General features: G+C 46.9%; 2 protein-coding genes across 10 annotated transcripts in view; both read left to right on the top strand.

Annotated features, from left to right (window-relative positions):
• NCAM1 (neural cell adhesion molecule 1) overlaps positions 1-4,632 on the top strand; it is a 356,688-nt gene extending 352,056 nt beyond the window's left edge. For 4 of the 8 annotated variants that reach the window (XM_060180055.1, XM_060180054.1, XM_060180053.1 and 1 more), the window contains 2 exons: positions 281-1,084; positions 2,481-4,632. In XM_060180055.1, coding sequence (XP_060036038.1) covers positions 281-1,084; positions 2,481-2,601 — 925 coding nt within the window. In that variant the 3' untranslated portion in view covers positions 2,602-4,632. The remainder of the gene's footprint in view (positions 1-280; positions 1,085-2,480) is intronic. The other 4 variants (XM_060180061.1, XM_060180060.1, XM_060180057.1 and 1 more) reach the window with 1 other exon arrangement.
• Positions 4,633-15,759: 11,127 nt separating this feature from the next.
• Positions 15,760-68,409, top strand: TTC12 (tetratricopeptide repeat domain 12). 2 transcript variants are annotated; one of them, XM_060180048.1, is made up of 22 exons: positions 15,760-15,893; positions 17,954-18,026; positions 22,674-22,837; positions 23,244-23,265; positions 23,886-23,963; positions 26,607-26,728; positions 32,412-32,471; positions 37,337-37,408; positions 40,675-40,735; positions 42,499-42,687; positions 44,062-44,131; positions 46,155-46,243; positions 50,037-50,205; positions 56,168-56,260; positions 57,733-57,793; positions 58,550-58,690; positions 59,566-59,661; positions 61,447-61,515; positions 64,880-64,981; positions 66,097-66,196; positions 67,633-67,858; positions 68,247-68,409. In XM_060180048.1, exons 2-22 carry the CDS (start codon positions 17,969-17,971, stop codon positions 68,320-68,322), a joined length of 2,118 nt encoding a protein of 705 aa, XP_060036031.1. In that variant the 5' UTR covers positions 15,760-15,893; positions 17,954-17,968; the 3' UTR covers positions 68,323-68,409. The 2 variants fall into 2 exon arrangements, with proteins under 2 accessions (XP_060036031.1, XP_060036032.1); XM_060180049.1 differs by lacking the exon at positions 17,954-18,026 and having other exon boundaries at positions 15,774-15,893.
• The last annotated feature ends 2,244 nt before the right edge of the window (positions 68,410-70,653 follow it).

The raw sequence follows: 70,653 nt of genomic DNA, 5'->3' as shown, positions 1-70,653 counted from the left end.
GGAAGGCAGGGTCGGCAGGTCCTGTGTGAGACCGCCACGTTCTTTGTCGTCTGCTGTCTCCTCTTCTGCCCACCTGGGCATGTGCTTCCTCCTTTCTCTGTGGGCCTGTGTCTGCATGCCCTGCCCAAGGGCCCCTCCTCAACCAGCTCTGGCCCTTACCCTGTGCACGCGCGCACACACACACACACACACACACACACACACACACACACACACGCTTCTCTGTCTTCGTGTCTCAGCTTCATTGTCTGTTCTCTTCTACTTCCTGTCCTCCCCACAGGCTGCCTGCCGACACTACAGCCACTGTCGAGGACATGCTGCCTTCTGTCACCACCGTCACCGCTAACTCTGACACTATCACCGAAACCTTTGCCACAGCTCAGAACAGCCCCACCAGTGAGACCACCACCCTGACCTCCAGTATTGCCCCCCCGGCCAATGCCATCCCAGACTCAAACTCTGTGCCCGCCACTGGCCAGACCACCCCTTCTAAGGGACATGGCGTGGCCGCCTCCCCACCACCCCCGGCTTCTGCCCCCAAGGTTGCCCCCCTGGTCGACCTGAGTGACACCCCCACCTCAGCCCCCAGCACCACCAATTTGTCCTCTAGTGTCCTGGTGAACCAGGGGGCTGTACTCAGCCCCAATGCCCCTGCCAGTGCAGTGGACGCCCCCAAGGCCCCTCCGGCCAGCAAGCCGGGTGCTACCTCGGCTGGGGCGGCTAGTCCCCTGGCAGCGGCTACCCCTGTCCCTGATGCCCCCCAGGCCAAGCAGGAGGTTCCCAGCACCAAAGGCCCAGAGCCTGAGTCCACCCAGCCCAGCGCAGTGAAGAGCCCGGCCGAGGCAGCCACGGCCCTCACTAGCCCGAAGAGCGAGGCTGCCTCCGTCAGCGCCACAAACCCTGCCCAGGGCGAGGACTTTAAAATGGACGAAGGGAACTTCAAGACCCCCGATATTGACCTTGCCAAGGATGTTTTTGCAGCCCTGGGCTCTCCTGCTCCCGCCGCTGGGGCCAGTGGACAAGCCCCTGAGCTTGCTCCTTCCACTGCAGACATCTCTGTTCCGCCTGCACCAGCCAAGACCGAGTACGGCCTCTCTCTGTCCACTGTTGTCGGGTTGTGTGCGTCTGTGCTGTGCTGTGTCCTCCCTGTTAGATGTGTCTTCAGCCTAGTCCAGGGCTTCTCTGAGGCCGCTGTCGGCCGAGGGGCAGGGAGAAGGCAGGGAACACCCAGGAGCAGCTGCCTATGCTAACTAGGCCAGGCTCACTCACTGTGTTCTGTCCTTACTGCTGTGACTGGCTGTGAGGTCTGCTGTCCCTGTGGGAGTCCCTGCAGTCACAGTCGAGACACTGATAAATGTAGCCTGGGAAGCAAGCTAAGAAGGTCAAGGGGCTTGCTCACATGGGGTACCCAGGTACCCAGAGGCAGTTGGGGGATAACAGTTCAACCCTCAACACATGGGACCACAATGCAGAGAAAGGAATGAGGCCCCCAGAGCCCTACGGGGAGAGGATCTGCCCCCACACAACCACCCCCACACAAACACTGATTCATGTTTGCCCTGCTCTTGAATGGCCAGTTATGTCCAGGGCTTCTAAGCACCAGGTGATTTCTAGGTCTCCAAGTTCAAGGGCAGGCCCTTCAGCTTACAGGTGTCCTCAAGGTGATGTCAAAAGGCAGCCAGAGCTGGGCCTGCACCTACCTCAGTGTGCCCTTGGACCAGCTTCTCAATCCAGAGTCAAACCCAGGTTTTATAGAGGCTTCTGTGACTGTGCTCGGCCCCTTCTCCCTGCCATCAGGAGCTGTAAAGGGGACCTTCAGCAGAATCCCTGAGTCGCAGTCAGGAAGCAACAGGACTCCCCTAGCCTAGCCCACCACCAAATGCCATGAGAACATTAAAGACCATTCTCAGCCTGTCCAAGGAGACCACAAAATAAAGGACAGGTGGGCGGGGCTGGGGACAGGCAAGAACAGGCACCAGCATTGGAGAACCTGGTGCCCTTTATACCAAGCTGAGCTGCTGCCACTGCAGCTGATTGGATAAGGAGAAGGCCTCTTCTGCACACACAGCCTAGGTGTAGCCAGAGCCGCTGGCATAGGGTGAGGGCTGGAGCAGGAACAGCCTCAGTCCTGATTCAGCTGCACCTTAGTGTCGCTTGGATCCTTTTCTTTTATGAAAGATAGGAGGAGAGAGAGGAAGAACCAGACATCACTCTGGTACATGTGCTGCTGGGGATTGAACACAGGACCTCATGCTTGAGAGTCTGATGCTTTATCCACTGAGCCAACTCCCAGACCACGGGTCCTTTTCAAAGTCACCAAGCCCAGGCCAGTGAGATCAGGGTTTTGGGGTACAGGCCAGGCACTGGTGACCTAGAGCTCCCAGGTGATGCCCACAAGCAGCCAGGGCTGGAGACCCACTGCAGCTGGAAGCCTGCCCCAGGGCCCTGGGTCTCAATGCTCTTTTTCTAATTCTCTGCAGGAAAGGCTCTGTAGAAGCGAAGTCGGAATGCCCAGAGACAGAGATGAAGCCAGCGCCAGCCGAAGTCAAGACGGTCCCCAATGACACCACACAGACAAAGGAGGGCGAGAGCAAAGCATGATGGGTGACGAGGAACCAGCAAAGATCAAAATACCAAGTGACACAACAGCTTCACCAGAGCATTTCCAAACACACACGCACACACACACACACACACACACACACACACACACACACTTACTCACTCTCATTCCTCTAGTGTCTTTTGCCTTTAAAAAAAAAAAAAGAAAGAAAGAAAGAGAAAGAAAGAAAGAAAGAGACAGATAAACACAGGATCCCCTTTTTGTAGGTTTATAGAATGGGTTCCTTTGCTGCACACTCACTCGTAAGAAAATGAGACAAAAAAGGCTAAGCCCACAGCCAAACTAGGACACTCTGTTCCCTGAAACTGGTTAAAAAGTAAACAAAAGGACCCCAAATTAAGAATCTAGGAAGCTCAGAGAAAAAAAAAAATCTAGATTCAGGAAGGCCTTAGTTGGTGTTTCCCGACTGGCACTGACCCATTTCAGATACAAACAAACAAAAACTTCCAGGCACTAAGACTAACCGAATGAACAACGTCCATGTTTATTTTTATACTTTCAGTCTATTTTGAACTCTGTAAAACCTCATAAGTAAGTTATCATTTCTGTCCACTTTGTATTTGTTCAGCATGCAAAGTATGTCGCCCTTTCTAGCTGGAATCGGTTCCCATGTAGCCGCCTGTGTTGCAGGAGGAATGCCAGACCGCAAGCATGAGGCTAGGGAGGTAGATTTCGATTTGCAGTATTCAGATTTCTGTTTTCCTTCCTTTTCTTTTTTTGTTCCTTCTTTTCTTTTCTTCTTTTTATTCCTTTCTGCCAACTTTGTTTCCCAGTGTTTACAACTTGACCAATGTATAATTTCAGCTGTGTTTAAATGTCCAAGTGAAAAATAGCTGTCTCTTTTTTAAGTTACAAATACTGCCTTGAGGTGGGTAGGATCAACACAGGTTTTCTCGAGTGCAGGAAGACTTTACAAAATTGATTGTTTACAGTGGCTCTTACCCTCATCCCTCTTCAGTTTGGATTTTGTTTTTTTAAAAAAAACAATTCTTAGGGGGTTAGATCACTTTCTGATTAGCCATTACCTGCCCATTTCTGTGAAGAAGCTTCTGCTCCCCCAGACACCTTCGTCCTTCCCTTTGAAGGACGCCTTTAGCTTTGTTGAATGAAGCAGAAAAGATTGTATAGTCAGGGCTGGTCTGGGTGAACACACTTTTTTTTTTTTAACCAGAACATCCCCAACCCCTCCTTTTTTTTTTTTTTTTTCAGAAATCCAAATAAAATCTATATATACCATTTCCATTTGAGCCCAGAATCTAGACTGGAGCAGAACAGCATGGTCTGCTTCAGGGAATTAGTGTCTTTTTTTGGAAATCTGTTGAAGTGAAGTAACATCGGCCTTCTGTTCACTTAGGCAGCATTTGTAAAAACAACAGAGAGAAAACAAAAAAAAGAAAGAAAGAAAAAAAAAAACCACCTGCCGTCTGAAGTCATAACCCAACTTTCCTGGATTGGAAACCAAGTGGGGGAACAAAAAAAAAAAAAGAAAGAAAGAAAGAGAGAAAAAGAAAGAAAATACAAAAACTTTAAGGGGGATGGGAGGGGGGAGAAGGGAAAAGCCAGCCCTTTGTATAGAGATTTTTGCTTTTGTTTCTCATTCTACTTTAGAACTGCAAGCTTGTGCACTGTGGATGCGTGAATATTTTAGTGTGAAACGTGTTCTTGTCATAGTATTGAAATAAAACTTCAACATAGTTTGGTTGTGGAAGGTATAGCAGATAGTTCAGAAAACAAAGTTATTCAGGAAACAAAAATCACTCTTCAAAGGAACTGAAGCCTTGACACAAAGAAAATCCCATCAGTGATGCTGCTGCTGAGAAAGCAGGCATCCTTGCTCTGGAGTTCCTTTCTGAAGGTGCAAAACAGCAAGAGGTTAGAGTGGCAGGCCTGCCCCCTCCACCCCCAGTCCCTTCTGTAACGTTCTGACACTTCTGCAATCTGATCAGTGGCGATATGCTAGATTATCATTTCAAACTGTGAAAAATAATAATAATAATGATAATAATAATGGTCTTGTCATTTGCTCAATGTGGGGTTACTTTGCATTTTCTCAGCTCCTGGGGATGGAAATGGAGGGTCCCAGCTGACCCAGCTCCCGCCCCCCCCTTTGATGCCAGAGTTTGCACCAATCTGTGGTGCGAATGCACAGACCCTCAGCAACATGGAGGCAGTTCTTAGAGCACACAGCAGGTTGGAAGTCCCTGGGAGTCAGAAAAACCCCTCGTGAGCAGTGGAACCAAGTCCAGATCTTGTGATGTTGGTGGCTTTGACTGCCAGGACCAACTCTTAGCTGTCCTTCATGGGAATTGTGAAGGCTCTCTTGAGTGGTTGTGCTTAGGCAAACTGATTTGGACTTAGACCGTTAGGAAGTGAAAGCAGTATCGTCAACACTCTAAGAATCTGGCCCAGGGCAGCTGACCTGCCCCTGCAGAACCCAGGCTCCGCCATTCTCTGGACCCCAAGACCCACTCCACCTGTGGTCTGTCTGCCTCTCTCTCTCCCATTAAACATAGACTTGTCTCCATATGTGTGAAATTTCTTTTCTGTTAAGAAAAAATAATAGTAAACAACAACAACAAAAGAAAAGTAAACAAAGAAATGCTTTCTCTAAAATCAAAAAGGGAGTCTTCTTTATTTTCCAAATGTTCTATCTTTTATGTTAAGAGATAAGACAGTTCCCTTTACAATTTTTCAATTTCTTTCTTTTTCCTTTTTTTTTTTTTTTGAAGGCGGGATCAACAGTACCAGTTTCTGACGTCTGTGTGTCTAGTGTGTAAGCCGCATCTGTGTACCCACGTCAGTTCTGGAATGGCCACATTCCTTGGGAGGGGCACTTGGGTGCCACACGCGGGGCCTCCCCATTCTGAAGGGCCATTGTGTATATAGTACAGCTTTCGAAGTGGAACTCTATTTTCACACTTTTCTATGGAGCCTTCTGAGCCCTGGGTTTTCACTCTAGGCTGTCTGTCTGGCGGTTCTCTGACCTCCATGAACATCCCTGCTCAGCATTCCCTACTTCAAGGGCCTTCTCTCTTGTTATAAAACTTTTTACCAAGTGGAGCATCAGTACCGCCTTTGTTTCCATTCTCACTGGTGTAAATACTGAGTACTAACTGAGAATTTTGACTTTGCATTCTGTCAGAAGACTTGTGTTCAATAAAAATTCAAAGGAAAAAGAGAAAAAAAAATTGTGGTGGTCCAAGAGGAATTTATTTCATGATGGAGTGAGTCTTTGATGTGACTCAAACGCGGGGAAGCCCATATTCGGTCAGTCACCACCTGGAGTTCAGATTGCTTCAGTGGTGATTTTGGTTATTTTACCCTCAGGTCGAGAGGCTCAGGCATGGGCTGGGAGGTAGTTCATGCCTTGTTATGAATGAGGTCTTGGGTTTGAGCCCCAGCAGTATCTGGGGGCTCCATGTGTGACAGAGCTGTGTTGTGGTATCTTTCCTCTCTCACTCTACCTTCTTTAAAATAAATAAATTAATTAATTAAATAAATAAATAGAGGGGGCTGGGTGGCATCGCAGATGGTTAAGTGCACATGGTGCTAAGCGCAAGGACTGACTCAAGGATCCCTGTTCAAGCCCCCAGTTCTCAACCTGCAGGGGGGGGTCACTTCACAAGTGGTGAAGCAGGTCTGCAGGTGTCTTTCTCTCTCCCCTCTGTCTTCCCCTCCTCTCTCCATTTCCCTCTGTCCTATCCAACAACGACAACAGCAATAACAACAACAATGATAAACAACAAGGGCAACAAAAGGCGAAAAAATAGCCTCCAGGAGTAGTAGATTCATAGTGCAGGCACCGAGTCCCAGCAATAACCCTGGAGGCATAAATAAATGAATAAATAAATAAATAAAAATAGATCATACGACTGGGCCAGGGTGGTCACTCAGCTGTATCATGCATATGCAAGACCCTAGATTCATCCCCCAACATTATCTAAAAATAAGAAGAGTCAGGCATCAGGCTCAGAAAGATTGTATTCCAGTCCTGGTTCTGCCACTGCCTTGTTGACCTTGAAAGAATTGCTTAAGTTCCCTGAGACTCAGTTTTCTCTTGACAAACAGGAAGTAGCAAGCTGACACCCTTGCAATGCTGGCTCACGGCCAAGGCAGTACCCATGGAAACCTACTGTGACGCTTACACTCTTGACACCCAGTAGGTCTCACACAGCGGTGCCCACTGCTCAGTGTTCTGGAGGAAGTCCACACGGGGGCAGGCGGGTGGAATCCCATCACAGCTCACATGTGGATGCAGAGGGCCTGCTCAGCCAGCCCCAGCCAACTGGTTTGTAGTCCCCATGCCCTGTCCTTCTCTGGATTGGTGACAATAGTGTCTGTGAGCAGCACATCATGGCAGGCCATCTCAGAAGAGAGGGGTCTGCGTCGCCACTGTTTATACCACGTGCCCATCACTGCAGGTCACAGTCATCTGATGGGCACGGCTGACCAAGCAAAGCAAGGGAACCTTGACCTTGGGAGTTGGGGGTTGGGAAAGCCTCTGAATTAGGAGGGTGATGCAGGCAGATGGGATGCAGTGAATAGGGTAGTGTAGTGTGATGGGTGGAAGGTTTGCCCAGTGTTGATCCCTGGACCTCAGCGTTGAGGTCTGACTTCCAGGGGAACAGCACTGTGCTGCTTTCTCTTCCCAAACGGATGAGGTCAGGGCCCTGGCTGTCCACCTAGCCCAGAACAAAATCAGTCAAGAGTCTATCTGTCCAGAGTGACTCCCTTCACGGTGGCAGCCACCACGGTGGCAGGCTGAAGATGACGAGGCCCTGAGCTTGGGGAACAATGCCACCATCATCTCCCAGGCTGCCGAGCCTGTGAACCAGCCCCAGATGCGGAGCCTGAAGGCCTGGGCCTTTGGGGTCCCTTGGTAGAGAATCCCAAGACCACACTGGGGAAGCTCTGGCAGGCAGGAGACTGGGGAGCATCTTGATTCAAAATCACCCCCCACCCCACCCCCCAAGGGTGCCTGGCTGGAAGGTCCTGCTAGAGCTGGGGAGGAGCGCCCACAGGAAGTGCTATAGACACAGCGAAGCCTCTGGGTGTTGGTGGGACACTCCTCCCGCCCCATGCTCAGCACACATACTGGGAGGCAGAGCAAGCAGCCCAATGAGCCTGGCCCTCTGAGGCTCAGAGCAGCGAGATGATGTCATGGCAGGCACAGACATGCACTCCCAGACTCTGAGCAGCCAGCCAGCTACCAATGCAGCCACTGCTGAGCTGAGCAGCAGCACAGGGTGAGCCAGCAGCACAGAGTGAGCCAGGAAGGGACTATGGAATCTAATGATCCCTTTAGCAATGAGAAGGCAGGGAACCAGCTGGGGTTCAAACCCAGGAAAGACTCCATGCATTGCAAGTTGACCAGAGCACAACTTCCCCGGCTAGACTGTGGCATTGACGTTGGCTGTACTAGCATAGAGTGATAACTCACCAGGTAGGGCATGTGCTCCAATTCGGAGCCCCGGAACCACATGGAAGTCGCTGTGGCTGGGAGGAGGCTCCAGTGCTATAGTGTCTCTAAATCTGTCTGAGTTGAAAAAGTGGCCCTGAGCAGTGAAGTCATGCATGCACGAAGCCTGGGCTCCGCAAGAGAAGAGAGACTCGGCCTTGGAGAGGTGATGTCCTCTAGGCATGCGAAACCACCTGTGATACTGCCATTGATCAGCTGCTTTATTTTTTCGCTTCACACTTGCATCACACTGCTCTGTCACTGCTCTCAGCACTCTACACATATATGCTCTTGGCATCCTTGTAACAAACCAGGGGGTAGATGCTCTCATTAGGCTCCCTTGACAGAAAGAGACTAAGATTCAAAGAGGCTTGGGAACTTGCCCAAAGTCATGTGGTCAGTATATTAAAAAAAAAAATAGAACCAGGATTTAGAGGGAAGGAGGTGATAGAAAGGGAAAGAGACACCTGCAGCACTGTTTCACTATTCATGAAATGTCCCCCTAGGGAGCTGAGCGGTAGCACAGCAGGTTAAGCGCACATGGCACAAAGCACAAGGACCAGCATAAGGATCCCGGTTCAAGCCCCCGGCTCCCCATCTGCAGGGGAGTCGCTTTACAAGTGATGAAGCAGGTCTGCAGGTGTCTATCTTTCTCTCCCCCTCTCTGTCTTCCCCTCCTCTCTCCATTTCTTTCTGTCCTATCCAACAACAATGACAACAGCAATAACTACAGCAATAAAACAACAAGGACATTTGAGAGCCATGTACCTTGCACTGGACTCCAGGCTCTTGTGCATCCCAGCTGTGTGACTGGGGTGAAGTATTCAGCCTGAGTATGATTGGCTCACTTTAAAAAAGGAGAAACAGAGAGAAGGGGGGAGAGACTCTCTGCCCCTTTGAATTGGCCAGAAGTTTATAGTTTGTGTGTGTGTGTGTGTGTGTGTGTGTGTGTGTGTGTGTGTGTGTGTAACAAAAAAGTCATCTCATGAAACCTTGCAATAATCTTAGATGATATTGCTATTTTTTGTCTTTTAGAGTTTGTTTTTAGACTTATTTATTAGGGGAGAGAGAGAGAGAGATCAGTGTACCTTTCATCTTTCTCTGGCATTTGGTGTGCTGGGGATTGAACCTGGAGCCTCTGGGGCTTCAGGTGTGAGTGATAAATCAGGGTTGGCACTTACACCTGCCATGGTTTTCCACCACCAATAAGAGGCTGGTTCTAGTTGACTGAAAGAAACAAGGTTTTTTTGCTTGTTTGTTTGTTTGTTTGTTTTAGTGAGAGAATATTGGGTAGTTCGTACCATCATGAAGGTCCTGGATAACAAGGGGTTAGGTCAGGTTACCAAAAGGGATGCCCAGAAAGATGCCACAGAACCAACCAGCTGAGGAAGCTATCACTGCCCACTCCCCCTGCTCCCAACAATACCAGCTTTAGTGCAGGCATGTGACCTTCACCTGTGCTCACCTGCCCACTCTCTCAGGAACCGCCCATGGACAGGAGCTCTCTCCTCCAGCTGCTTTCTCCTCCAGCCTGAGGTCTCTCTCTTCTGCATGTGCCTGGCATGAGGAGCCTGGGTCTCTCCCATGCCCGGTAGGTAGACAGCTGCAGAGCAGCCTGGGAAATGGAGGTGGTGACATTCAGAGATCTGGGGCCTCCATCAGTGGAGCTTAGCTGTCCCGCTAGTGCAGGCGGCTGACTGTCTACCAGGGCCTCTCCTTTCCCTCCCACCTTCAGGCTGTTGACTCACCAAAGCCTGCCTGCATCACCCACTCTATGACCCCGCTGAAGTCCTTTAGCTGCATCTGTCCAGCAAAAGTCACGGGCGGGGGGGCTGCTCAGGAGGAAGAGAAAGTTTTCAGGACCAGGAGTTTCCTCAAAAAGTACAGATGTGCCACATTGCCAGGCAAAGGTCCGCCAGGGAAGGATACAGTGTGGTGTAAGGCTTCCCCCAAGTGGTAATGTTGAGAAGTACAGGATGACCTGGTACTGCTGCCAAAACAGGAAGCCAGGACTTTTCCTGGGGAGGAGGGGAGGTGTCTTGAGAAGACAGGGCTCCTTTGCTGAACTGAGTTGTCCACAGACCCTCTGAATTCTACCCATGACTGCTGGGAAGGCTTTGGGGGCTATAGACAGGGAACTTCTGGTTTTTTGCTTGCTTTGAATAAAGCACTGCTCAGCTCTGGCTATCAGTGGTGCTGGTGATCTCTCATATGCTGTATAGCTGAGCTGTCTCCCTGGCCCAAACCTTGGAAGATCTCACACAGCAGAGATAATCTAGAACATTGAAAAAGGAGTTGCAGAACCTAGACACTGACTAGCACTGGTGTGAGTGGTGAGAGGTAAAAGCGGTCCCCAAACAGTCCCCTGGCCTCCGCTGAATTTATTAGGCTTTTCGTCATCTTTCAAAACTAAGAAAATAAAATACGGGGCTGGTGCTGAAGTGGTGGAACTGGCCCCTCTGTGTCACCCCAGGACTGAGGCATATAACCAGATACAAAACACCGGTGAATATGCCAGTGGGTGACACATGGAGAAGCCATCCCGAAATAACCATCAGCAGTTCATGATATTGAGAAATTCACTTTAAAAGCTGCCCTGTGTGGTCCAGGAGGTGGCGCAGTGGTAAAGCTTTGGACTCTCAAGCAGGAGGTCCCGAGTTTGATCCCCGGCAGCCATGTGATGTCTGGTTCTTTCTCTCTCCTCTCTTTCTCATAAATTAATAAAATCTAAAAAAAAAAAAAAAAATTCCCTAAGAAAGGTGCCTTTGGCATGTGAAAAGTCACAGGTAGAGGCTGTTATTATTACTTAATTCATATCAGGAAAAATATTAGCAAGGAAAGATCTATGATGACAGCCAGCAGTCAGGAGAGGTAGAGAGCAGGGCCTGTATGCATTGGTCAAGGACAGTACAGACTCAGGACTGGCGAGAAGCCTGCAGAGTCCCTGGGCCCACAGTTGTCCTATCTATTAAAGGGGCTGACAGACCCTGGAGAGAGCTTAGCATTCAAGCCCAGAATTTGCATGTCTGAAGCCTCCCCAGAGGCCCCAGGTTCAACCCACGACACCACCTTATGCTGAACAGGAGAGGTGCTCTGGTCTCTCTCCCTCTCTTTTCTTTCATAATATATAACTCTAAAAACATAAACTTTACCAGATAAAAGGGGAGAATATCGATGCCATGTCCCAGGAAGTGACTTTTGTTTTGCCATTACTGGGTCATCACCACTCAGAGGAAACTTTTCAAATATAGAGAGAGGCCAGGACAGCAAGAGAAGGGAAAACACCACAGCACCAAACCTTCCCCCAGTGCAACGGAGGTCAGAGCTGAACCTGGGTCGTGTACATGACACATGACAGCTCTTGTGATGAGTGATATGAGATAATACTGAAAATCCCTAGGAAGGCCTTTGCCTCAGGATATTATACTTCACCAATAAGGCAAAACGGTTCTATCATTGCAAAGACAGAAACACATTAAATGTTAATAATTTTCTTTTTTATTATTTTTGTTTTTATTTCACCAGAGCACTGCTCAGCTCTGGCTTATGGTGGTGCAGGGAACTGAACCTGGGACTTCAGTGCCTCAGGCATGAGAGTCTCTTTGCATAACCATTATGCTATCTACCCCCTCACCCAAATGTTAATGATTTTAGGGCAGGAAGGTCATGAATAATTTTTCTTGGTTCTAAGTCTGCATGACATACTTTGAAAATACTATTAAATTACTAAGACATGGAGAAGCCAAGGCATTTGCTAGAAATTTTTATCCTGCCTTTTCATAAGGGTTAAAACAGTACACACATACACACACACACACACACACACACACACACACACACACACACACCAGTACAGTGAGTAACTCTGCTGTCCTGCCAACTTCTTTGGGTCTTTGTGTTCCCAAGATCTCGAGGGCAGAGAAGCATCCACTATATAACGTGATGCCTCTGGAATTGTAAAGGATGTCTTATTGCCTCTTGACAAAAATGCTCCTGAATAATTGAACAAACATTAAACATTCCCTAGAAGCTAAATCATTGACATCATTGAAGGCACTCCCCAGAGTACCCAGCTAGACAGCAGCAGCACTAGAATTTGTTGAGCGGAACATGTGGCAATGGTAGGTGATCAGCAAAAACACTCAACTGTTGAAGGTGGCCTGACTGCTCCCTTGTTTCATCCTCCCTGCCTCTCTGCTGGGCTGCTTGTCCAGTTGTAGCCCAGTCTGGCCACAAGGTGGCAGTACTGCTCCACACAGGCCACTGCTGCTAGCTGAAACTGCTTGATTCTGTTTCTTTTTCTCATGGCAGGTGCACTATTCACCTAGGGAGTGGTGGACCATCCTGAGAATCAGACAGAACACCCTTCCGCTGCAGGGAGGTCCATATAACCATGAGGGTGAGCTAGGGTCTGAGTTCCTTGGGGTAGCCACTGACCAATTTAGTTTAAAATAGCTCTCCATGCAATGGGGGGGGGGGAGTCCCCAGAGGCAGGGGTGAGATGGGGCCAGTGAGGTGACAAGGAGAGTCAGACTGGGGATCCTATCTTTGTTCAGTCTCAGGCAAGTCCAGAACTTCTCTGCTGTGTCGTGTCTCTCTCTCTCTTTTAAGATTTATTTACTTGGGAGCCAGGTGGTGGCACAGTGGGTTAAGCCCATGTGGCCTGAAGCAAAAGGGGCAGTTTAAGGATCCTGGTTTGAACGCTTGACTCCCCACCTGTAGCTTCACCTGTAGGTGGTGAAAGTGAAGCAGGTCTGCAGGTGTCTGTCTTAATCTCCCCCTTCTCTGTCTTCCCCTCCTCTCTCCATTACTCTGTGTCCTATCCAACAACAGCAATAACAACAACAATAACAACAACAACAACGATAAACAAGGGTAACAAAAGGGAAAGAAGTTTTTAAAAAAATATTTATTTACTTTATGAGATGAGAGAACCGTTCTAGCATAGGCAGTGCCAGGGCTCGTACCCAAGGTGTGACACGCGCAAGTCCTGCACTCCACCCACTGAGCCACCTCCTGGACCCCTGTTGCATTTTCACGTCTGTGAAATGGACAGAGGGTTTGTGGGGCTGCTGAGAGATATGACTTAGGTGGCAGATGTGATGGCCTGAGTGCGATGCCAGGCAGAGAGTCCCTTAGTGATTGTCGTCACTGTTGTTTACCCTGGGGTATCCTGGATTGTAGCAGAGATCCCAAGGAGGCCTCTCTACCCTATCTGCGAAAGGACCCTGGCTCGAGACCCTGCTCCCCACCTGCAGCAGGGTACTTCTTAAGTGGTGAAGCGGGTCTGCAGGTATTCCTCTGCCTCTCTCCCTCTCTGGCTCCCCTCTCCTCTCAATTTCTCTCTGTCCTATAGAATAAAAAGGGGATGGGGAAGTCAACCAGGAGTGATGGGCTTGTAGTGCTGGCACTGAGCCCCAGTGATAACCCTGGTGACAGAGAGAGAGGGAGAGAGAGAGAGAGAGAGAGAGAGAGAGATTCCTTCAGCATCTTCACCCTCTAAATGATGAGGCCAAGATTCATCATGGTTGTGAACTGCAGCATCAGCCGTGTCATTATGGGGACTTCTGTGGTCTTGGCTTTAGGCTCAAGGCCGACCTTGTCCACACCCTTCACTCCCACCTTTTGGTCCTCATGTCTTTGGCTGCAAGGAAAAAAAAATTTTTTTTTCCTTATCATCCCTAAAGCTATAAAGTATGATTGATGAGAAAAGGCAAAAAGCTGAGATTGTTTCCACAAAAGGGAGAGCAGAGTCAGAGAGAAGGGGCTTAAACCCCAAGACTGGGATTTGTGCGGCAGTGGAAGATGACAGCATGCCCTCCCATTTTCTTTTCCTGTTTTTTTTTTATTGTTGTAGTTATTATTGTTGCTGTTATTGATGTTGTCATTGTTGGATAGGACAGAGAGAAATGGAGAGAGGAAGGGAGACAGAGAGGGGGAGAGAAAGACAGACACCTGCAGACCTGCTTCACTGCCTGTGATTCGACTCCCCTGCAGGTGGGGAGCTGGGGGCTTGAACCAGGATCCTCACACCGGTCCTTGTGCTTTGCGCCACCTGTGCTTAACCCGCTGCACTACTGCCTGACTCCCCCCCCCCCCCAATTTTCATGGAGGATACAAAGAAAAAGATTTAAGTGCCCACAAGGTATTTAGGTCAGTGGGGGTAAAGTTGTGAAAGTCTGGTTCTGAGTTGTTTTGTTTTGTTTTTGCCTTCAGGGTTATCACTGGGGCTCAGTGCCTATACTATGAATCCACTGCTCCTGGAGGCTATTTTTTTCCCCATTTTTGTTGCCCTTGTTGTTTATCATTGTTGTCATTGTTGTTGGATAGGACAGAGAGAAATTGAGAGAGGAAGGGAAGAGAGAGAGGGAGAGAAAGACAGACACCTGGAGACCTGCTTCACCACTTGTGAAGAGACTCCCCCTGCAGGTTGGGAGTTGAGGGCTCGAACCAGGATCCCTTAGCCGGTCCTTGCACTTGGTGCCATGTGCGCTTAACCCACTGTGCTACCTCCCAGCCCCGGGTCGTTCTGAGCTTCCTAAGGAGGAATATATTGGAAATGTGAATGATACATTTTAAAAGTCTATTTTCCTCTCCATGTTTTCATATGTATGGAAAATACTGGCACTGACATTGGAAATGTAAACCACACCAGTCACTACTGTAGAGACAGGCGCCAGGCCCTCACAGTTTGTCACTGGAAAAAGTCAAAGACATTGGCCTGAGTATGAGACGTGACAGGTAACGTCCTCCTGTGTAACAAACAGACACAGAGTATTTATGAGTCGTAGCAAAGTGAGCCGGTGCACTGCTCTCACACTCCATGTCCCTCAGAGATGAACTGCTATCTATAGTCCATGTCCCCTTTCTCAGGGACTCAGATGGACAAAGCTCCTGGCATTTGGTGGCTGGGACAACAAATCCCCTGATCAGGCAGCTGAGTTCCTACTGTGTGTCTGGAGAGAGGAAAGGTGAAATCACTACCCGTAGTTCGGTGAGGACTCAAGGCTTACTAGCACTTTCTGGCACTTTACAGGGATTGATCTGTCAACTCAGAAAGATCAGACAATGCAATTTGTGACTGTGGCAGTATATGTCCTCTGGAGTAGAGGTAGAGAAACTACCATGTCACAGGACAGAGTCAACGGACTAGGAGGAAAATCAATGCTAGATCAATTGGTTATGTCTGGATCAGATGGCTACGCTTGCCCCACTCCTGGAAAGTTCTAACCCCCAGACACTCCTCAATCTCTGCCAAACAGGGCGTGTGTCTGCAAAGCACCTACAAATTATCCAACTAAGCCCCAGGTATTTCTGAACATCAGTTTATGCTCAAGAAGGGACTTTACTCCAAACCTGCTTTCCTCTCTTTTTAATCTGGAACATAAGACACTTGACTTTCTTAATAGGCTGGACTCTCTTCAAGGATGTGCGCATACATTCAGTGTTAATGTCCCCGTTGTCTTATTCTGCTATAAGGCCTACTATGAGTCCGAGTCCCTAGTTTGACCAGAGATCAGTGCTCCCTGCATCTCAAGATCTGGGGTGGAGTATTTGGTAACGGGGCCACGCCCACACCTGCGGTCCGGCCACGCCCACAGCGTGCTCGGCCACACCCACACCTGACCACGCCCCGGCACTTTATCCCCGCCCCCTTGTCTAGACCAATCACTACCCTCCCGCGACCGCCATTTTCACGGGCTCTCTGGGCTGACTCCCGTCAGTGTGGCTGGGTGACTCGGCGTCTCCCTTGGGCCCCCGAAACCAGGTCGAGGACACTGGTTAGGATTCCAGCAGACCGGACGGAACCAGGTGCCGGCTGGGACCTCCATCCGAGCGGAAGTGGGGAGACACTAGGAAGCGGTTGCCAGGCAACTGAGCGTCGGCGGGGCGGGGCCTCGGGCTCGGGGCGGCACCTGCGGGGTCTCCCTTCCGCCTGCACCTGGGCAGGTTCTCTGGGCCCCCGGGTTCCCTGGGCCGGAAGCTCGGCTGCACAGCCCATGCTGTTTCTTTCAGTTACTCTTCAGGGTGACCCTCTCTCTGCAGCCTGAGTGAGCACCGAGGGAGGATCAGAGCCCTGCTAACTGGAGGCCCCTAGGAGAGGTCGGGTCCCACACCGTGCTCTCCGTTCCCAGTTCCAGGTGCTTTGCAGGACTTCACGCAGCCCGCTGAATCCAGGGGCCAGCCAGACTCACCTGGGGAGTGTCTCCACTCTGCACCCCTGCGTCCTGTCCGGGATGCTGAGATTCAGGAATATAGTATTTAGCTTTCAGGCCTTTTTTTTTTTTTTTTTTTGCCGCCAGGGTTATTGCTGGGCCTCAGTGCCTGCACCATGAATCCACTGCTCCTGGAGGCCATTTTTTCCCCCTTCTGTTGCCCTTGCTGTTGTAGCCTGGTTGTGGTTATTATTGTTATTGTTGATGTCGTTCGTTGTTGGATAGGACAGAAATGGGGAGAGGAGGAGAAGACAGAGGGGGAGAGAAAGATAGACACCTGCAGACCTGCTTCACCGCCTGTGAAGCGACTCTCCTGTGGGGAGCCGGGGGCTCGAACCAGGATCCTTACACAGGTCTTTGCGCTTTGCGCCACGTGTGCTTAACTCGCTGCGCTACTGCCCGACGCCCTACTTTCAGGTCATTTTAATAGTCCACGCGTGACCCCTTTGGGGACATCACTGAGTACACCAGCATGCCCTTTTCATTCCTAATACATCAACTGAGAAGGAATCAATCCTAAGAACCTGGAGTGGAAATGGTGCATGGTGCCATGAGTAATAATCCCTTTATCCAATTTGCAGCTTGTCTTTGCTCAGGAGTAAGCCAAGGGCTTTTTTTTTTTTCCCTCCAGGGTTTTCATTGGGGCTTGGTGCCTGCACTATGAATCCACTGCTCCTGGAGGTGATTTTCCCCATTTTTGTTGCCCTTGTTATTATTACTGTTGTACGGACAGGACAGAGAAATATCAAGAGAGGAGGGGAAGACAAAGGGGGAGAGAAAGATAGACACCTGCAGACCTGCAAGTGGGGAGTCCGCAGCTCGACCCGGGATCCCTTTGCTGGTCCTTGAGCTTCACGCCAAGTGCGCTTAACTCCACTCACTATGCTACCCCCTGGTCCCCCAGGAGCTTCTATTTTAAACAGAGATGCACGTTGTCCCTGCCCAGTGGCTGACTGGTTGGTTACCTGTCACACAGCCAGATCCAAGCTCCTGGCTGGACTGGCTTGTCATGATCAAAGTCAAGTGTTAACCAATACAAAAAAAAAATATGAGACTCCTCAGAAAATTAAAATAAAATTATCCTATGATCTGGCCATTCCACTTCTGGGCATCTATCTGAATTCAAAGAATGATCTGGAAGCAATATTTTCATATTCATACCTGTAGGGATATTCACAGAAGCCCATAATTATAGAATCAGCCCAAATTATTAATGGATAAGTGAATAAATAAGATGATAAATAAAAGAAAAGAAATAAAGAAAAAGAGAAAGATAGACACCTGCAAAAAACAAAGTCAAGTGTTAGCATTGTCCTTCATCCCTGGCGGCATATCAGCTGCTGTCCTCCTGACTTCACTCCAGTGTCCCCAATCACAGAGGTGGGGGCTGGCTTTGGAGGAACATTTTGCAGAGTGGTTTTTCCCAGTGGAGGGAGGGCTGGCAGCTTTCTGGAAGTAGGTCCACAAATAATGAGTGCCCTTTGACCTTCACAGCATTCGGAGTGAAACAGATCACTTTGCTAGTGTGTCCACAATAAACAAGTCTATCTTTTAACTAATCACCTGCCTCTTCATTTTAGAAGTCTAATCAGGCCGACAAATTGTGCTAAGTATTTTATTATTATTAATTTGAGTCATTTGTGCTGCCTTGCTTAGGGATTCTGGCTCACAATGGCTGACGACGAGGAGAAAGACTTGCAGAAATTTCTTAAAAATGTGGATGAAATCAGTAAGTACCACTAAATCCGAAATAAATTCAATTCTCCTTTAGAGAAGTGGAATGACTAGAGAGAAACGACAGGTTTATTACTCTTTAAAAATGTAAAGCTAAACAGAACGGGGGACTGGGAAGCAAATAATATTTGAGCTTGGTGATAGTGTTTTTCTGGCTGTTAATTGGTATCTAGAATCTGTCGGCATTCTGCGTGGAATTCAGGTTGATAGCATTCCTCTAGATTTTGTTCCTTTCCATGTAGGATCTGATCGGAGCCTGATTATTTTCTCCTTCATCAGTGAACCTGAAGACCCTCTTGTTTGAGAGTTGAGCCATTTCTGGTTTTGAGCTGCAGAATCAAATAGTTTTCCCCTTAGGACTCAACAAATCACATGGATGGCTCATAGTTGTCATAACCTTTTTTCTAGCTCAGACAGGTGGAATTTCAGAGAAATACTCTGAACTCTGAGTGTCACATCCAAGAGGCTCCAAAGCTGTTCACACTTCAGAAGGCTTGTGTGAGGCTAGAAACCAGATACATTTACATACACATATACATATTCACTCAGTCAAATGGAAATGTGTTGAAATTGCTCCTTCCAGCAGAGTGTTTCAGTCCAAAGGATGAGATAACCTAAAAAAATAATTTAGAAGCGGACAGGTGGGGATGCTCCCAGCTGAGTGCACACAAGGACCCATGTTCAAATGCCTGGTGCTCTGGGAGTCAGGCGGTAGTACAGCGGGTTAAGTGCACGTGGTACAAAATGCAAGAACTGGTCTAAGGATCCTGGTTTGAGCCCCCAGCTCCCCACCTGCAGGGGAGTCGCTTCACAGGCGGTGAAACAGGTCTGCAGGTGTCTCTCTTTCTCTCCCCCTCTCTGTCTTCCCCTCCTCTCTCCATTTCTCTCTGTCCTATCCAACAACGATGACGACATCAATAACAACAACAATAATAACTACAACAATAAAACAATAAGGGCAACAGAAGAGAATAAATAAATAAAATATTTTTAAAATAGCCTCTAGGAGCAGTGGATTCCTTGAGCCCCAGCAACAACCCTGGAGGCAAAAACAAAACAACAACAACAACAACAAAAACCCTGGTGCTCCCTACCTTCAGGGGATAAGCTTTTTAAACCAAAGTAGCACTGCAGGTGTCTTTTTCTTCTCTCCCATTCCCTAGCTTCCACTCCCTCTCCATTTCTTTCTGTCCTATCAAATAAAAATAATAAAAATTTTAAAAAGGAGGAAAAACTGCCCATCTAGAAGAATAGATTTGTCATACAGGCACTGAGTCCCAGCTGTAACCCTGGTGACAATAAACGTCGTTTACATAAACTACACATCCATGATGTGTTCTTCAAGGCCCTCTCTGCTGTCCACCCCTCAATACAGTTCTGGCCCTGGTCTGCTTACTACTCACCAACCCTTCATGTACTAGAGCGCAAGTACATGGTTTTTTTTTACTGTCAATTGTCTGCTTTTGGATATCCCCTCCTCCTGATCTAAATTGCTACCCAGTCTTCTTTCTGAGCCTCAGCCTCTGTGGCAGTGGTCATATGCCCAAGTCCCACAAACACCTCAAACTTAGTGTACCAAAATTGAGTTAGTCATCTCTTTCCCTTCTGTACTCCTCCCAGATAAGACTTGCTTTTCCTCTCCCCCCCCTTAATTCAGTCTCAGCTGGTGGCACCATCATCCAGAAGTTTTCAAGTCCCATTGAACTCCTCCCCTCTCTCAACCCCACATCCTATCAGTTCGTTTCTCCCCAGCCCTCCCTTTGTTCTGCCTTTTACCCAAGCTATTTCAACAGCCCCCTGATTGTTTCTCCTGCCTCTAGGCTTATACTCCCCACAGAGTAATGTATCTAAAATGCAAATCTGACCCAGACACTGCTCTGCTTGGATTCTCTCAGCAGTCACAATAAACTTCAAGCTCTCCTCAGGACTTGACATCCTGCCCTGACCTTGTCTTACCTCCTCTTGCCCTGCTCACACTGGAGCAGCAAAAACTGTTTCTGGTTCCCCTCACATATAGATCCTGATGACTCAAACCTCTGTGTGAGGCCTTCCTCATTCCCTCTGTCTCTCCATCTCTCTCTTTGCCTGACGAATTTGCATTCAGAGTTCACTTACACTCGCCCAGTCCCGTAGAAAATCTGTGATCATAAACACCGTCCAAGTAACTAATGAGCATTTGAAGCACAGGTCATGCTGCCAAGGAAGTGGAGTTCTAATTTTATTCATTCAAACCTAAGTTTTTATAGCCCTCTGGACATTCTGTGTGTTCATTTCGCAGAATTTCTATATTGAGAATTTCTAGGCACAGGAGAATACACTAATAATAAACAAGAATTGCCTTTCTTCATGAAATTTACAACCCAGTGGGAAAAACAAAACAATAAACTAGTAAACCAGTAATTTCTTTATTTCTTTTATTTATTTATTTTCCCTTTTGTTGCCCTTGTTTTTTATTGTTGTTGTAGTTGTTGTTGTTATTGATGTTGTTGCTTTTAGATAGGACAGGGAGAAATGGAGAGAGATGGGGAAGACATGGGGAGAGAAAGACAGACACCTGCAGACCTCCTTCACCGCCTGTGAAGCGACTCCCCTGCAGGTGGGGAGCTGGGGGCTCGAACTGAGATCACGTGCGCTTAACCCGCTGTGCTACCGCCCAACTCCCATAAACCAGTAATTTCAAGTGTGATGTTTGATACAAAGGGATTTGCAAAATCCAAGAGGACCTAATTCAGTTTAGATGCTCAGTGCCCTTATACTGGAGTGGTACACTGGCTTCTCTTTCTCATGAAACTCTATCTCTTCTGAACTAAATAAAAATAGAAGGATTTTTTTCTTTTTTAAATAAATTTTATTTATTATTGGATAAAGACAGAGAAGGAGGGGGAGATAGAGAGGGAAAGAGACAGAGAGATACCTGCAGCCCTGCTTCAGCACTTGTAAAGCTTCTCCCTGCAGGTGGGGACCAGGGGCTTGAACCCAGGCCCTTGCACACTGAAGTGTGTGCGCTTAGCCAAGTGTGCCACTGCCTGGCCCATAGAATATATTTGTCAGTACTAAGAGTATCAGTACTTAGAAAAGTATCATTGCTGGTCCAGTTGACTTTCTTTTTCTTTTTTCTTTTTTTTGCCTCCAGGGTTATCGCTGGGGCTCGGTGCCTGCACTACAAATCCACTGCTCTTAGAGTCCATTTTTTCCCAGTTGCTCTCGTTATTATTGTTATTGTTGCCATTGCTGTCGTTGTTGGGTAGGACAGAGAGAAATCAAGAGAGGAGAGGAAGACTGAGAGGGGGAGAGAAAGATAGACACCTGCAGACCTGCTTCACTACTTATGAGGCCACCCCCTTACAGGGCCTCCCCCCCCCCAGCGCTGGAACTGGGATTCTTGCGCTTAGGTGCTATGTAAAGTTAACCCATTGCGCTACCGCCCAGCCCACTCAATCCTTTTGCTTTTCTACTTCAGTATTCAGTATCCTGAATAAAGTGTCTGGAGTTAGTGAGTTAGGTTCACCTACCCCTGTAGTTTTATCTTGCATAGGGGTGGGAGGGTCCAGGAAGCCAGGATGGTGATCAAGTGGTAGCCTGGAGAGGTTCATTAGATTCTTCACTAGAGCTGAAAGACAATAAAGTGAAGACAAAGATAAGGTGAAGGTCTCTTGTAATCTCAGATATGCTTGTATTTACTTTACCTACTTGTCTCCTTTAAAAAGGAGAGTTTTTATTATCAGAGTTTTTATTATCTAGCATTCTATGTATTAGCAAACTTACAACAACCTCCCCATAAATTGTTGTTGAATTAAGAAATGGCTGAAATCTCTGTTCCTTGAAGCCCACACTTAGATTTTGCAACTTCCTTCTCTTGGATAAAACGAATCCTGTGCTTAATTTTTTCCCACACTGATTTTAATTACTCTTAATTTTTGCCTTCTATTCAAAAGTGTCTTCTTTTAAACTGAAGAATGTTAATGAAAGAACTTGTCTGAGAAGTTGGTCAGACTTCTAATGCTGAGTACATTCTAGGGATCTCCTGTGCTGTGTGATGACTGCAGTTAGCAGTACTTAGTACTATGTACTTGAAAGCTTCTAAGAGAGTAGTTCTTAAATGCTTTTACCACAAAAAGAAAAAAAAAGTGATTATATGAGGAAGTTGATGTGTTAATTAGGTTGCCATGGGGATCATTTCATAATGTATTCATCGACCAGAACATCCCTTTGTATACCTTAAATTTACACAAGGTTGGGGGCCAGGCGGTAGTACAGCAGGTTAAGTGCACATGGTGCAAAGTTTGTCGACCAGCATAAGGATCCCTGTTCGAGCCCCTGGCTCTCCACTTGCAGGGAGGTCGCTTCATAAATGGTGAAGCAGGTCTGCAGGTGTCTGTCTCTCTCCCTCTCTTCCTCCCCCCCCATTTCTCCTATCCAACAACAATGACAGCAATAACAGCAATAATAATAATAACAACAATAAAACAGTAAGGGCAACAAAAGGGAAAAATTTTATACAAGGTTATAAGTCAATTAGATCTTGATAAAGCTGGAAAAAATAAGAGTTCTTCCCCTCTGAATGTTCTGTACCACCGTTCCTGATAGAGTCTTTCCTTTTGGAGATCTTGCCTGAATGATTCACACCCTGTTTTTTCCCTAGCCAATTTAATCCAGGAAATGAACTCTGCTGACCCAGCTGTGCAACAGAAAGCAGTCCTCGAGACAGAAAAGAGACTAGCGTTGGCAGAAGTAGTCCACAATGAGGATGAGTGCAGAACCGCCTTGAACAAGACCATGATCAGTCCCGCACAGGCTCCTACAAAGGTTTCCTTTGGTCTTTCTGGGTCATCTTAAAACAACCCTTTGTGTTTGTTTTAATGAGAAATTGGCCTCTCCTGCCCCTGAACTGGTGCCCATATTTAAACTCTATTATTTAAGGGGATATATTCTCCTAGGTCCTATTTCCAGCTGCTACGACCGCAGCAGGGGTCCTCCTGACCTGTTCACCCTGGATTCTGCAAACTTAGCCCCATACCCCTGTGCCCATAAGCAGGTGCCCTGAGCTAAAGCAAGCCTCCTGAATTTGGGCCACTTCAATACTGAAGATCAAGGGAAATGACCCTACTCCCCACTTGCAATTGATCTGCCTTGCTGGTTTACACACCTGTCTGTCCAGGAGTGGTTTTTTGAAATTTGTTTCTTTGTTTTTTTTACAACCTGTGCCCTGCAGAGTGCAGATGAGAGAAACTCAGGTAAGCACCATGTCTCTTTTCCCAGTGTGTACTATTTACTTAAGATCAGTATTGATTGGTTGTGCTTTCCAGACCCTTAACGTATAGCTGCTGGCCTAACAAACAGTCCACGAACAAAACCCTGCAGATCACCCACCTTTGTTACTAGTATTCGGAGGGGACAGCGTTCGGAAGGGTTTCTTTCTTTTCTCCTGGCCAGTCCTCTGCAGTCTGAACTCAGCTGTCCCATAGCATGCCACTTCCTCTTAGCCGCTCAAGAACTCCAGATTGGTCTTCCTCAGAAACTCATTATGCTAAATGGAACAAAAAAAGTCTTGTCTTCAAAGAAAAAAACTCCTTTAAAAAGGCATAATTCAACTGGGAAGCACAGACATAACCATCATGTATAATAATACATCACACAGATTATCATTTGATGTTGAATTAAGAAAATGTCATTTTAGCTTAGCCTCAGAATGTATGTGTGTAGAGTGTGTGTGTGTGTGTGTGTGTCTACATGTGCTTTCATGAGAACTGTGTCTTTAAAGCTTTAAAGTAGCTTTTCTTCTGAATTTGAGCCAAAGAACTGATTATAGTATTTGGATTTTTCTTTTTCATATTTGAAATTACTCTGCTGTCAGAGGCCTTCTTGGCGTCTGTAGAGAAGGATGCAAAGGAACGTGCCAAGAGAAGAAAGGAAAACAAAGCCTTAGCAACTGGTAATCTCCAGCTCCGACCTTCCCCCCCAACTTTAAAGAAATACATTTATTTAAATACAACATCGAGACAATTAGTATCTTTAACACAGAAAAATGCAAATAGCTTTAGGAACATAAAACAAGATATTATACAAAGTCTTGCCTCAAAGTCTGTAGCTCCTAACCTAAGTGGAGAGTTAAGAATATACTTTTAGGAGCGTAGGGGCTTAGATATTGCTAGTCCCAAAAGCTCACTATATTCTCAACTGGATCAAAAATAGTTATTTTACGAATATTCGTGAGCCCCAGCATATGCAGCATAAGGCCTTTTGATATCTAACAAGCACCACTTTTCACGAGTGCATTTTGCAGGAGGATCAAATTAACAGGTGCACTTTTGTATGTGCTTCAGCACAAGACATTTGTAGTAGTGGTCATATAGAGTAAGACAAAGCTCCCACCCAGGTAATCAACACAGAGCAGTTATTTGACTGCCTAATTAACAGCTCCCACTTTTAAATCACTGGGATGGTTTGTGCTGGGAAGAGCACAAGAGTGCGTGTGTGCTGATGTCTCGGGACCCCAAGATTCCCAGTGGGTGGGTTAGGGCAGGCAGGCCTGTGTCACTTGGTCAAAACCACCTGCTTCTGTTCTCTGTTCCTGTACAGCCAGCAGGGATGGGGCTTAGCTCTCAGCCAGCCTGCAACAATGGCCACAACAACAAAAATGAAAGAGAGAAAGAAAGAAAGGGAGAAGGAAAGAAGGAAATAAAGACCTCTTTCTGAAGCATTTGGATGATGGTTTTAAGAGACCCAGTTGAGCAGTTCTAAAGCAAGTTTAGAAAGTAGAAAGGGATGGCAGTGAGATACTGCTGGCCAGCTTGAGACGCTGCTGAATAAGTGAAATCAGACATGAAACAAGAAAACAAAGTGGTGAGAAAGGACAGGAGAAATGAAGGAAAAGAGAGAGCTGGGGTTGTGTATATGCTGGGCAGATAGATACATGTGACCCCAGAAGAGTTGCAGCTTTGATTCCCCACCTCTCAGCGTGTGATCTGGATGGCCCCGTGCTTGCTGGAAAATTGACTGCTTGCTGCCTATAAGTTAATAAATGTACAGAATTGGTCTTTGTGGCAAACTTAGGGTGTTACCAAACCTTGAGGCCAAAATGATCACTTCATCTGAAAAACTATGTAAAGGATATAGAGAAAATGCCCTCAAAGAAGCCAATCCCAAGGGTTAGAGAAACAGCATAGTAGTTATGCCGGGGGTCGGGCAGTAGCGCAGTGGGTTAAGCGCACGTGGCACCAAGTGCAAGGACCAGTGCAGTGTAAAGATCCCGGTTCGAGCCCCCGGCTCCCCACCTGCAAGGAAGTCGCTTCACAGGCGGTGAAGCAGGTCTGCAGGTGTCTGTCTTTCTCTCTGTCTTCCCCTCTTGTCTCCATTTCTGTCTGTCTGATCCAACAATAATGACAGCAGTAATAACTATAACAACAATAAAACAACAAAGGCAACAAAAGGAAACAACAAAAAGTGATGCCAAGAGACTTTTATGCTCTGAGGACTTAGGTTCAATCCCCAGCACCACCATCAACTAGAACTGTGTTCTGGTCTCTGTCTCTCCCCCTTTCTGTGCCTTTCTCCCTACATCTCTCTCATTAAGATAAATAAATAAAATATACGTTTTGAAAGAAGCCAATCCCAAAATAGCTACAGAGGGGAAACAAGTGACAGGCCTTCTTGGGACCAATGGAAGCTTTATAGTCAAGTTGGAAAATCAGGGGAATGAAAAAAAATGGAAGAAGAAAAAAGAAATCAGGGGAGTCAAGTCTGAAAATGTTTTAAAATATTTTATTTCATTTATTATTAAATAGAGACAGAAGGGAGGGGGATAGAGAGGGAGAGAGACTGGGAGACACCTGCAACTTGGTTTCACCTCTTGTGAAGGTTTCCTCTGCAGATGGGGACCAGGGGCTTGTACCTGGGTCCCTGAGCACTGTAGTGTCTGCACTTAATGAGTTGCATCACCACCTGACTCCCTGAAAGAAACTTCCATTGTGGGTCTGGGTGGTGGCGCACCTGTTGAGTGCACATCTTACAATGAGCAAAGACCCGGGTTCAAGCCCCCTGCCCCCACCTGCAGGGAGAAAGCTTTGCAAATGGTAAAGCAGTGCTGCAGGTGTTTTTCTATCTTTTTCCCTCTTTTGCCTCCAGGATTATCTCTGGGGCTCGGTGCCTATACTACGAATCCATGGCTCATGTGGCCATTTTATTTATTTATTTATTTATTTATTTATTTATTTATTTATTATTTATTTTGGGGGGACAGGACAGAGAGAAATTGAGAGGGGAGGGGAAGACAGAAAGGAAGAGAAAAAGAGACACCTGCATACCTGCTTCACCGCCTGTGAAGTGACTCCCCTGCAGGTGGGGAGCCGGGGGCTCGAACTGGGATCCTTACGCCGGTCCCTGCGCTTTGCACTATTTGCACTTAACCTGGTGCACCACCACCCAGCCCCCTGTTTCTTTCCCTCTTTATCACCTCCTTCCCTCTCGATTTCTAGCTGTCTCTATCCAGTAATTAAATAATAAATTTTTTTTAAAAACTTAAAAATTATTTTCATTGTGCGGGGAGAACTCATCTGTCTGACGCTCATTCTCATAGCCCTGAAGGAAAGGGGGAATGACGCATTTGTCAGAGGAGATTATGAAGCAGCTATCCTGTGTTACAGCGAGGGACTGAAGAAGCTGAAGGACATGAAAGTGCTGTACACCAACCGAGCTCAGGTAAGTGAGCCCAGAAGAAGTCCACTGGGCTTCCTCTAAACTTCAGAAACCAGAGAGGTGAGACTTGATGGTTCCAGCAGAGTGACAGTGTATGTTCAACAACTCGCTCTGATGGGGCTGTGAAGAGAAGTTGATTGATACGAAGTTGATTGTCAGTTTCCATGGTGCAAATGTAACCCCTGTGGTCCAATTTCATGCTACCAACTTGAAATCACGGAAGAAGGGCTTGGGAAGCGTTCCGCATCCTATCACTTATTTCCATAGTAGCAGTCAGCTCGGCTTCTCATCACAACAAGGCGCATTTCCGTGGGTGTGAAGTGAGATGAAATGACATCTGAGACCAGAGTCCTGCCACCACTGGATTTGTCCAGCCTTTTTTTTTTTTGCCTTCAGGGTTATCCCTGAAGCCAGCACTACTCATCCACTACTCCAGGTATCCACTTTTTCCTTCCTTTCTTCCTTTCTTTTTTCTTTCCTCCTTCCTTCCTTCCTTTAATTGGATAGTACAAAGAGAAATTGAGAGGAATGGGGAAGAGAGAGGAAGATAGACACCTGCAGACCTGCTTCACTGCTTGTGAAGCAACCTTCTCTGCAGGTGGGGAGCGGGGGGTTAGAACCAGGATCCTTGTGTGGGTCTTTGCACTTTATACTATGTGCATTTAACGCTTGGTCTCTCTAGCCTTTTTTTTTTTATGTTAATCTAAATTCCTAAGAGTTAGCCCTGTTGCGAATTTCCTACTCATTTTATTAATCCCTCTTTAATTCAGACTGTGTGACTGGGGGGACTAACTGATGGGCCTAGTGCCAATTTCTCAGAAATTCTGAATTCTCAGAGTTCCTAATACTGCTGTGCTGTATCACAGACCAGCGTGGTTTGCTGGGACACCAGGTACAAACCTTCCCCCACCACCCAGATGTTTATTATCTACTCACTAACGAAGGCACAAGAACCATGGTTCCCAGTGGAGGCAGGAAGGCCCCCAGTGACCTTGACTTTGAAAAGTGCCTCCATCTGCAGCCTGAACAATTGGCAGGGCCATGTCCATGATTAGTTGAAGGTGACGATATGTCAGGCGGACCCTTGTGCAATGGATTTGATGCCATGTCATCTGCTAGATGGAGAGGATGCAGCAGAGCCCTCATCAGCTCCAATTTCTGTAACTCAAGAGCAAATGTGCCCTGCTGAGGCCTGTTGAGGAAGAGCGCTGAAAGCAAGGAACAGGGCGTTAGGGGGCTAGGACGTCTGGGGAGTGATGGTGATTTAAGGTTAAATGAACCCAAGCACAGCCGGACCTCATTAGCTCAGTAGTTTGGAAAAGTCAGACTAAAGCTGAGTGTCATTTACCTAGTCCTATTTGTGGAAAGAATTATTATACAGACATGAATTGATAAATAAAATGGCCAGAGGTTGATTTGAAAGTGTTCAAAAGTATTTCATCACCCTAACAAGATCATAAACTTTTTGAGGGCAAAGGCTGCCGTCTTTCTCCCCTAATGCATTATTTACGGCAGAAGTTCAGTCAGTCCTTGTTAAGTTATGTAACACCAGAGGCATAGTACACCCATTTCACTGTGAGCTGAGGTTTTGTGGGTACTTCAAAAGAAGCATTTAAATGCTAGCCGTACAATAATTATAGTTCCTTTGTGCTTATCGACAAATTTGGTCTCCAGCAATATCTACCTGAGTCCATAGTGTTCAGTCTTGTTACTCTGAAATTATCTGAAAGCCATAAAATTAAATTGCCTTTATTTTATTTACTATTATATATATTTATTTTTATTTTTCCCTTTTGTTGCTCTTGTTTTTTATTATTGTTGTTGATGCCATCGTTGTTTAATAGGACAGAGAAATAGAGAGAGATGGGGAAGACAGAGAGAGGGGGAGAGAAAAACACCTGCTGACCTGCTTCACCACCTGTGAAGCGACTCCCCTGCAGGTGGGGAGGGGGGGAGCCGGGGGCTTGAACCGGGATCCTTGCGCTTTGTGCCACCTGTGCTTAACCTGCTGCATTACTGCCTGACTCCCTATTATATATATTTTTATCACTGCTGGGGTTTCACTACTCTGGGCAACTTTTCAGGTAGAAAGATACAGGAGAGAAACTAGAGATAGAGAGAGAGAGAGAGTAGAAATCCGAAGTGTCCCCCAGTGCAGTGGCAAACAGACTTGTACCTAAGCCATGCATAAGACAAAGCAGGCCCCCTCCCCTTGCCAACTCTTAAGATGTTATATAATTCAAATATATCTAAGGTAGATGGTCTGTACCCTGACTCATCTAAATTAGTTACCTTCTTACCACACCAAAGTTGAAGAGAATTGTACTTGTTTAATTTTAGAGAATCACATTGGCAATGACTATGAGTAAAAATAAATAAATGCGAGGAAAGGCTTCAGGGAGGCAATTCTCCCAGAGTTCTCAAAGAGAAAGCTTATTCAGAGACAAATAAATGCAAAATGTGTTGCCTGGTGTTACAAGCCATTTGAACCATTGACTATTTTTAAAATGCCTTCCCTGTTTGCATGCAGTGTTAGAAAACACTTAATAAGGACCCTGTGAATTTAGTGTTGCTGCTTGCTAGAGAGGAACCTACCCTTTCATCGCTTTGTTTTTCTCCTGGAGCTAATGTTATGATCAATAGATTGCTGGTGTAATTTGGATAAATCAACAGCTTAATTGCCCTTGGGGGAAAAAAAAAGTAGTTCTTTTTAAAATGTGAAAGAACAAAAGAGAACAGGAAAGTTATGGGGAATTTAATCCTTAAAGAAAAAAGCAAAAGGCTGTGTAGTGAAATTATTAGAAGCCCAAATAGACTTAAGAGTCTGTGTGCTTCTGAATAACAATGCCATGAAATCATGGCTAAGGTTATCTGATGGGATGTTAGTTTCTTCCTCACATCCTCTGACTTGAATATGAAAGTCCAGGTCATGGAGGGAAAGAAAGGTAGTGCTTTATAGAACAGAGAGTTCAAAGTCTCCTAGTCTTCATTAGTACAGGACCAGAGTGAATGACCTCATACCTTGTAGATTCCTTTGTGTCAGTACAAAGAACTGCACTGTAGAAATTCAGTAGCTGGCCTGCTTCCTCCTCACTTTGGTTGAGTGATTAGGTTCCCGTGAGTTAGAACACCACCCCCATAATTGACAGACCCATGTAATTAGCTTGTTACATTTATTGTTGAGACTGTCACAGTACTCTGCAGTACTCTGGTACAGCCCTGGTGGACTAGCCTGCACACAATGTGGGCTCTAGTCTTGTTGTCTGATGGGGCCCTAGGAAGGCCACTCACTTGCTGGTGCCTGCTTTTCTTTCATGACAACTGGATGAGTATTGCTGTTGCTTTCAGACTTTTCTAGAAGAAGTGTGCTTAAAAGCCTACCCAGTGCAACTTAGTAAGGACTTGCTGTCTCTCTTATTTCCAGTAATCAATATAGAGGGTGGAGCAGTCATCGTGGTTGCTATCGCACAGCCCTTTCATCTGTCTATAGGCCGTTAGCTCTTTAAAACTATAAATGAACTAAGCTCGTAAGTCAGTTTGGTTTGAGTGAATCAGGGAATTTTGAGTCAATTTTTTGATCTTCGAAATTTGCCCCCAATTCTAGGAGATCCCCTCAAAATATGTCCCCCACCCATGTTGGGAAATTGTGCAGATGCAGTCACGTCCACCATGTTGTCCCCTCAGGATATTGTCACTTCCCGCGAAGAGTTCAAACTCTATTCCCGGAGTGCCTTTCCCGACCAATCCTGTCCCGACTTCCACTTCCGGTTTCTATCTATAAAGCCTGCTGCTGCTGCAGTCCGGTCTCTCTTTGCCCCTTTTCACCTCAGCGACCAGACAGACGCAGAGAAGGGTTGCTGTGCATAGCAGGAGGTGGCCTTTTTGCTAGCTCCACGTGGCCCGAACCACTGCGCTCTCACCCAACTCTGAGGTGCCTGTGAGAATAAAGACTTGTGTTCCCTCTCCGCTCCAGTCTGCTCCAATCTCCTCTCTCTCCTGTGCGGTGCAGCCCGACACACCCACCCAAGGCATTTGATTCCAAGGGTTCAAATGGTCTGATTCTTAGATATTCATTTTCTGTATCTCTCTCTTCTTGTTGTGCTTATAGGGAATGGAACAGACATTTTTCCTCACCTTGCTATAAGCTTTAGTGATAGAATTGACATGATATGCAATTCACCTGCTTTCAGCCTGTCCGCAGATTGTGCTACTATCACTACAGCCCCAACAGATACCCCACTTTACGTGCTCAGCCCCCACCCTTTGTTCATCTCTCCTCCAGCCCTGACAGCCTAATCTACTCCTGTCTCTGTACTTCTGTCTGTTCCAAATATTTCATGCAGCTGAAATCACTGCATCTCCATCCTTTTGTGTCTGGCTTCTCTCTTGAACATAATGTTTTCAAGGCCCACTCATGTTACATTGTTTTGTTCCATCATTCCTTTTGTTTGTTTGCTTGCTTGCTTTGTTTTTATTGTCATAAACTGTACCATTGTATAAATATCCACCAGTGTGTGTATTCATTGTTCAGTTGACGGGCATTTGAGTTGTTTCTATTCTCTGACTATGAAGAATTGATACTGCTGTTCAGGATACCACATGTTTATTGTGGACATGTTGACTATCTTTTGGATTTATACCCAGGAGTGGACTTGTTGGACCATGTGGTGAATACTTACCTCTAAGATGTCTCCATTCCACTGCTATTGTTTACTTTTTTTTTGTACATTCTTACCAAAACCTGTCATAATTTCTCTCTCTGATTCTATCAGCTGCTTTTCTTCCAGAACATTTTTAGTGGGGTAGATCCAAAGAGTTCACTTTTTCTTTGAAGATATAGTTAGGAGCCAGAAGCCCTAGTTCGCCTGGTAGGGCACAAGCCTTGCCAGGCACATGGTCTGGGTTTTAGCCCTGACACCTAACACATAGGAAGTGCCATGACCCCAAGGTAATTCTCCATCTTGCTCCATCTCTCTTTCTATCTGAAGTGAATAGAATGAAAAAACTGGCCCAAGGACTGATAAAATTGCCCATGCACAAGTCCTGGAGATAGACAAACAGACAGATATGTTGGGGCGGGAGGGGGACCCTTCCAGGATCCTTCTTTGCTTTGCTGTTCACCCTGGGAGACTGACTCCTGTAAAATCCAGATATTCTTCTGGGTTCAGCTTCACTAAAGTCCTTGTACAGAAATTTCTACAAATCTGCTCTCTCCCTTGTGGTTTACTGCTTCTCCCTTCTGCCCCTTCACTTCTACCAGGACAGAAAGTGGCTGTCCACTGTTAGTGGTGCCTATCCCCTGGGATTCTGTGACATCTCCTATAGGGTTTCCATAGCCTGCCCCTCACCTGGTCAGTACCTCCTTGTTAAACTCCAGTGCTTTGATCCCCAGGGCCATATGTACTTACAGGACAGGTACTCTGGCTTCTCTCCCTCTCCTGAGAAACTCTACCTCATATGAAATAAATCGAATGAACTTGTACAAAATGAAGAAGGCTGTCATTAAACTCTGAGCAGTTACTCAGTGTAAGTGGGGTCATCTGTTTCTTGCTGGGACTGTGGCTAATACAAGGAGGGACCAGGGACCCCTCCCTGTTCCTCTGTCCAGCTGTTCTTTCTGTGTTGACAGAAGACTGTGTTTGCTGCAGAGTTGTGTGTGAATATCACTTTTCCTGTGTCGTTCTAGGCTTATATCAAACTTGGGGACTACCAGAAAGCAGTGGTGGACTGTGACTGGGCTCTTAAGGTAAGAGGCTATTTCCTCTCCCACTAGATGGAGCTGCGTTTGTTGGGCTGCATCTCTGAGTCCAAAGTGAATGCAAGGGCACCCTGGTGTGTCCTGCTGGGGACAACCTTTGGCACTGCAGCCAGGACCTCAGGTGACAGTGCTCCTCAAGTGCCAAGCTTGTAGTAAGCTCTCAAAAGGAGCCGCTGCCTACTGTAACGCTTACCCTTGACACTTCACTTTGACAAGTGTGTTTCCACAATGCTGTCATTCTCTCTCACCCGTTTCTGCTTCTTCCCCTCCATCTAACAATGTGGAAATATTTGACTGTTGGGGAAGTTGTGACATGTTTTTGTAGGCTTTCCTATGCAAAAAATGAGTCATGACTTTTCCTACAACCCAATATATTCCAGAAGTCTCTCTTTATGGAGAGATAATCAAAAAAAGAAAAAAGAAAGAAAGAAAGAAAGAAAGAAAGAAAGAAAGAAAGAAAGAAAGAAAGAAAAAGAATTGCTGTTCTTCAGCCTGGACACTCATCAGACTTCAGTCACATACATCGTGCCACAGCAAATATCAAAGGCAGAAAGAGGAGGTAGAAATATTGAGTTTCTCAAAGAAAAATCTCATTATTGCTTTTTTGTCCTTTCTATTTTTATTTGACAAGACAGAAATTGAGAGAGGAGGGGAGATAGAGAGAAGGAGAGAAAGATAGACAGACACCTGTAGACCTGCCTCACTACTCGTGAAGCGGACCCCCTGCATGCAGGGCACCGAGGCTCAAACCTGGGTCCTTGCACATGGTGATCTGTGTGCTACCACCCGGCCCCCTCATGGGCACTTCTTAGGGTCATTATTTCAGATGATGAAATCATTTACCCATATTCCACCTCCTCTTCCTGCCTTTTGTTATGGCAGCTTTAACTAAATCATCCAATCCAATGTTTCTGTGACTTCCTCACTGAAGGGCTGCCAATAGCAGAGGAAATTAATGTAAGTCCCTGGAGGGTATAAGTGGAGGAAAAAACCCACAGGATTAATTTTTAGCTGTGCGTTTTAACTGAAAATCCTTGCAAAGTTTGCATGGCATACCATACAACTTAGTTCTTATAATCAGTATCATCATATTAGTTTAACTGATAATCAAGGAGAAATTCTGGTGCTGCAATCCCCCCCCTGAATGAAACTCAGCTGGTGACTATGAAATCATGCATGTATGAGGCCTCAACTCCACTGAAAGAAAGAAAAGGAAAAAAAAAAAATGAAAGCATTGTCCAAAGATGTCAGTGTCAGGTTCCCCACACTGATTTTTAGTTTTATTCACTGTTACTTTTTCAACCATGGTCTCTTTTTTCTACCAGTCTGTCAGAGAAGAGAAGTAAGGACATTTCCTGTGGTTGTCCCAACAATAAAAGCAAAGGCACCATTTGCCACCTGCTGTCCTGCAGCCATCTCTTGAGCCTGCTTGCTTTCTGTTTCTGTTGCTTTCAATACACTCTTACTTCCACTTTTCTGACAGCAAAACCAAAACTCAGAGATTAATCAGGTAACCACTCTGTGCAGGATCACACAGCTAATGATGATCTACCTGTAGACCAATACTCTTTTTAAAAATTATTTATATAAGAGAGAGAAAGAAACAGCGAGCAAAGCACTGATAAACTCTGGTTTATGGTAGTACTAGGGATTGAGCCTGGGACCTCAGAGCCTCAGGCATGAATGTATCTTTGCAGAATCATTATGCTATCTCCCCAGCCCTATAAACCAAGACTCTTTTTTTAAAAAAATATTAATTTATTTTCCCTTTTGTTGCCCTTGTTTTTTTATTGTTGTAGTTATTGTTATTGTCGTCGTTGTTAGATAGGACAGAGAGAAATGGAGAGAGGAGGAGAAGACAGAGAGGGGGAGAGAAAGATAGACACCTGCAGACCTGCTTCACCGCCTGTGAAGTGACTCCCCTGCAGGTGGGGAGCCGGGGACTCGAACCGGGATCCTTATACTGGTCCTTGTGCTTTGCACCACCTGCGCTTAACCCACTGCACTACCACCGGACTCCCAATAAACCAAGACTCTTAACCTCTCTGCTGAAGCCTAAACCTTATAATCTACTCCCCCAGGGTATGGATCTCACTTCCTACTTACAAGAAATAAGATCTCTCTCTTTCTGGGTTTTTCCGAGTCTTTTTTCTGGTCAGAAAAGAACCAAAGTAGTCACTATGCTGTCTCAGAGTAACACGCTGACCTGTTCCCTAATGTTCATTGAAGCACAGTGCAATTAACAGTGAAACTGAGGCAAAGCCACTCCAGCAGAACGGACATTTAAAAAAAAAAGTACTGACACTCAGCAACCAATGTTGTGAAATGCCTAGGGAATCTCCCAGTTGAGAAGATGTAGGTAAATACTTAGAGGGACGAAAACATAGACATGTATGAAGTGTTCTAAAAACTTACTTGGATGCTTTATATAAAGACTGTGGATTGAAAGAAAAAAGTTCCACTCTTTGAAAGTAATAATATATCAATCGTGAATGTCGGTGACACTCCATTATTAATAGTATTAGCACCTTCGTGTCATTTTAATCTTTTCTGACACTTTTGAATTGGCAGACAAGCCCATGCAATGATATTTCAAGACTGATGTTCTCTGCCAAAGAAGATGGGGTAGCAAAGCTGGTTCAGCTCAGAGCAGCATCATTTCTTGCCAGAGAGAACCCTTCCTGTACAATCAGGGCACCTGCCTCTGAAGACAAAGATTCCTTTTAAGGGACCCTGGGGTCCACCTGAGAAAATCTTGGTGGGGGTTGACACATGATGGTCAAAGGAAAAAGAGCCTATTAGTGAGGAAACCCACTAGCAACCCTCTGTGTCAGTGTCTAAGGATGGTGATGTCGCCCGGCACCCTTTATCATGATGCACAGTGGCCTTGGATAAGCCCTGAGGCTGGCCTTTCCCCTGTTGTCACTCCCAGGTTGCGCCAGGGAAGGCTTATGAGTGGTGAGACAGTGTTGCAGGTGTCTCTCTGTCTTCTCTTTACCTTCCTCTCTTCCCTCTTGATTTCTGGCTATCTCTATCCAATAAATAAAGATAATAAAAAATATATTTTGTGGTCTGGGAGGTAGTGCAGTGGATAAAGCATTAGACTCTCAAGCATGAGGTCCTGAGTTCAATGCCTGGCAGCACATATACCAGAGTTATGTCTGGTTCTCTCTCTACTCCTATGTTTCTCATTAACAAATAAATTTAAAACCTTAAAAATGTATATATAAATAAATAATATATATATATCTTTTTTTTTTAACTAGAGCACTGCTCAGCTCTGGTTTATGGTGGTGCAGGGGATTGAACTTGGGACTTTGGAGCCTCAGGCATGAGAGTCTCTTTGCATAACTGTTAAGCTATCTACCCCTGCCCTAAAAATATATGTTTAAAAAGAGAGAGAGAGGGGAGGAGGGAGGTAGAAAGGGAGAGAAAAAGAGACACCTGTAGCACTGCTCTAACACTCATGAAGCTTCCCCCATGTAGGTGGGAACTGGGGGCTGGAACCTAGATCCCTGTGCATGGTAATGTGTGTGCTTAGCCAGGTGTGCCACTGCCCAACCCCCTGCCACAAGGCTTCTAGGAGACAATTCCCGTGGACATTCAGACTTGCTGCCGGTGCACCGCATGGCAGAGGAGAACAGCACCATAGTCTTCTTGTAGCCGCTGTGACTGTTACTGCTGTTCTCTGAGCAGCCAAGCAGGAAATGACAGTCCCAAACATGCATCTAGAAAAGCCTCTCCCAAGATAACAATGATTATTATTACCTTTCTTTAAATTATCTCTGTTGTGCAAAATGGACTGCCATTGTGCTAACTGCAGCGGCGGCGGCCAATACTGTATTACCAGTGCTGCACTGTTTCCCTGCATTTCCTGCTCAGCAAAGCCTGTGGCACTACTATCACCTTCGCTTTCCACATGAGGAGAATGAACACCAGAACAATTAGGTGGCATGGTCAGGGTCCCACTCTCTGAGCTGCAGGCCAGGGGTTCACCAGCACTCTTAGACTCCTGAGTTTGTACCTTTAGTTTCTTTTCATCAGAAACCCTTCAGCATCCAACTTAGCTCAGTGACTTGTACATAAAAGGGGTTCGGTTCGTTAACTGGATATAATTTTAAATTATAGCTTATGTGTCTGTGTTAAATCATTCCCTCTGGAGCTATAGTAATTAGAGCAGGCAGGACCAGGGCTCTCTGTGCAAATGGCATAGACTCCGTCATAAATCTCAGTCCTGCCTTTTGAAGGGGCATCCCTCCTGGTCTTGTGTGATAAAAACTCACATTCCCAGTGTACTCGTTTTTTTTATTTCAGAGGGGAACTCTTGGACCTACTAAAAGGTAATAGCAACCTCAGCCATTTCCGCAGAGGAAATTTTCCCTGTGTCTAGTAAGCCCGACGTTTTCAAACCTGGCTGTGCATTGCATCATCTGGAGAGCCTTAGAAATGACCGATGCTCGAGCCCTGCCCCGGAGCATAACTCAGTGTGTACGGGATTCAGTGTGGTCATCACAACCTTCACAGGCACCCCCAACAACTCCAATGTTGAGCCAAGGTCAAGAGCTCTTCTAAAGGAAGACTTTCTGGTTTGTTTCCTGATTGAGTCTCACTACACAGAAAGGAGGACTGGCCAGTGTCATTAATTTAGGTGACAGATCACCTACTTAGGCACCCCAGCTCCTTGCCAGCATCAATTAGCTTGGTCACAGTTGCACAGAAAGTTTGAATAATGGACTCTCAGTAGCTGTCCTGACAACTGCATCTCTGCCCTAATGATCAGCGAGGCAGTTAGGGGAGGAGCCAGTGGCTTCAGACCTTCCAAAACATCTGATCAGTCATTCTCTTTCATGCAGTGTGATGAGAAATGTACCAAGGCATATTTTCACATGGGGAAAGCCCACCTGGCTCTGAAGAACTACAGCGAGGTAAGTTCTTGGAGGAGATAAGTGTTAAGTTTGCTCTTGGAGCTGCGTTTCAGGTTGTCGTGGAGGAGAGCCCCGGTCCTCCAAGTTGCTTGGCTAGGAATCCAGCTCTTAGTATTTCTCAAGGCACATTTTTAAATCTTAGAGTTGAGAAGGATGCTGGGTACTATCCTGTGATCCTTTCTGCAATAGCTGCCGGTGTTTACTCAGCCTCAAGAGGAGTGTCTCTAGACACTCTAGAGACTAGAGAAAAGACATATAAGCAAACAGAGGAGGACAAAAAATCATCTTTGTAATCTCACCCAAAAGAACCCACACAGATACGTAGACACACTGAGATGTTACAGACTGGCAAGCTGCTCCATTGCGATGCCCTTTACATCCCTAACAAGCCACCTAAGCAAAGTGTCCAGTTCGGTCGATTTTAGTTTACTCAGAACCATGCACCCATCAACACAGTCAAGTTTACAACATTTTTGTCACGTTCCCCCAATAATCCTTTACCCTTAAGTGTTGATTGTGTGGCGTGTTGGGTGGCAATAAGTGTTACTAAGAAAACAGAGTCTGGAAGCAGCGTAGGTGAGGTTGGCTTTCTGTAGCTTGTTCTGGGCTGGCCGATCTGAAGGAAGGGCAGGGGTGGACTGAGCAGCTGTGTGGACCTGTAATGGAGGCATAGCTCACGCGAGGGATCGCCAGGACGGAGCAAGCATTGAGCAGAGTGAAAGGAGGGGAGGCTAGCAGCTGGAAGGGGGTGGGTGAGCACGGAGCTTTGGGGCCTTTTAAAAGCTTTGGAAAGGAATCTGCTTGTTACCTTGAGCTGGCAGCACTGGAGTGTTTTAAGTAAAGGAGTAAAATGACTTATTTTTTAAGAGGGTCACTCTGACTGCTGTGTCATGAAGATGTATTGGCACAGTAAGAAAAGAACAGAGAACCAGTTAGAAGTGGACTGCAATAAATTACCCAGGTGAGAGGTGACAGTGGCTTAGACCAGCTTGTTAATGATGGAAGTGATGCATGATGGGATTTGGGGTATACAGTGACCTTGAAGTCAGCAGGAATTTCTGAGAGATGAGTCTAGAATTGAAAAGAAATTCAACCCCTTTGTCAGTTTGGGTTGCTACAGTAAAATATCATACAACAGTGGCTGAAACAACATTTTTATTTTTCCAGTTCTAGAGGCTTGGGAAGGCCAAGATTCAGTGTCATGTCTAGTCTGACTTCTGCTTCACAGCAGAAGCAATCAATCTCTTTAGGGTTTTTTGCATAAAAGGCTAATTCCATGGGTAATGACTTCACCCTCATGACAAAAGACCTCCCCCAAAACCCCAGCTCCAAATCCCACCCCATTGAGGGTTAGGTTTCAACTGTAAGTGGGAGGACATTTTGTCTATAGAATTCACCATGTTTAATATATATATATATATATATATATATATATACTTCTTCCCAGTGACATTCTTTTGTTTTAAGATTTATTTATTTATTTATCTATTTATTTATTTATGAGAGAGAATGAACCAGAGTATCACTCTGATATATACGGCATTAAGGGATCAGACTCAGGACCGCATACATGAAAGTCTGGCACTTTACCTGCTATGCCAGCTCCCAAGTTACTAATATTCTATTTATTTATTTATTTACTTGTCTCCAGGGTTATTGCTGGGGCTCAGTGCCTGCACTACGAATCCACTGCTCCTGGAGGCCATTTCTTCCCTTTTGTTGCTCTTGTTGTTTATCGTTTTGTTGTTGTTATTGCTGTCATTGTTGTTGGATAAGACAGAAAGAGAAATGGAGAGAGGAGGGGAAGACAGAGAGGGGGAGAGAAAGATAGATACCTGCAGACCTGCTTCACTGCTTGTGAAGTGACCCCCCCTGCAGGTGAGGAGCCGGGGGCTCCAACCGGGATCCTTACACCGGTTTGTGCTTCGCACCATGTGCGCTACTGCCCAGCCCCCTACTATTCTGTTTTAATACAAAGCTTTTCCCTTCAACTGTCTTTCTTTATTTCCCTCTTTCTTTCTTTCCTTCTGTCTCTCTCTCTCTTTTTTTTCTTGAGGATCCAAACCATTACTATTCCTAGACTGACTTTGACTTCCTTATTCAGAGAGAGAGGGAGAAGGGAAAGGGAACTAGGGGAGGGGAAGGGAGATGGAGAAGGGGAGGGAGAAAGGTGAGGAAAAAATGAGAGAGGGGGAGAGGGAGAGAGACTATATCACCAGAGATCTTCCCTGGTACTGTGACATCCCCATGTGATAACTGGGACCTGAACCTGGGCTACATGCATAGCATCCCTACCTGGTGAGCCACCTCTCCAGCCCTTATAGTTCATTTCTTTACCATAGTTTCCAGCTGAGGCTTGAGCCATCAGGATATCTTCAAAACATTCTGAACTAGTTGTTTTTATCCTCTGGGCAATACCTGATATGCCTGAGGAGAGTACTGCACACACACACACACACACACACACACACACACACACACACACACACACACACAGAGCTAGAATCTGTTTCTAGAAACTAACTAGCAGTTTCCTTAGCGAGAAACCCTTCCGCCTCCGCTCAAGTTTTCTAGCCAGCTTGTGCATTTTAATATTTTACTTGTTTTTTTTTTTTTTTTTTTTTTAACCAGAGCACTACTCAGCTCTGGATTATGGTGGTGCAGGGGATTGAACCTGGGACTTTGGGGCCTCAGGCATGAGAGTCTGTTTGTATAACCATTATGCTATCTAGCCCCCAACCCCCAACCCCCCCACCCCCCACCAGCTCTTGTGGCCAGTGATGCTGGCCTGTGACCTGGTGCTGACACTCTGCAGCACTGTGCATTAAAGGAGGCATTTCTCTCTGCCCACCCCCTAGTCTCTGTCAACAGCGGTTCCCTTTTCATTTGTTCCTTACTCCCCCTGGGCATGTCTAGCAGGTAACCTCCTGTTCTCTCCCAGTGCAAATATCACATCTAAGTTTTGCATTTGCTTTATGATTATTCCTATCACAGCCCAGACACTATCCCCAAGCTTTTAGGACTGTGTATTTTCCATCAGGCTGCATTGACTGCAGGACTTTTAAAAATAAATCTTGAGACAGTGCCCGCCGCCTCACTGAACCAGAGAAGCCTAAAGAACGTCTCAAACGCCCACTATGTTGCCCAGACCCACAGCCCACTCTGGGAGCAGGAGGGACTAATGAAAGAGCCAGCCCTGTGGTACCCAGCATCCCCGTTGTCATCAGCACCCCAACCACTCTTTAAGGCCTTGTTCTGTTTTCCAGTCCAGAGAGTGTTTTCAGAAGATCTTAGAAATAAGCCCCAAGCTGCAGACACAGGTGAAAGGTGAGAATGTTCCTGCTGCCGCCCTGCCTTTGAATTCCACTTCCCCCTTTGTGCTTAGCCCTGTGGTGCTTTCTAGGCCGGCTCTGCACTTGGCCTCAAAGCCATAGCCCTGTCTGCATGCTCAAACCCCCCACCTGGACTGGCTGCCCTGCTCCTCTGCCTTCTGTCCTCCCCCTTAGATCTTTGCCTCCTCCTGCACCATCACTCAGAGCCTTCTTGATGGGAGAACTCTGTACTTGGATCCCAGTATTCAAGAAGAGCTCTGGGTGGCTTCTGAAATTACCCTTGCTAAAGAAGAGTTTGAACTTGTTGTTGTTTATATTATGCACCAAGCCTTTTAAAAGATAAATATATTGGGAGTCAGGCGGTAGCGCAGCGGGTTATGTGCACATAGTGCAAAGTGCAAGGACCTGTATAAGGATCCTGGTTCAAGCCCCAGGCTCCCCACCTGCAGGAGAGTCACTTCACAAGCGGTGAAGCAGGTCTGCAGGTGTCTTATCTTTCTCTCCCCCTCTCTGTCTTCCCCTCCTCTCTCCATTTCTCTGTCCTAGCCAACAACGATGATGACATCAATAAAACAACAAGGGCAACAAAAAGGGAATAAATAAATAAATATTTAAAAAATAAATAGATACATTTGTGGGAGTCGGGCAGTAGCGCAGCAGGTTAAGCGCATGTGGTAGGAAGCACAAGGACCGGCGTATGGATCCTAGTTCGAGCCCCCAGCTCCCCACCTGTAGGGGAGTCATGTCACAGGCGGTGAAGCAGGTCTACAGATGTCTATCTTTCCCCCTCTCTGTCTCCCCTCCTCTCTCCATTTCTCTCTGTCCTATCCAACAACGAGGACATCAGTAACAACAATAATAACTATAACAATGAAAAACAAGGGCAACAAAAGGGAATAAATACATAAATAAATAAATTTAAAAATGTTTAACTTTCTTTTAAATATATATATTTAAATTTTAAATTATTTTTATTTATTTTCCCTTTTGTTGCCCTTGTTTTTTATTGTTGTTGTAGTTATTATTGTTATCACTGATGTCATCATTGTTAGATAGGACAGAGAGAAATGGAGAGAGGAGGGGAAGACAGAGGGGGAGATAAAGACAGACACCTGCAGACCTGCTTCACCGCCTGTGAAGGGTCTCCCCTGCAGATGGGGAGCCGGGGCGGGGGGATCGAGTCGGGATCCTTACACCGGTCCTTGCACTTCATACCACATGCGCTTAACCCACTGGGCTACTGCCTGACTCCCATATTTAAAATTTAAATGTATTTTATAGTATAGAGAGAGGTTGAATGGGACGGGGGAGATAAAAAGAAAAAGAGAGACACCTGCACTACTGCTTCACCACTCATGAAGCTTCCCCACTGCAGGTGGGGCTTGGGACCGGGTTCTTGCAGTGCACTGTAATGTGCGCACTCAACCAAGTGGGCCACCACACGGACCCTCGCTGAGGCCTTTCACCTGCATGATTTTACCACCCCATGAGCCAACTTTTTCACTCTTTTTACTTCAGATAGAGAAAGAGAGAGAGAGGGAGGGACTGCAGCACCAGAACTCCCCCGGTGTTGTGGTACTCCCATGGGCTCAAGCCTGACAAGACTCATGCCCTACTGGGTGAGCTGTCTCCTAGCCCGAACTTGAATTATCTTCATGCTGTATCCATCTCTGCCACCCAGTCTAATATAAATGGTGTTTAGTTACAGTTTTGTTGTTGTTGTTGTTGTTGTTTTTAATTTCTTTCTCATTTTACTAGATTACCTGAACCAAGTCAATCTCAAGGAGAAAGCAGACCTTCAAGAGAAGGAAGCCCATAAATATCTGGATTCAGGAAAGAACACGGCCGTGACAACCAAAACTCTCCTGGAGAGTCTTTCCAAGTCTGATCAGAATCCCTTGTTCTACGCAGGGGGGATTGAGATCCTGACTGGAATGATGAAGGACTGTAAGCCGGAGATGGATGTGAACCACACCTCTGCCCCCAGTGTAGTCGTGTAAAAGGACAGGGCTTAGAAGTCTGCCCTTAGGAGGCAAAACATCCCTTCCTCCCCTTGTCCCTTCCTTCTTTCTTTCCTTCCGTCCTCCCACAAACTCTGAATGAAGATCTGGTAGCATGTGGATGCTAAAGGAGGACCATAAAAAATAAGAGCCCACCCCAACTCTGTCCTCAGAGCACGCCTCGACTCAACACATGCATTCAACCACACAAAACACACTCCCCAGACACATCATTCCACACTTGCTTATATCACACACTCTCAGCGTCTATGCTAATATCACATACTACACACACCTACCCCTCACACCTGGCCCCCACATCCTGCACATACCCTGTGTGTATCCCCCACACACCCCATGTACAGCCCAGACATTCAGTATTACCCCCACAAGCCTCCCTCCCACTGGAGGAATGGAAGACTGGTCTTTGTAGGATAAACTGTAAAGCTCACTGCAATGATACTGAATGGCTCTTTAGGGCACGACAATCATTTTGGAGCAAACCTCAACTTTCCTCTTAACCAGACCCTGCAGGGTCTCAGGAGTTCTTGTGCATGGAGAGCAGGGCTTAAACCATATCTGGTGCTGAGTGACAGAAAGTTTATTCCACAAATAGATGGATCCTCTGCCTTCCCGTTAGTGTACAACAGAGGGTGATCATTTGCATCCACAGTTGTTTCTTAGAGATTATAGGTTACTCTCTAGTGCTGGAAACAGATTCAAAACGAGTGTGTTTTAAAATAGACGGATCGGGAGTCGGGCGGTAGTGCAGCGGGTTAAGCACACATGGTGCAAAGCACAAGGACTGGCATAAGGATCCTGGTTCAAGTCCCCAGCTCCCCACCTGCAGAGGAGTCGCTTCACAGGAAGTGAAGTAGCTCTGCAGGTGTCTATCTTTCTTTCCCCCCTCTCTGTCTTCCCCTCCTCTCTCCATTTCTCTCTGTCCTATCCAACAACGATGATATCAATAACAACAACAATAATAACTACAATAAAAAAAAAAACAAGGGCAACAATAAAACAGACACATCTACCAGTTCTTTCTGAAGGTTGAGCAACTCCTGGAGACCTTTGGTTACAGAATGAAGAGTGTTAGAAAGCCCGTAAGGCTGTCCTGCTCAGCTCTCCTCTGAGCAGACGATCCCTCACTGTGCCACCTCCAGGTTCCAGAACGCACAGCCGTTTCTTTCTCCCACAGACAATGCATCTGGTGACCTTGACCTTCTTCAGTGGGTTTCTCATGATCAGTTGGCTGTGTTGCAGCTGCACCTCAGCCAGACAGTTCAGGGGTGTCATGTTGTTTCCCATAAATTTGTTTCAGGCACAGAACGAACTTTATTCAGGACACACGGTGGATTCAGCATCATCATTGAGAATGAGGTCATAAGAAGGTAGGCACGCTTGTGAGACAGCCCAGCATCACAGAAGGAAGGAAAAAAGGGGCAAGAGTCTCACAGGCAGTCTTCACTGCCAACCAGTGCTAGTGGTCCTGACAGGTCAGGCAACCACACACACAGCCCTTCAACTCTGAGCCTCGGGCAAGTTGAATTAGACCACAGTGAACAATTAGAAACTGCAGAGATCAGCACAACTCTCCCAAGATTCCGGCAAACATTTCAGAGCCAGAGAAATCACCCTCTTTGCTGATTTCTCACTTTTTTTTTTTTTCCAAGACCTTATTCTTTCCCTCTTCAAGAATTTGCTAGGGGTGCTGGCAGTGGCACACCTGTTTAAGTGCATGTAGTACTGACAGTGAGGGCCCGTGCAAGGATCTGGGTTCAAGCCCCTGGGTCCCCCACCTGCATGGGGGGAAGCTTCACAAACAGCAAAGCAGGTCTGCAGGTGTCTTTTTTTTTTTTTAGCTTTATTACTTTATTTATTGGATAGAGACAGCCAGAAATTGAGAGGGAAAGAGGTGATAGAAAGGGTGACAGAAAGATACCCACAGCCCTGCTTTACCACTTGTGAAGCTTTCTCCCTGCTGGTGAGGACCAGGGGCTCGAACTTGGTTCCTTGCGCACTGTAACATGTGCACTCAACCAGGAGCACCACCACCTGGCCCCCAAGTGTCTATTTTTCTTTCCACATTTCTTTTTTTAATTTTTTTTAGGTTTTCTTAAAATTTATTCCCTTTTGTTGCCCTTGTTGTTTTATTGTTGTTGTTATTGATGTCATTGTTGTTGGATAGGACAGAGAGAAATGGAGAGAGGAGGGGAAGACAGAGAGGGGAGAGAAAGACAGACACCTGCAGACCTGCTTCACCGCCTGTGAAGTGACTCCCCTGCAAGTCAGGTGGGGAGCCAGGGGCTCGAACTGGGGTCTTTATTCTGGTCCTTGTGCTTTGCACCATGGGCGCTTAATCTTTCAACCCTCTTTCAACCTTTCTATATCCCCCTCTCTCAATTTCTCTTTGTCCTACCCAATAAAATGGAAAAAAAATAGCCACCAGGAGCAGTGAATTCATAGTCTTGGAACCGAGCAATAACCCTGGAAAGAGATTAAAAAAAAAGGAAGAAAGATTTGCTGCTTAGGGCAGGGAAGATAGCATAATGGATATGCAAATAGACTCTTATGCCTGAGGCTCCGAAGTCCCAGATTCAATCCCCTGCACCACCGTAAACCAGAGCTGAGCTGTGCTCTGGTGTTAAAAAAAAAAAAAAAAAAGATTTGCTGATCATATCAGGATATAGATTAGCCAGGTCTGGCTGATCCCATTTATAATTTCATCTGCTGAGAGACCCAGATGGGAAGAAAAATAATTTTTTTTACAGTTTTTGCTTTATTATTATTTGCTGTTGTTTTTGCTCTGCTGTGATTGCTAAGACTGTGAACCCCATGGAGAGCAGGGCATGAGCACACACTTGCATGTGGGAGTGGTCTTTGAACCCTAAGTGGCCTGCTGCCCAGCGTGGTTCACTAGCCCCATGGTTGTTGCCACCCACCACCTTTGTTCAGTGCTCCCTCCTTGTGACCTGGTTTCCTCCGCCACCATCTTTGTTCCTGAAACCACCATCCAGAGCTTAGCAGTCCATATATCCTGGTCACCTGCTGCTCTGCATAGTCAAATAACATTTTTCTTTTTAGTAAACTCAGAGCCTCACACATGCACAATACATCAGTGAACAGCCTTCCTGGGCCAAGTGTTCTATTAGGGAGAGAGAAAGAGGAGAGAGACATCACAGCACTGCTCCACCATCCATAGAGCTCCCTGGTACAGAGCACAGTGCTGGGGCTTGAACCCAGGGCCTCACACACAGCAAGGTATATGTTTTACCACTGGGCGAGCCATCCCTCGACCCCTGAAGTAGCTGTCTCAAACCTGTAGTCAAGGAGTATAAAGGTGAGATAAAACCAATGGAGAAGTAGGTCCAGGGGGACCCCAGTTTGAACACTACCCTTCTTGGTCCATCCTAGGTGCTTTTCCACAGCAAGGAAAGATGCGGTGGAAGAGATGGTGTGCGTGGCTGTCCTCCAGCTCTGGAAGGCTGTGTGCATTGATAATGGTAAGTCTGCCACATCACCCTCAGCCTTGTGACTGCCCTGTAAACGCAGGAGCCCTGCACAGGCATGACTGTTTCCCTGGCCTCCCAGGCCAGACCCTGGAGAGCTGATATCTAGATGCCGCCACCCGCACGCTAGCAGGGCGTGTACTGCTGTTACATCCCTGGCATCTCCAGCCGCCTTCCTGCACAGTGAGCATCAAGTGTGGCTTCAACGCCTAGTCACTTTCCCTGCCCTTTGCAGACTCATAACTTCTGCCCATGTGTTGCAGTAGATTGCACAGTTTTCCTTTTCCTGTCCAGCTGAAAATATCTAGCATTCCTTTCTTGCTGAGCACAGTACCCATGTCAGCAGTGTAAGACTGACTCCTGTCTCTGTTGGCTTCTCTTGACACCGATTAGTGGGTAGTAGCAGGACAGTGAAATGCTGCTGCGATTAGGCACAGCTTGTTAACTCTCCTTGGCTCTGTACATCTTAGCCTCTTCTGGGGCTTCCAGAGTTTTGAGTGCAGTTTTGCTTAGCACTTGTGTGACCTCGGTGTAAAGGAAAAAATGTAAATAGCTCTATTTTTTTTTTTTAAATAATAAAGGTGTTTTCTTAGGAAAAGACCCAACCTTGGACACAAAACACTGACAGTGGGAGTGGTGACAGCTGTGTTGTCTTTTCACAGAGATCCTTGGGGAGCCAGCAACAAAGCTACAAAACGCTGAGTATATTTAAAAAAAAAAAATACATTTCCCCCTCTACTTAGTAGACTAGAGGAATCATCTTAAACTTGAGAAAACTAGAGACGCGGAGGGCATTTTTCCTGGAGGGAACAACACTCAGGCCAACACCACCACTGGGATGCCCTGTTCCTCTGCAGGCCGCTGAGCCAGCCCCGTGGTCTTTCTCTTGCCGTGGGTAGGAAGACAGGACTTGGAACAAAACTCCTTCTCTGTAGCCCTGGCTTGCGAGTCTCTATCTAGCTTTGCTTGCTCCGAAGGTCAGGCTCATATTTTTCTTTAATCTATAAACATTACTGTCAGACACAGTCTGATGTAAATCCCCTTTTTTCCAGTGAAAAAAAATCTTTGTATCTCCAAGTCATCGAATACAAAGCAGTTTATTTAAAAGGACAAGGGAGGGGCGAGGCTGTGGTACACCTGTTTAAGAGCACACATGATAGTGCGCAAGGACCCAGGTTCAAGCCCCTGGTCCCCACCTGCGGGTGGGGGGGAAGGGAGCTTCACAAGTGGTGAAGTAGGGTGACAGGTGTCTCTTTGTCTCTTTCCCTCTCTGCCTCCTCCTCCCCTCTCAATTTCTCTGTTTATACCCAATTTTTTAAAAAAAAGGACAAAGGAAAACTGAAAAGCAAGGACATGAAAACATGTCTGTGAGATACTATTATTGAATGGGAGAGAGGAGCCAATTACAGGGGGGATGTATAAAAGTTTTACATTTTTTAATAGTTTTATTAGGGCAGGAGTGAGTTACAAGGCAATTGTTATATGAGTACAGTTCCTCATCTTTCCATGACACATGTCTGCACACCACGGCCACCTCCTGAGGTCCTCCCTTACCATGTGCACTAGGGACCCCACACCCACTCAGCCCCTTCCCCATGTCCCTCCCCAGCCATGACCTTTCTGCAACAGACCACAGCTAGTTCAAGTTGAGCTCTGGGGTTTCTTAAGTTCCACCTCTCAGTGAAATCATCTGGCATTCACCCTTCTCCCCCTGGCAGGTCTCATTTAACTTGATTCCTTCAAGTTCCATCCCAAATGATTTCATCATTTTAAATAACTAAGTAGTATTTCCATATATATATATATATATATATGTATATGTATATATATGTATATAGACACATTTCATAATCATTTACCTGTTATTGGACACCTGGGTTGCTTCTACATTTGCACTGTTACAAATTATGCAGCTGTAAACTTATGTATACAGAGATCTCTTTGGATAACTTCCTTGGAGAAGGATGACCTGGATGTAGGGTAGGTCCATTTCTAGTCTTCTAAGGTATTTCCAGACTGTCTTCCAGGGGAGTTGGACTAATTTATATTCCCACCAGCAGTGTGGAAATACACACACACACACACACACACACACACACATCCTCACCAATACTTGTGTCTGTCCTTTCTGATGTATTCCTTCTCACATATGTGAAGTAGTATTTCCTTGTTGTCTTTATTTGCATTTCTCAGGTAACCAGTGACTTTGAACATTTTTTCGTATGTGTGATGATCATCTGAATCCTCTTTGATGAACTTTCTGTCATGTCCTCTACCCATTGTTAATGCTTTTGTTGTTGTTGAGTTCTGTGGGTTCTTTATATACATTAGTTTTGAGCCCTTTGTCTGAGGTATGGCATGTAAAGATCTTCCATTGAGTAGGTTATCTATATGTTTTGGGGATGGTTTCTTTGTTGTGCAGAAGCTCTTTAATTTGATGCAGTCCCATTGATTTTTGTTTTAGTTTTCCTTGCTGTTAGACATGATTCCTCAAAGACATTTCTGAAGCAAAAAATAATGAAGTATTCTGCTGATGTTTTCTTCGTTGTATTGGATGGTTTCTGGTCTAACATCCAAGTCTTTGACTTTTGTTCATGATGATAAGTGGTGGTGTTTCATTCTTCTGCACATTTCAATCCAATTTTCCCAGCACCATTTGTTGAAAAGACTCTTCTTTCAATATTTAATGTTCTGGGCCCTCTTGTCAAAAATTAGTTGTCCATAGGTGTGGGGGAGGATGTGTAATATTTTAATATTATTCAAATTAGGGTTAAATAATGACTCCTTGGAGGGAGTGTGAGAAATGGAAGCTTTCATTTTCAGTCTTATACTACTTCTATGTTATTTGACTTGTTTAAATGAGTTCCTTTTCCTGTCTAGAAAATATATATATTAAGCAGGATCTGTTATGCTTTCATAGCTTAGTCTCTTCCTCTAGCCTGTGTCTCTGGCTGGCCTCCAACATACTCATGTACCTGATTAGAAAATGAGCCAGGTGAAAGAGGGGGCCCACACCCTGCAAAGCATGTATAGTCTCAAAAGGGCACGTGCTTTTTACCTTATGATTTCACATGAGAGGCAGGCTTCTAGAAAGAACTCAAATAGTTGCTTGAGACATAATATGAAAACTGATTTTCTGGAGAGTCCACAATGAAGTGGATCCCTTTCTCTTCCCTTGATTTCCCAGGAATGGCATAGCAAGGGGGTCTGACAGTAATGATGACAGTAGTGTGTGTGTGTGTGTGTGTGTGTGTGTGTGTGTGTGTGTGTGTGTGTGTGTGTGCGCGCGCGCGCGCGCTGCGCGCGCCATTCTATCTTTTTAAATTTTATTTATTCATTATTGAGTAGAGACAGAGAAAGTGAGAGGGAAAGAGGAGATAGAGAGGGAGAGAGACAGAGAGACACCTGTAGCCCTGCTTCACCACTCATGAAGCTTTTCCCCTGCGGGTGGGGACCAGGGACTTGAACTCGGGTCCTTGTGCACTGCTGTGTGTGCACTTTACCAGGTGTGCCACCGGCTGGCCCCACCATTCTCTATTCCTAAATATGACTAGACATTAACTCACTTAATCCTCATTACCACTCAGCAAGGTGAGACATCTTCCTCTCCTCGCTGAGGAACACAAGGTGGGTCATCTGGGTATTCTGACCTAGAATCCATGCCCTCACACATGATTACTCTGCCTGTCAGATGACGGGAGAATTGGGCTTCCCCTTGGCTTTGGGAGAGGCAGAGTGGTGTAGTGGCTGTTTCAACATGCACAGCAACCATTCCATTCTTCTGCAGAAGAGAACCAGCGCCTGCTCCTGATGAGCCCTGACACCAGCAGACTGCTACCTGCCCTCGTGGCCTCTGAGGTCCCAGGCATCCAGCAGCAGAGCCTGGCCCTGCTGCTCCAGCTCGCGCAGACAGAGAACGGACGTAACCTGATCATCGGCCACCTTGACCTCACCCGGTAAGATTTGGCAGCATCGGATCAATTGCCAATCAGATTGCCTGTCTGCCTCATCATTACTCTGAGGTGAGACAAGTCCTCAGACTATGGAGGATCAACAGCAGACGGGGTTTTTGAAAGAAATACTCGTTTCCTCATGAGGAGCTCTGAGACATGCTCCTCTCTGAACTTAGCACCCTGGACAGCTCCAGTTCTCCTGAGCAGCTCTTCTCTCACAGGTATTACAGACCAAAATGGAAGCACTTCCTGAGCCAGATTGGGGCCCCAGCCTTAGCACAGCTCGTTTCTTCTGCCTCTTTCACCTCTGTCTTGGCTCTACCCTACTCTCTCCTTCCTTTTCTCCTTTCATTCCTGTTTTACTCCGTATTTTTGCATGTCCTCAATCATTGCTGCAGCAAGGCGGGGTATCAATAAGCAAAACATCTCAAATGTTGTGTGCAGATCTGTCCAAAGCTTAAAGCACTAGGAAGAGAATGTGTCTCTCTCCTAAATAGACTTCATTAAAAATTACCACGCCACAGTAATTTTGCCCAGTGTTGTTCAGCCTAAGGATTATTAGTTTGAACATGATAAATTGTCATGTTATATCAAGAAGCCTGCATATTGGTAATTTTATAAGATTCAACCTACTGGAAATAGTAGCTGTGATTACAGCTTGCTTTATAAATGTTCCATACAGAAACCCAAAAGCAGAATTTGTCTTCTGATCCTTTTTCCTGTTAGCCCTACTTGATCTCTTCTTGGCTGGAAGCTAGGCAGGATAATTGCTAGTGCCCCATTTCACAGCCTGGGCAGAAGAGTCTGCAGCAGGTGGGCCAGAGGACCCTCACCCAGCTGTCTTCCAGGCCTTGGAGACCACTCCCTACTCACTCTTGTCAGTAAGAAAGGGAGCCAAGAAAGGTGTAGTGCTTGCAGCAAGCAGCATTCAATCCTCAGTTGACTCAGTTTGGCCCTAGAAAGACCTGTCATGAAAGGCCACTGACAACTGTTGCCATGAGGGAGGTCCAGGATGTATCGAGGACAAGATGGGTATTAAGGCATTGCTGTCACCCCCTCCACCCCAGCCCAGGCATAGCACAGGGCCGGCAGCCCACACAGGCAGATGGAGTGCTCACAGCATTCAGTCCTCAGAGGCACATTTCATGTTTCAAATGACTGTGCAGTCATTTCCTCAATATTGTCATCATACGTTTTTTCATTTGTTTTGGTCTCTTTGAGTAAATGTAGCAAAGATTACCATAAGCTTTTTCCCCCAAGCTGTCTTTGAATGGCTCACGTTTCAATTAGAGTTTTGCCGGTGTCTGGGAATTGATGCTGGTCTTATGCCTTACACCCCTCGCTCGTTAGCCAGGTAGAAACACCTCCACTTAGCTACCTTTGTGCCTGCTCTTCTCTTTAATGCCCATGTCTAAGTAATCTGGGAAGAAATGGAATGTGTTCTCTGCACAGTGAAATGTGATGGTTTGAAGCAGGTCCTCTGACCTCACAGAGAGGTACAAGTACCATCTTCCCCACCCAGTGCTTTCTCCCTTTTGAGGGCTTGATGAGACTAGTGTGTGCTGACAGACAAGAGTCAGTGTCCCTTTGTGGGAAGAGCTGGGCTTTTGATTCAAGCAATCAGGAGCCCAGATCTTCTGCTTATCGTTCCACTTCTGGGACCTAAGAGAGTTACTTGCTTTGATGACCCGCAGTGTCTCCTCTGTTCCCCAGACTAATGATAAAACTTAAAGGAGATGGTATATGTAGGCCAGTAATTCATATTTTTTCTGCTTCATTTGATAGATGACTTAAGAGAAGTTGCTTTTGTTTTTCCCCTACATAATAATTTAATTAAAGAGGCCATGGCAGCATTCTGGTTCAGTGGTTTAAAGCTATCACGGTTAGAGCTGGTGAAATAGCTCAGTTGGAGAGTATGGTACTTCACAGTGTGCCAGGTTTGAGCCCACCCCCCGCCTCACTGAAGGAACCTTTGGTGCTATGGTCTCATTCTCTCTCTCTGCCTGTCTTTGTCTCTGTCTCTCTTTCTCCCACACACACCGTCTCTACCGTTAAAAAAAAAAGTTTGGGGGGTGGTGGTGCACCCAGTAGATCCCACACATTACCATGTACAAGGACTTGAGTTCAGGTCCCCAGTCCCCACCTGCAGGGAGGAAGCTTCACAAATGGTAGAGAACAATTCTGCAGGTCTCTCTCTCCCTCTCTGTCTTTCCTTCCCTCACAGTTTCTCTCTGTTCTATCAAATAAAAAGGAAAAAAAAAAAGCCACTGGGAGTGGTGGATTCATTCTTCTGTTTGTTTGTTTTTTGTTTTGTTTTATTTTGTTTATTAAAAGGAAACATTGACTAAACCATAGCTCAGTTCTTTTACTGGTTACACTAGGCCATTTCCTGACCTGTGGCCCACCTGCAGGATCAGCTGGCTAGTTAGCAGGGCAGAAAATCTGCCACCAAGCCCAGAAAGGAGAGTGAGTAGAAAGGGATACGCTGGCCTCTTTAGGTGTTGAGTCCAGCTCAGATAGGCCATTAGCCACATGGAGAGGGAGGGAGCCTGGCTGGTCACGGCTCCCAGGACAGCCAAGACAATGATCTCAGCCTGCTGGCTGTTCTGTGCCATCTGTACTCATTAGCATTCATCTTCAGGACTGGAGAAAACAGATATAATGGGCGAGGGAGCACTCTGAGCTCACTGTAAAGGAAATGATTCCTGACAGCAGGAGCATGCCTGAGGAAGCTGGGGCATTTGCAGAAGTGTAGAATTACCTGAAACCTCAGATATGGTCCAGACCTACCCCACCTAGCACCCACATCCTGTCTGGAGTGTCCCGGTACCACCTATACATGATGTCCCCTCAGGGAAGTTTCCAGCATTTTCTGGCATTGTCCTCCATGTGAGTGAGGTGGCTCCATAGCAGCTCACAGGCCAATCTTTCCCAGTCTAGTGAGAGAGGACAGAGCTCTCCTCCACAGTCTGCCCAGCCCTTGCCAGGACAGTTCTGATGGCTATAAAATGGCCACCTTCGGGGCTGGGCAGTAGTATACCAGATTAAGCACACGTAGTACAAAGCACAAGGACTGGCTCAAGGATCCTGGTAAGGATCTAGCCCCCAGCTCCCCACCTGCATGGAGGTCGCTTCACAAGCAGTGACGACTCATCTTTTCCAGGATAGGTGTCCTCTGGTCCTTTGATTTCAGATTCCTTCTAGTACAAGCCTCTACACAAACCCGGTACCATAGTTCTGGGTGACTGGAGCCCATACTCCTAAATACCAACCCCAGTGGGCTTTTTGCTGGATTTTTCTCTCATTAACGTCTGAGACATTGGTCATTTTGGTCATCACCCCCTTCATCAGACTCCATGACTGTGACTATTAGGACATCTTTCTTCTCTGGTTGCCTCTGTGAGTTTCCCTTGTACTGTTACCCTTCTAAATCAGAGACTCCAGGCAGGACGCCTGTCTTCATTTTCACATGCAACTATCTTGCATGCTAGAAGAAAACATCCTTCTGCCATTGGGCACCTCCAGCTCAGCATCCCAAATGTCATTACCTTAAATCAGGAGGGGGGTTCTTTAAACAAGTCTCTCTGCCTGATTCCATGGCTTCACATATGGCATTTCTACCCACCTTGTTGCCTAAACCAGATCCCAAGAGATTCCCCTGGATGACCCCTCCCAGTGTCTAAAAAAAAGATGGTTTATGGGGAGTTGGGCAGTGGTGCAGCGGGTTAAGCACAGGTGGTGTGAAGCACAAGGACCAGCATAAGGATCCCGGTTCAAGCCTCCGGCTCCCCACCTGTAGGGGAGTCACTTCACAGGCGGTGAAGCAGGTCTGCAGGTGTCTGTCTCTCCCCCTCTCTGTCTTTCCCTCTTCTCTCCATTTCTCTCTATCCTATCTTACAACAACATCATCAATGACAACAATAATAACTACAACAACAAAAAAACAACAAGGGCAACAAAAGGGAAAATAAATAAATATTTTTTTAAAAGATGGCTTATGTTCTGGCTCCTCCACTTCTGCACTCATTTCTTTCTGGCTCCTCTAACATCTCCAATTTTCTTCTCCGAGGTCATCATGTGCACCTCTTTCTTAATCACCTTTCTTCTTATCCCTCCTAGGTTTAGTCTCTTCACTCTTATTATCAAGACAATCTAACCACCCCCCCCGCCTACTTTGCGTTTCCTACCTCCTAGTAGACTACCTGCTCCACTCCAGCCTTCACCACGGCACCAAAAGTGTTTGTGTCACATGCTCACCTGTCCTGTTTTCTTCCCACTTAAAAATGAAATGACTCTCTGCTGCCTAAAAGAGTAGTTCCCCCAGGGGGCTGGGCAGTAGCGCAGCAGGTTAAGTGCATATGGCACAAAGTGCAAGGACCAGCACAAGGATCCCGGTTCGAGCCCCCAGCTCCCCACCTGCAGGGGGTCACTTCCCAAGTGATGAAGCAAGTCTGCAGGTGTCTATCTTTCTCATTTCCTCTCTGTCTTCCCCTCCTCTCTCCATTTCTCTGTCCTATCCAACAACAACAATAACAATAACAACAGCAATAACAACAAAAAGGGCAACAAAAAATGGGGAAATGGCCTCCAAGAGCAGTGGATTTATAGTGCAGGCACTGAGCCCCAGTAATAACCCTGGAGGCAAAAAAAAGAGTAGGTCCCCAAGTTCTGAGACATATAGTGCCTAGAAATCACCTGGAGATGGTGTTAAAATGCAGCACCATCCTAGGGTCTCCAGAAACTAAGGGGAGGGGGCAAGAATCTGATACACACACACACACATACACACACACACTTACTTTAGCTTCTCATCTACAGGGTGAAATACAAACTCAGAGGCCCACTGCAACTTAGACTGTGCCTCCCCTGCTATCTCACACCTTTGGGAATCTCCTCCTTTGCTATCTCACACCTTAGTGCCCTTACTGAAACGTCCTGCTCTTGTTCCCATGTGCCTGGCACTGGCCTGCTAGGTCCTTGCAGCCTGGACACTGTCTTGTCTCACTGAATGGCCCCAGAACCTACCGCACTCTCTGGCACTTCATGCCAACTGACTAAATGAACAAATAGCCAACACACTTTAGGGTGACAACCTAAATGTCACCTTCTCTCTCCCCCATCCATTTTTATTAGTGATTAATAGTAGGTTTAGTATTTTAAGATTACAGTGTACACACACCCACCTCCAAAGCTCTGTGCCCTACCATCCCATCTCTGAAGCCTTCCTCTCCACCCCCCACGCCTCCTGCAAGGTAGACTGTGCCCGCTCTTACTTGCCATGCCTGCCTCTAACAGCTCACCTCACACATTAGTCTCACCATAGGAATCAGGTGTCCAGAAGGGCTCCCTAGTACTGAGCATAGCTCTCAGCATACTGCAGATGCTTAGTATGGCTTTGCTAGGTAGGCAGGTGACCCTACTTCATTGTCCTGGTGCCAGTCAGCCTGTTGGGGGTGGGGCTTTAATGGCATTAAATGTACTTTGGAAGCCACACCAGATGGTTTATTCATACTGGGTTAGCCACTGGCTAAAAACCCTTGAAATCACTTTCATGCAAACCAGGTCTCCCAATTCTGTGACTTAAAACAGAATTTCCAGGTCTAAGTTTAGGATTTGGGGGTGTAGCCCTATTAAATCTCATCTGATAAATTCAGCAGCCCATTAAACATTTTTATTAAATCTTTATCCCAACCCCAATCTTTGTAGGGGGCCCTCCCGTGCATCAGTTGGTGTCATTTCTGTGATTGACCTTGACTGAGCCAGAGACATCAAAGGGGCCTTTGGCAATGACATCCAAAATGAATAAGCTCTGGTTAAAATTATCCATCACATGAACTAGGAGAGCTTTCCTGGTAGAGAGGAGAGAGAGTCTCACTTGTGGGCCAGGTGCTGGGCTCCTCAGAGGGTATGGCAAGCTGTCAGTGGGAGGACAGCCCTCTCTGAGGTGGCTGTGAACTTCTTGCAGATTGCTGGAAGCCCTGGTGTCATTCCTCAATTTCTCAGATAAGAAGGCCAACTCAGCCATGGGACTGTTCACGGACTTGGCTCTGGAAGAAAGGTAACTTTCATTTCTGGAAACTGACATTCCCTCTTTACTCTTCTGCCTGTGTTCAATGATCTGATCTTAACAATGTACAATATCAGGGCCAGGCAGTGGTGCACCTGGTTAAGTGCACATGTTACAGTGCACAGGGTCCCAGGTTCAAGGTCCTGGTCCCCATTTGTAAGCGGGAAGCTTCAGGAGTGGTGAAGCAGGGCTGCAGGTGTCTCTCTGTCTCTCTTGCTCTCTGTCTCCCCATCCCTCTCGATTTCTGGATGTCTCTATCCAATAAATAAATAAATATAATTAAAAATTCTATTTAAAGACAGGGTGCTTTTCTTAGAAATGGTCACCTGGGGCCAGGTGGTAGCTCAGTGGGTTAAGCGCGCATGGCACGAAGCACAAGGACCATTGTTAAGGAATCCGTTCGAGCCCATGGCTCCCACCTGCAGGGGAAGTCACTTCACAAACAGTGAAGCAGGTCTACAGGTGTCTATCTTCCTCTCGCCCTCTCTGTCTTCCCCTCCTCTCTCGATTCTCAATTTCTCTCTGTCCTATCCAACAACAATGACAGCAATAATAACAATAATAATAACTACAACAATGATAAACAACAAGGACAATAGAAGGGAAAAAATAGCCTCCAGGAGCAGTGGATTTGTAGTGCAGGCACCAAGCTCCAGCAATAACTCTGGAGGCAAAAAAAAAAAGTAAATAAATATTAAAAAAGAAAGAGGGAGTCGGGCAGTAGTGCAGCAGTTTAAGCGCACGTGGCATGAAGCACAAGGACCGGCATAAGGATCCCAGTTCAAGCCCCCGGCTCTCCACCTGCAGGGGAGTCCCTTCAGAGGCAGTGAAGCAGGTCTGCAGGTGTCTATCTTTCTCTCCCCCTCTTTGTCTTCCCCTCCTCTCTCCATTTCTTTCTGTCCTATCTAACAATGATGACATCAATAACAACAACAGTAATAACTACAACAACAATAAAAAAACAATGGCAACAAAGGGGAAAACAAATTTAAAAAAAAGAAAGAGAGAAATGGTCACATAATGAGACAGAGCTGTGTGTGCCACAGACAGGCCAGCGCAGGGCTACGCTGGCTGCATGAGGAGGGGGTCTGCACTCAGCACCCCTCAAGGCATGCCCCGTATTCCCTGTTTGCACAGTACCCAGCCTCAGAGTAAGGGAGGCTGAGGCTGCTGCTAAGTCAGTTTGGCAGTTGCCAGTGACCCCAGCCAGTTATGCATCTGGGCTGCCATCTGAGTTCTGTTGTCTTAACTTCAAAGGCTAGTTTCCAGACTTAGAGAAATGAAAGACAGATGAAAACCCCAGGACATTTTGTGTGCGGTGCAGAATGAGTCAGGCACAGCCACATGCCTCGAATCACACAGGCCCAGACTTTATGATTGTCTGCTTGTTCCATAAGGGTTGGTGTTTATGTTCTGATTTCGTGTAATGTGGTAACAAGTCCTGGCTGATGTTTCTTCCGCAGATTCCAAGCCTGGTTCCAGACCAACCTTTTTGGTGTTCTCCCTGCACTCAAAAGCGTGCTGGTGAGCAAACCCTTGTGTTTGTTTACCATCTGTGACAGGCTTTCTGAGAAAGAGAGCAGCTCTAGAGACCCGGTTTACTCTCTAGAACTCTTGATTGTCTCTCGGTTCATTAATCGTCTAGTCACAGCTGGAATTGACGCCCTCCCCCATTATTAACCAACCCCTCTCAGGGGTTTGTCACTCAGAGAAAGAGCTGGATGGGGACAGTGTCTAAGGTGCAGGTGGAGGGAGTTTTTCTGTCTTCATCAAAGCCCCTGCTGACTCAGAGTCCTGTCCAAATGCCACAGGTAGCCCGGTCCCCTGAATGGAAGCCACCCTTTCAAGGGGGCCAGTGTGGGGTTTAAGCTGCGGAGACTGAGGGCTGTAGGTGGGGCCAGGGGGTTTCCCGGGATAGCATGTTTGTCCCCAGAGAGCCATAGACATATCATGACAGGAGCTTGGAGAGCATGTCCACACCTGGCGTCTCATGGATGATGGGAATGGAAAGCCAGAGAAGGGAAAGCGTTGGCCCAGGTTCTCCCAGCTGTTGAGACGGAGCCTAGGCCTCCCACTTCCTAGCTACAGTGTTTTGGGGGCTGGTCCTCTGCATGTTGCCTCTTCATCCTGCTTCCAGTATGACCTCTGTCATGCCCCTGTGTGACCTGAAGCTCCCTGGTTCCCAGATGAACATTTTGCTGAGTGAGGGAAGCCCCAGAGGTTAGTCTCCAGCCATCCACCTGCTCTCTGCAGATTCACTTTCTCTTGATTCACCCTTAGAAGAGAGACCCCAAGGTGGGCAGCCCCACAGCTCTCTGCCAGTGCATCGCCATCATGGGGAACCTCAGCGCAGAGGCTGCCATCGGCAAACAGCTGTGTGCCTCAGAGGAATTTGGAGAAGCCTGCTTGGGCCTCATGGTACTTTTTCTTTTAATTTCTTGGGAGATTAATGGCCTATACTACAACTGTTATCATATAGATGCAGCCTGTCACTTCTCCCCCAGTGTAGGTCCTCTTCTACCATCATGCCCTGGGCCCCAGCATCCCTCGGTCCCACCCCTTCTCCTTTGCTTTGGTGCAATACACCACACCCAGTCCAAGCGTCCCCTTATGTTTTCCCTTTCTGTCCTTGATTCCTGATTTCCACCTACAAGTTCATCCAGCATTCAGCCTTCTCTTTCTGGTTTCCCTAACTCAATACCTCATGGTACTTTCAGTTCTTCTAGTCAAGCTTTTCTTCTCTTTTTCTTTTACTTTGTCATCCTTCATCTTCATATTTTAAAAATGACTGTTACTCTTGCTCATACTGTGTCTCCTTCTTTTTACCTTTTTAGTTTTTCTATTCATAGTTGCTCTTGTATCTGCTTAAACATTAGCTTCTCAATTGTCCGTCTTTTCCAAAAATGTTGCTTCTGAGGGTGCTGGCGTATCTCTCCCATAAGCGTAGGTTCTATGGGTGCTGACTGTAAAAAGCCCTCCAGCTCAGTGTCAGTCACCCTGGAGAGGCTTGCTGGGTTCTCTGGTGAGCTTGGCATTGCCACCTATTTTAGCTGCTCTGTCTTCACGGATCATATGACCAGGTCCTACCCCTCACATGGCACTGGCTCTGGAGGCTCCTTGTACAACCCCTATCAAATCCAGCTCATGGTCCTGGCCTCTGATCCTCCAGCACCACTCAGGACTGAGGGGACTGATATGGAACATGGATTCTACTGAGGCCATTACTCTGGGTAAAGATGACCGGAAAGCCTCTGAGACAGAATGGTCATTGGTTCCTTGTTCTGTTCCTCAAGGACCGGTGTGAAGAGGATGTGGATGTGTTCAGAGAGGTCATCTACACACTCCTGGGACTCCTAATGAACTTGTGCCTTCAGTCTCCCATTATCTCTGAGGTATTGTCGGTGCCTGTTCAGGCGCCAATATGCCGGGCTAGCTTCGCGGGCAGGAGACAGACAACCAGGGACTCATGGCTGAGCTAGGAACACAGTTCAATCTTTATTGATGAGCAGGAATGCAGTGCAATCTATCTAATCCTGTCCTTTGTATCTCCTGAGGCGGAAGTGTCAGGAAGAGGAAGTACATAGGATAGGGGGTGGGGAGAAGGAACAAAGCGCGTGAACCAGTGGGGATCAAACGGTGGAAAACAGGATGTGACCAGGAGAGGGGGCGGAGTGGAAAAAGAGCCCAGACCAGTAGGGATTAAACCAGTGCTGGTCTCAAACAAAACAATGATCATGTAAATAGACCACAGCGTTAAGCAATGCAAGCGAACCTAACGTGATGATCAAAACAGAATGGGTCTTAGAATTAGAAGCAGACCAACAAGGTATGGTGTAATTTGCCACAAATCCTGGAATTGCTATTCTTATTTTCACCAAGAGTGTCTCTGCTCATGGACTCACACCAATGGGCAGTGAGAATGGGGAAGACTTATGTTGCTTTGCCTCATGAAGGAAAAGATGAATCACGCAGGTCTTTATTCAGAACACACTGGCTGAGGAGCTAGGGAGGTGGCTCAGCAGTAGAGCATATACCTTGCTTACATGAAACTCTGAACTTAGATCCAGCACTACAATAAGGGGGGGGGGGATAGCACCATCAGTAGTATGACAAAATTTTACACATGCCTGAGGCACTGTTAAGTCCCAGGTTCAATCTCTAGCACCACCAAAAGCCAGAGATGAGTAGTGCTCTGGTTAAAAATATAAATAAATGATTGTATTTACTGTTAAATGTTAAACATTAATTCCCCAATAAAGAAATTTTAATAGCCCCATAATGACCCAGGGTCCATGCTCCCACAGGGTTAAAGAATAGGAAAGCATGGTCCGGGAGGTGGCACAGTGGATAACGCACTGGATTCTCAACCATGAGGTCCCGAGTTCAATCCCTGGCAGCACATGTACCAGAGTGATGTCTGGTTCTTTCTCTCTCTGCCTATCTTTCTCATGAATAAATAAATAAATTCTTAAAAAAGAATAGGAAAGCTATCAGGGGAGGGGATGGGATACGGAGCTCTGGTGGTGGGAATTGTGTCCCTCTTACCCTGTGGTCTTGTCAGTGTTTCCATTTTATAAATAAATAAATAAATAAAATAAATAGGCCGAGTGGTGGCCCACCTGGTTGAGCACATATATGACAGTGTGCAAGGACTCAGGTTCGAGCCCCCAGTCCCCACCTGCAAGGGGTAAGCTTTGTGAGTGGTGAAGCAGTGTGGCAGGTATCTTTCTGTCTCTCTTTTCTACCACCCCCTTCCCTCTCACTCTCTGGCTGTCTCTATCCAATAAAGATAATTTTAAAAATTTAAAAATAATAATTAATAAATACGAAGAGAAGAAGGAAAGCAAAAGGAAGAAAGAGAGAAAGGCAGGCTGGCAGGTAGGCAGGCAGGAGGGAAATGAAAGGAAGAAAACTGACTAGTGTCTTGATGGTGAGCATGGAGCTAGATTCAGCATTTCCAGAGTCAAATAAAATGTGGCCCCTTCTCCAAGGAGTTACCCTGTAGTGAGAAGAGACAGAACGGAGAAGCCAGTGCAGCAGAAGAAGGTGTTAAAGAGGGAGACAAGAGCAGAGGGTGGTGGTGTGGAAGGAGGGCACGGCAGGTGGGATCGAGTGCTCAGAAGAGAAGTTCCATAGAGGATTCTAGAACCTCCCCAAATCTCCCCCCTCTCCTCTAGGTTTGGGCCTCCAAGGTGAGCAGGAGGTGCCTGTCTCTACTGAACAGCCAGGACGGAGGCCTCATGACGGTGAGCTTCTGCCAGGGAATCCAGCTGCCTTGCCTGTCCTGCTCCCTCTTGTCTTGTTTCCCTTCCTCTCAGTGGAGCTCACACCTTTGAGGTCACCACACTTGTAAAACCTGATGACTCTGAGCTGCAGGGTGGACATTGACCTTGGAATAATGACCATAACCAAATTTACATACAGTTTCAGGGGGGTTGGTGACACCCTCCCATACACCTGTGTGGATCTCCTAGAGTCCGGGACCCTGGGTTAAGAATCCCTTTTTCGGGAGTTGGGCGGTAGCACAGCAGGTTAATCGCCTGTGGCACAAAGCGCAAGGATCGGCTCCCCACCTGCAGGGGAGTCACTTCACAGGCAGTGAAGCAGGTCTGCAGGTGTCTATCTTTCTCTCCCTCTCTATGTCTTCCCCTCTTCTCTCCATTTCTCTCTGTCCTGTCCAACAACGATGACATCATTAACAACAATAATAACTACAACAATAAAACAACAAAGGCAACAAAAGGTAATAAATAAATATTTTTTTAAAAAGAAAGAAAAAAGCATTTAAAAAAAAGAATCCCTTTTCCAAGTGATCTGGAACATAACAGCTTATGCAATGTGATTTGTCTGGTATATCTCATTTCAGGATACCTTGCAAAAATTTGGTGGCGTTATTTAGAATCTCCCTTTCCATGGTCAAGAAAGCCAGTCCCTGATTTTGAAGCCAGTGATCCTGGAGGCTGTATACTTGTCTTAGTCCCCACAGAGATAGATGCTGGGATGAGTTTTCTTCTGTTGCTGATATTTGGATAAGCCAAGCAGTAAACGGTGTGACTTAGTAAAGTAAATCAGGAAGGAAGTATTGATACGGTTCAGAGAGCTGTTGCCATCACCCTAGGATGTACCCTTTATACATACTAGTAACCACTGCAACTTTTCAACCTGTTAGATCAGGCCCCTAAGTCCCACCAAAATAATTGGCATCACATCCAAGGTAGGTCTGGGAATCAGCCCTTCAAGAATTGTAGGCTGGATACAGATCCAGGGTCATAATAAAGGTTCTGAGCAGACCTCATCTCTCCTTTTGGTGGCTGGCATGCTCACCCCTCTGCTGAGGTCAATTCAGACACCTGAGGACAAAGTTTGGGATTTGGGTTTCTCCTCCTGTAGTTGTGGAGGGAATTCTGACTGTGTGTGTATGTCCACTGGGGGTAAAGGAAGAGGCAATGCCTTTCATCAGATTCTTCCAACAGACCTGTCTTCCCAAAGGTGGTAAACAACACTGTTCTTGAGTGCTTGGATGGCCTCAGCCTGAGCTCATCCTATAAGAGTTCTGAGCTAAACCTTCAAAGATTCCTACCTGATTCTTCCAAGACTGTGTGTGCTATTGCTGGCCAAGGTAGCAGCCTCCCTAGGGGCAGCTGGCTCCTCCAGGAAGCGCTTTCCCCCTGTCTAAAGGACATAAAGGAGATCTGTAGTCTGAGCTGAGCACCACTCTAGCACCTGCCGAACACAGATTAAGGAAAGGTTGATTATATGATAATACACAAGCTTATTCCTTTTCCCGCTGGAGACCTCATTAAAATGAGAACAAAGACATTAAAGGGGGGGGAGAAAGAAAGAAAGAAAGAAAGAAAGAAAGAAAGAAAGAAAGAAAGAAAGAAAGAAAGAAAGAAAGAAAGAGACTCACATTGATTAAGTGAACAGGCAAGAGACCACTGATGGATAAACAATGTTAACCAATTTCTCAAAGGTGGAGAACAGCTGTGAGAGTGGTGATTAATGAGGCAGGGCTTACTGTAGATTTTGGATTGGGGTGGGGAGGGTGACAGCTTAGAGGGGAGCAGCTTTGCTTTACAGTACCCTGGAGGCTTCAAAACACCGGATACAGAAAGGACCAGAAAAGAAGTAGGGGCTACATTTGTCAGGTAGCTATCTCTCTCTCAGGCATAAGATCACAGTTTTTTGTGGACTAGAAATACTGTCTGGGAAGAGGATGTCAGAGTTGAGAATAGGTCTAGAAAGCTAGATAAGGGCAGGGAAAAGCTCCCGTATATGGGAAAAGTATATAATTCCTGTTAACTGTAAACCCCATCGATCTCACCTAGGGCCCATGTCTATTCAGACTTAGCAGAGGAGCCTGTGTAACCTCTGCTTCCCTGTCAGGCTGAGCCCGCATTACATAGTCACAGCTAGGAACATTCTAGGCTGCACTCATTTCAGGACCCGTCTTCCTCGAGTGGCAGAGTATGTTGATCCAGCCTCCCTCCAGAGAGCAGGGCAATTTCTACCGTTGTTGTACAGTGGTTTTGTTGTTGTTGTTTGTTTGTTTGCTAATAGAATGGAGAGCCCAAGTGGGTGAAATTTCTTCTTTCTAGTATTTGCAAGTTCCCCCTTGCCCTCTGCCAGGTGACAGACTTGTCACAAACACAGCGGCTCACCTGGAGACATCTTCCTCCCCGCGCCCCCTTTGGTAAATAAAAATGCTCGAGTCTGGGGAGTCAGTAATGTTACACTGACTCTTCCCTCTCTTCGACCTGACCTTTGCTGAAGAGCTTCAGCAAGAATTAACCCAGTTAACCACTGGGATGTGGGCTCTGGTTAAGGAAAATGGTGCTTGCTTTTATGCAGTCTATTGTTTCTTCTCCCACTTGTGATAACTATCAGTGCAGACAGCTAGTGTCTTGTCGACATCTCATGGGCATATGGTCATATCTCCCTAGACTTTGTGACTGAGTGACTAAGGGTCACCAGACACACATGTACAAAAAAGCTACCCACAAAAACCCAAAATAAAAAAGCCAAAATAAACAGATATACTGACCTAGGAGAAATAGAGATGAGGCAGGAAAAAGGAGAGAACAATAGGTCTCATCTGTGTCCTCAGAAAGATCTGAGACAGCATCATACCCACAAAACAGTAGTAAATCCCTTTTCTTAAAAAAATCAGAACTGGAAAATGAGTTTCCCAGAAAGTAGAACAAAAAGACAAAGATTCAGAAAAATAAAGGAAGAGCTCAAGCATCTAGAGGATCCAGCAAGTCTGACATCTAGTGAGAACTGCTAGCAGAGCACCACGGGGGTAGCCAAAGCAGGACTTTCTCCTCGGGATAAACTGGTTTATCCTATGTTAGCAGAAGGAAACTGGGCCTCTGGCCACCAAGGCCTCATACTTGAATCCCTTCCCTAGATTTAAAAAGAAAAAAGGTGGGGGGGGGGGGGAATAACCAATGCTTGCTCTCTATTGCTTGGCCATTATTCAAGGTGCTTACTTTGCTTCCAGTAGTCCCAATGGTTGTTTTCCCTCACCAGAGTGCTTGTTAACTTTCAAAGACTCTTGGCCATTCTGAGAAGAATGTTTAATCACCCCTTACTTTCTGCTTCACTCAGAGAGCTGCCGGTGTTCTAAGCCGCACCTTGTCGTCCTCTCTGATAATCACTGGGGAGGCCCTCAGAGCAGGAGTGGTGAAGAAAATGATGAAGTTCCTAAAGGTAAAATAACTTCTTCATTGGTTCTAAACTTGTGAATTTCCACAAGGGTGTCCTCCTGTCTTATTTTGGGGAAGAGTCAAGGAAAGTCTTCTTGAGCCTGGAGTCCCTTCTGCCAGTCCACCCAGACACTGCTCTGACCATCAAGAGCACTGCTTAACAAGTGAGGCGATTGCTCCTCAGAGGCAGCCCTGAGGATTGCTTTCCACTGAAGCCTCATTTTTATAAACGCTGGGCCTCAAACCTTGAGGCAGGTGGCCTGCATGACTTGGAACAAACTTTCCCAGACCCACATGCTTACTCCTGTCTTCTTGCTACTGGTGTTTTTACTCAGATACCTGGGGGGAACATTGACTGTGACCCATGTTTGAGCTCCGCAGAGTGTGGAGCTACCACGGCACAAAGTGGATATTAGGATCTTCCCCATGACATGAGAGCAGTGAGCGGAAACGACTCAGTGCCCCCAGCTAGCTAGAGGCACCTGAGAGCCATTGCCAGCTTCTGCTCCTGATGTGGCCCTGTGGGAGACCTACTCACAAAGGCTCAGGCCAGGAAACCTGCTCTGTGGGAGACAGAGAGGCTGTGGGGACAGTGGGGCTGAATGGAAGCTGCCACTTGAGTGGTGACCACTGTTGACTCTGTACGGCCTTGCAGACCTTTCAGAGCCTGCTGATGGCACCCGCAGCAGCGCATTATGTGCTCATTTAAAAGACTCAAGTCAGTGGGGTAGAAGGTTATGCTTTGGCTGTTGTTGAGTTCCTGACAATTTCCATTCTGACAGCCTTAGTGTATCAGCTCTGATGCTCATCTGGTGAAATAACAGGGACAGGTCCTTTTCTCTCTTGTGTGCTTGACAACATCATTTTTTTCTCAGCTGCTCAGAGAGCCTTCCCAAGAATTACCCAGGTGTACTTGACAGGGCTGTGTCCCAAGATATGAGTGACACTGTCCTGACAGGGGCCAGGCCCACTCGCCGGTAACCACATGCACCTCGAGGCAGAACCCCCTTGCAGGAGTTCTAGAAGCCACTCATACAATCATGGCTGCTCACTGTGGTCTCCAGTCAAGAATAGTCATGGGGATTGATTTTGCACTTCTAATTTCACTTTGAAATCTAGACGGGAGGCCAGAAAGCATCACGGTATGCCGTAAAGATACTAGCTGTCTGCACTAACAGTTATCACGAGGCACGAGAAGAAGTGGTCAGACTCGATAAAAGTAAGTGACAGTTTCATTAAGCAGAGCTCACATCCCAGTGGCTAGTCCACCCCTGGAGTTGCGCCAGGAGCAGGGGGTGAGGAGGGAGGGAAAAGACAGCATAATGCTGTTAGCCTTTCCCCAGACTTCAGCAAGGTTTACAGAGTCAGGTGGCGTCTCACCTCCAGCTCTGAAAACATTTAATTAGCTTTGGGCTGCACACAGGCAGATGCTGGGTTTGAAAGACTCAGTCTGGAAACAGCTCAGAGAGACCCAAGAGATATGAGTGTTCTCTCCTCCCAGCAAGTAGCCTGCAGTTTTCTCCAGAGCATGGTGCTGAGAATCACCTACCCCACACCCCTCCCCTCAGAGGGAAAATGTTTTCAGCCTTTTCTTTTTTTCCACCAGGATTTTCTCTGAGGTTCACATTTGCAAGATTCCACCCTAATTTTCTTCTTCTTTTCCTTCTTCTCCTTCTCCTCCTCCTCCTCCTCCTCCTTCTCCTCCTCCTTCTCCTTCTCCTCCTTCTCCTTCTTCTTTCTTCCTCTCTCTACCCTCCATCCTTTCTTTCTTCTTTCCTCTTCCCTCCTTCCTTTCTTTCTTCCTTTCTAACAGAGCACTGCTCATCTCTGGCTCATGGTGGTGCTGGGGATTGAACCTGGGACTTCAGAACCTCAGGCATGGGAAGTCTTTGAATAACCATTTTGCTGTCTCCCCAGCTCATCTTCAGCCTGTAGTGAGCAAAGACAGTCTCGGTCCAAGTCTCACTTTAGTCAGGGGCTTAAATGGGCCACAGTTATTCATGGCAGGGGCTCCCAGCTGAAGCAGCCTGCGTATGTTCTTCTTGTCACCCATCTGGAAGACATAGGAGGTGTCCTGAGTGGAGACCCTCTTCCTTGCCTGCAGTCCACGTTGTTGCTGGGGATTCCCACCCGGGTGCGGGCAGCTTGAGCATGGAGTCAAACACAGTCACTGGGAATCAGGAGATGGCTCAGCTAGTAGAGCTCCTCCCTTCCCTTGCCTTGCGCCTCACATGGGAGCAGCATGGATAACACCACATTAGTAAAGTGGTGTGAACAGGTGCTGTGGTATCTCTCTCTCCCCTTCTCCCTGCCCCCCACCCCTCCTGTCTTTCCCTCTCCCCTTCCCTCAGTAAGAATGGAAAGTCACTGGGTATGAAAAGGGGTTGCTCCTCAGTGGCGTCACTTGTGTCAGGCACTTCAGGGAAGATCAACCTGCCTGTGAGCAGCATTCGCTCCCACAGCAACAGCGTCCTGCAGCTGCTGCCCCAGATTCCCAGTGTCTGGCTGAGACACAGCCAGGGCTGAAAGGCTCGTGCCATTCGATGTGGGCTTACTGAGGGGGTGCATAACGTGTTCCTCCTGTTGTCTGCTGAACCCTCTCTGTGCCCACCTGTGTGGGAACAGGGCCATGCTTATCCACCTCCCACCCTGCAGACTTCAGCATCTTGATGAAGCTGCTGAACTCGGAGGACGAGATCCTTGTGGGGAACGCCGCCCTCTGCCTGGGGAACTGCGCGGAGGTGCCATACACCGCGACCTCCCTGCTGAAGACAAACATCGTGCAGGTGCTGCTGAAGCAGGCGGCCAGCGACACACAAAAGACGGCTGTGCAGCTCAATGCCGGCATTGCCCTGGGGAAGCTTTGCACCGTGGAGCCCAGGTGTGTGAGGTGGGCTCCAGTTTGCACAGAGCTCCCGGCAGGGGGCTCCTGGGGTCTCTGCAGACGGATGCTGGGCCCCAGGACCTGCTTCTCAGGGAGGAGCCAGCTGACTGAACAGAGAGAGGGCGCATGTTGCAGTCTGCCTCATACGCCTGTCGCTGTCTGCTGTAGGACATGGAAGGGACTCCTCGGTGGGCAGGAAGGAGCCCTGGCGTGCCTTGCCCCCTCTCTCCCAGGGTCTTCCCACTCTGACCCTCGGGGCTCCCTTATACCGCAGCCACTGCCCCTTCCCCCTTCCCAGCCAGCTTTGCCCCAGGGTGGTGACCCTTGGGCCCTGGAGACCTGGCCCCTGGCATGTGTCCTGGAGTCTGTGTTCTTCTGGTGACAGGTTTGCTGCTCAGCTGAGACAGCTTCATGGGCTGGAAATCCTCAACTCTACTGTGAAGCACCTGGATGACTCCTGAGACGCAGGTGCAGGTGGGCGTGCAGTTTGGTGACACTCAGCTGTCTGCTGTGGGTTGTTTCTGTGCTAATAAAGACTCCAGAATGTCCACTGCAGCGCTGAGCACTGATTTCCAGGCAGATTGCCTGCTGGGTTCCATCAGTGATGAGAGAGTGGGCAGCAGGCAGGTCTCCATGGCCTTGAGTCCCTCCCACTCTCCTCCTGACATCCTTCCTGTCCCGCAGGGGTGGGAACCCAGCCAACCCAAAGCTGCATTCACCAGACTCCCTTGTGAGCAGGAAACTGGATGGAAGCTAATGCCTGCCAGTCTCAACACCCTTCTCACCTCTTCTGTTGTTTTCTTTTGCAAGATGCTAGATGTATCAGATTTTTTCCATGGCAGTACTTTGGCGTCCACCGTCCAGCTCTGCAGTGAGTGCCCAGAGATAGTGGCACCAGTGCAGGGGGAGTGGGTGGCAGCAGTGGACATCTTCCTGAGGGCTGGCTGGCCTCGGTGGCATGTGTTCTTGGCCTCAGTGGGCGTAGTGGGGTGGGGGGTGGCTCCCTTATTGGGGAGTTCAGTTCCTTGGGAGATCATTCTTGGAGGTGGCACCTGGACCCCCACCTCCCACCGGCCCATCTCAGGATGTCGTGGACATGCCATCCCTGTGTCATAGCTTTATGTATCAAATGCCAGAGCAGGAGACTGTTTCTGCACCAGTCTCTCCCAAGCAGACGTTCCCTTCCTTAACCTGCCTCGTACATCCGCCATCCCCCAAAGCCGCCACTCCATCACAGTGGCGCCAAGTCCATTCTGAAACTTAAAGAGTCACTGCTGGACCCCAAGTCCCTAGGTGAAAAGCCCAGTAACTGATACTACTTTTGGGATAGGAGGGAAGACCTGCCAAGAGTCCCAGACCAAAGCTTCAAAGCCTTATGGGCCTACCCTGCAACCTGTCAACTGTGACTTTGGACAATAGCTTAACCTCACTGAGCTTTGGTTGGGTCTTCTTGGAAGAAAAAAAAAATTATCTGTCCGACATTATCTCCTACATTGCTGTGAAAATTAGGTGAGCTATTAGCACTTTGGGAATTGCAAGGTACTCTGCAGGTAGGAATGTCCATTTTGTCCTTTCCCAGGCTCCATCTTGAAGCTGAGGGGATCGACACTGTGGGGGTTCTGTTTGAGGGCCTGGGAAAGCACAAAATGCGCATTTTAAGGAAACAGGGCTGGGCGTTGTCTGGAGCCTGAGGAGAGGAAACCCTCCTGGCAGATCATCTTCATTGCCCCTGAGGAGGACTTTCTCAGAACCAGTTGGCCTTTATGCTAAAAACTTTGCCTCTGACGTCAGGATTGTTGCTGGCACTTGGGAGGGCTTGGAGGAAGTCAACAGACTCTCAGTTGGGACTGGTGTGCTGAGAGGCATGGGGGACTCTGGTAATGCCAACATTGTGTCCCCTGGGTGACATCGTGTCCCCCCCTCCACCTGGTGTGCAAATACACACCCTCCAAGAGGCTACTGAGTTGCGGAGGGCGGCGGGGGAAGGGGGTGGCTTGATGCTAAATGGAGCACAGAGAAAATTAGAGTCTGCAAACCATGCTGTCTACAGAGAGAATTCGGTGGAATTTTCAGCATAGGAGAAGCTGCCTGTGTACATAACCCACAGGCTTGTTGCCTCTGACTTGAAGTCCAGGCCTCTCCCCCTCCCATCTGGCTGCTCCTCCTCCCTGGTGTTTGAGTGGCCCGCATACACAGGATCTCTTCTCTGAGAGTGGGTGTTGGCGGATTACGTTATTATCTGTGCTTCTGAGCACCTGCTGAGAGCAGCAGTGTTCTCTGCTCTGGAGGAGGGTTTGGCTGGACCTGAGCCTTCCCCTGCTCATGGGTGGAAAGGTGCTTAACATAAGATGTGCACAACTCCATCCCGTTGTGAGCTGACTCCTCCTAACCACGTTCTAGCTGAGCTGAACTGCTGTCCTAGCTGGCCTCTGTCAGTGCTCAGTGCAGTGTGCTGCTGCTTCCCAGGCCAGCGGGGGCTTCTCTGGGTACCTCTTCTCCACATCCCAAAGTTGTGTGTGTGAGAGATCTCTGGTGTGTTTCCAGTGTGTGTGTGTGAGTGTGTGTGTGTGTGTGTGTGTGTGTGTGTGTGTGTGTGTGTGTGTGTTGCCATAAAGTGGAGGTGGCCTGTCCAGGGCTGGGTCGCACCTTGTACCCTGAGCTTCAGGGATAGGCTCCAGGCACTCATGTCCCTGGATTGGAATGAAAGAACTAATAGAAATAATAGAAAGCAAATGAGTGAGTGAAAGCAAAGGATTGTTGACTATTAGAAGTTACTTGTGATCTTTCTATAA

The sequence above is a fragment of the Erinaceus europaeus genome, chromosome 20, assembly GCF_950295315.1.
Source record: "Erinaceus europaeus chromosome 20, mEriEur2.1, whole genome shotgun sequence".
NCBI classification, from domain to species: Eukaryota; Metazoa; Chordata; class Mammalia; order Eulipotyphla; family Erinaceidae; genus Erinaceus; species Erinaceus europaeus.
Note: the sequence above shows the minus strand (reverse complement) of the source record. Positions and strands in the feature narration are given on the sequence as shown.

Excerpts from the sequence above, each read along its gene's own strand:
- TTC12 (XM_060180048.1), top strand. The coding sequence starts at position 17,969 with ATGGCTGACGACGAGGAGAAAGACTTGCAGAAATTTCTTAAAAATGTG. Across the intron at positions 32,472-37,336 it reads ACTGTGACTGGGCTCTTAAG|TGTGATGAGAAATGTACCAA; the intron begins GTAAGAGGCTAT and ends TCTTTCATGCAG. Across the intron at positions 50,206-56,167 it reads GGCCACCTTGACCTCACCCG|ATTGCTGGAAGCCCTGGTGT; the intron begins GTAAGATTTGGC and ends AACTTCTTGCAG.